General features: G+C 41.1%; 3 protein-coding genes and 1 long non-coding RNA gene across 5 annotated transcripts; 2 read left to right on the top strand and 2 right to left on the bottom strand.

Annotated features, from left to right (window-relative positions):
- The first annotated feature begins 4,004 nt into the window (after positions 1–4,004).
- On the top strand, positions 4,005–12,390 carry LOC135622200 (uncharacterized). The gene is made up of 3 exons (XR_010491004.1): positions 4,005–4,312; positions 11,468–11,591; positions 12,190–12,390. It is a non-coding gene; the product is annotated as an uncharacterized LOC135622200 (long non-coding RNA).
- Positions 12,391–13,181: 791 nt separating this feature from the next.
- On the bottom strand, positions 13,182–14,559 carry LOC135623503 (transcription factor MYB77-like). The gene has a single exon (XM_065126551.1). It carries the CDS (start codon positions 14,393–14,395, stop codon positions 13,376–13,378), a length of 1,020 nt encoding a protein of 339 aa, XP_064982623.1. The 5' UTR covers positions 14,396–14,559; the 3' UTR covers positions 13,182–13,375.
- Positions 14,560–32,497: 17,938 nt separating this feature from the next.
- Positions 32,498–38,683, bottom strand: LOC103998693 (probable LRR receptor-like serine/threonine-protein kinase At4g37250). Of its 2 annotated transcripts, none has more exons than XM_009420245.3 (3): positions 38,527–38,683; positions 33,484–35,746; positions 32,498–33,408 (listed from the first exon to the last, which is right to left on the bottom strand). In XM_009420245.3, the coding sequence occupies exons 2-3, from the start codon at positions 35,210–35,212 to the stop codon at positions 32,732–32,734; spliced, it is 2,406 nt and encodes an 801-aa protein (XP_009418520.2). In that variant the 5' UTR covers positions 35,213–35,746; positions 38,527–38,683; the 3' UTR covers positions 32,498–32,731. The 2 variants fall into 2 exon arrangements, with proteins under 2 accessions (XP_009418520.2, XP_064982620.1); XM_065126548.1 differs by having other exon boundaries at positions 33,484–35,743.
- Positions 38,684–49,759: 11,076 nt separating this feature from the next.
- On the top strand, positions 49,760–51,660 carry LOC103998692 (F-box protein At1g47056). The gene has a single exon (XM_009420244.3). It carries the CDS (start codon positions 49,860–49,862, stop codon positions 51,489–51,491), a length of 1,632 nt encoding a protein of 543 aa, XP_009418519.2. The 5' UTR covers positions 49,760–49,859; the 3' UTR covers positions 51,492–51,660.
- The last annotated feature ends 6,372 nt before the right edge of the window (positions 51,661–58,032 follow it).

Here is a 58,032-nt window from a genome sequence, read left to right as displayed (position 1 = left end):
GCTCCTTGATCTTAGCTCGAAGATTGAAAATCATAGTGGACTGTCGGTGAATGACAATGCCAGCATCTTGGACACTATCAATGAGAGTCATCACATGGTGGTGACACTACAAATAAAAAATAAATAAGTCATTGAAGCAAATTCGAGGGAGAAGGTAGCAGCCTAACTTACCATAACTTAATTTCGATAGCATGTGTCGATCAGGACCTTCGAGGGGGAGCAGTAGAGCTGCTTCGTCATCCCCGGGCACAAGGACCTATGGTAATATTGCTCCACAACTAGGCCTTCATCCCACACCTTTTGCATATCCCTTATATCTTCCCATCGGGGCTACAACGATCTCTGAGGTTAGATCCGACAGGTTAGCCATTTACAAGACCATGAAGGGCAGGGGCTTCTCCCTGCACAAGTCCAGCATTAATCTCAGCATGCTCCACCTTTTTCTCGAGCTCGACCTAGAACTCTGGCTTCTTGGAGGCGCTAGTGTTGCAGTCGGGGAAGGCTCTATTTCTCAAGTTAGCTCTTCGGGCATGTCGCCCCTTTGGGGGCATGGGATCCTCTTTGCTATGGCATCGTGCTTCTTCTTTGGTCGATCAATGCTATCATGATAGCCATACTAAGGAGGTTCAATGCCTCTATCGATGGCTCACAAGAGGTCGTTGGGACCGAACGGGGCTCTACTGCACCTAATAAAGAGCCAGGCTCCTTCCTTTTCAAGATTTGTAGATTTATGTCCGTAGAAGATCCAAATCACAAAGTTAAAGATTAAAAATAAATGTTAAGTAAAGTGATGAGAATTTTGAGTCATACTCAAAGGAGTCGGGCTGGTATTCACATTGATTAGCTACTCCTCATCCATCTTTTGGACTGTCTCAAAGGAAGAAAGTATATTCCTTAGTTAAAGCACTTGATTTACCTTCTCGTCTAATAGGAAAGGAGGGGTGTTATCAATGTAATGTGCCAACCAGGTGAGGTTGAACCCCCAATCTTAACTTGAACTCGCAAAGAAGAAGTGCTCCTTCTAACTCTTATTATTAGAAGGGGCACCGTTGACCTTGAAGACCCCCCGAGTGGCTATGCAGTAGCCACTTCTCCCATTGCATAATAAAAAAATAAGTGACAAAGAAGGTGTAGGTCGAAGTAATATCGACATGCCGATATTCCCCGATGAATACTATCAAGTAGCGCTATGAGTTGAGCGTCATTTAGAAAGATGATATTTCCCACCATTGAAAGCATAACACTATTAATGGGTGAAAAAGAAGACAAAAGCCCGCCTCAAAGGTGTCATGAGATAAGCAGAAAGACTGGGTCGAGGAACTTATAGGTCGAACTCGGCCAAGATAAGATACTTAATTCAAAGGTGATCTAAGAGAGATGCGCTCACCACTGAATTATAATCATAAGAACTCCTCATAGAATCTTAAGTCCCAAAGAACCCTCGGGATCACGAGAGAAGCCCCTTCCGACGAAGAGGACCCAACCTCCTCCACTCTTTGATTGTTCGAAGATGGAGCACAAATCTCGATTGACTGGTGATTAGAGGATCGGGAAGAACTTATGAAAGAGGTGAGACATCCCGACTTGAGACAGAAGAGTAGAACTGACATCAGGATGAACGACTCAAAGATGGATCCACTATATCGAGAACCGAGGCCAGGGGGAAGATACTCCTAATGAGGTCCTCGGGGTGAGGCTAAAAACTCTCGAGGCTTTGAAGACTATAGACTCTGAAGGCTCAGATAGAAGAATGAACCTCACCCTATAAAAAGAGAGGATTTAGAAGGAGGAGACCTATCTCTCTCTTATCAAGATCAAAATAAGTGTCTCGTCGAGGGTAAATCACAAGATGCCTACTATGGCAGGAAGGTCTGAGACCTACCATGATAGAGAGAGGACCTGAAATCTATCATGACGGAGCAAGACCTCAAAACCCACCATGACACTAAGATCAAAAATCCACCACAACGAAGAGAGGACTTGAAATCTATCACGATGGAGGAAAGATTTACAGCCCATCACGATAGGAAGATTTGAAATTCATCATGATAAAGAGAGGACCTGAAATTCACTACAATAGAGAAAAAATTTGAAGCCCACCATGGCGACACAGGGCCAAATGAGCCCGAGACTTATGAGTTGGGAAATAAACCTACCGTGATGAAGGTGCAGGACTAAATAAGCCCAAGGCATGAGTAGGTAAATCCGACCCATGCTAGAATAAACCAGCAACAGTGGAGGCATAGGGCCAAACGAGCCCGAGACGTGTGAGTTAAAAAATCCGACCAATGCTAAGATAAACTCACCATGACAGTGTATGGCCAAATGAGCCCTAGGTGTGTGAGTCGGGAAATCTGACTCATGCCAAGATAAACTCACCACGATAGAGACGCAAAGCCAAATGAACTAGGCATGTGAGTCAAAAAAATTGACTCACAATAGGATAAACCCATCATGGTGGTGTAGGGCCAAATGAGCTCAAGGCATGTAAGTTAGGAAATTTGACCCATGCAAGGATAAACCTACCATGGTGAAGGTGCAAGGCCAAATGCCCCTGAGATACATGAGTTAGGAAACCTGACCCGTGCTAAGGTAAATCCGTTACAACAGTGGCACTAGGTCAAATGCGCCCAAGACGTGTGAGTTAGAAAACTAGATGTGCTTAACAAGAAATTTGCTATGATAGAAACGCAAGGCCAAGTGCGCTTGTGAGTCGGGAAACCTAACCCGTATAAAGAGAAATCCGCTATGGCATAGTCCCAATGCCAAATGTGCCTAAGACGAGTTTGTTGGAAAACTCGACCTACATAAAAATAAATTTGCTACGACAAAGGCACAAGGCTAAATGAGCTTGAGACGCATGAGTCGGGAAACTCGACTCACATAAGAGAAATCCACTATAGTGGTGGCGCAAGATTAAATATACCCGAGATGCATGAGTCGGGAAACTCAACTCGTGCTATGGTAAATTTGCCATAGTAGAGGCACCATGGCAACTACGCTCAAGATGCGTGAGTCGATTAAACCTAACCAGCATAAAGAGATATTCGTTACGGCGGAGGCCAAGCCAAATGCTTCAAAGATGCATGAGTCGGAAAACTCGACTAGTGTAACGAGAAATTCGTTATGATAAAGGTGCAAGGCCAAATGTGTCTAAGATGTATAAGTCGAAAAACCCAACCCATGTAAAGAAAATTCTACTATGGTAGAGGTGCAAGGCCAAATGTGCCCGGGACGCATGAGTCGGGAAACCCAACCCGCGTCAAGAGAAATCCACTATGGTAGAAACGTTGGCCCAACGTGCTTGAGATATGTGAATCGAGAAAACCCGACCTGTAATATAAGATCCCGAACACTCCCATTCTGCATAAATTAAATGACGCGCTTCAAACCTCTTTTGTTAGAGTTTTGAAGCATGCCTTTATGAAGATAAATGATAGGGAATCTACCATCAACTAACACGTGGTTGGGACGCGAGATCCAAGTCACCCTCCATCCATCTACTAGATAAAGATTCAAAGCAGGAAAACATAAGTTTACTTCTCATTTATTATGACAACGAAGACAATCACAAACTTTCTTCTCTTCCGTTATGACAAACAATATCAAACAACATTCTCATCATTTAAGTTATAAAAACATATTTCGAACAAGGGGAAGCTCTACCTTTTTTTCAAACTATTCAAATCCATATTTTAATATATCGAATTGCTAATTAAGTGTGTGTGAGAGATCAAATCGAAAAACCTCTTCATACAAGTGAGATAGTCTAGATAATACTGTGCACATAGGTGCAAACCATATCGAACTGACCTAGACGTTAACGACCTTTTCCTTAATAATATATATATTTCATATATTTTATTTTTTACAAATTGAAAAAAAGTCTATCCCTATATATATATATATATATATATATATATATATATATATATATATATATATTTATTTATTTATTTATTTTTTTTGAATATACAAATTTTCATTTTAAGCGGCGGGGGGAAAGGGGCTGTGAGGTGAAAAGAAGGAAGTGATGGGGAGTGCGATGACGGGAAGCGAGCGGCGAAGAGTAGACCACCATGAGGGAGACGGCGGAGGAGACGCGGCCACTGAACCATGTGCCTTCGCCTAGGTCAACAACACCCTCCCCTATTACTGCCCTCGCATCAACGAAGCAAAGGTCTCCATGAGTCCTATACATTAGGGTTTCCGACCTCTTCCTTGTGTCATCTTCTCTTGCCTCCGTGGCGACCATGTGTGAGATTTGATTGTGCCATCGTTGTGGTCACCGATAGATGCTTTGCGATCAATGGTAACTGATATGGCAAAAAATGGCAATGTGACACGTCATCCCCCTGACCAACGCACTGCCCGAGGCTCGCCATACCCTGCAGCAGCTCGGCCTCACACGCAACCGAAGGCACAGTCCTGCCCTGCAGACAGCTACATCAGGTAACATCAAACCCCCTCTATAAATACCCCCGAGCCCTTAGAAAAAGGGGGATCACACACTCAACAGAGGGAGGTTTCTCCTCCTCCTAAACCCCCTCCACATCTTTCTCTAACTTGATCGTCGGAGGGGTCGGGCCGAGCTCCTGGCCCGACCTGTGTGCAGGTGCGAGACGGTGTCGCCTCTTCCTGGCGCTGTGGCGAAGCTTCTTCCCGACCGGGACGACCCGACCTCCCGACTTCTTCCCGACCGGGACGACCCGACCTCCCGACCCGAACCACCGAGCTCGGCTGCTGAGAGACCCCGAGGAGCGCCCCCAAGGAGATCACCGCCTTCCGGACACGGACCAAGCCGCGACGGCCCCGAGGCCACGGCTAAAAAAGTTACTTACACTAACATAATGGCGCTAGAAGGAGGGCCCGAAATGACGGTACGTTAGCTTTCTCCTTGGTTGCTCCGCTGCAGCCGACCTACGCCAGCAGCAGCAGCGACTTCTGGGGCCGGTCTCGGCTCCTCGGCCTCTCGGCCACTCGGCCCCACGCGCGCGGCCAACCCGAGCGCCTCGGGCCCCTCGGTCCCACGCGCGCGGCCACCCCGCCCGCGTCCCACGCGCGCGACCAGCCCGCGCGTCCCGAGCTCCTCGGCCACGCGCCCGACCAGCTCGCGCGTCCCGAGTTCCTCGGCCACGCGCGCGACCAGCCCGTGCGTCCCGAGCTCCTCGGCCACGCGCGCGACCAGCCCGTGCGTCCCGAGCTCCTCGGCCACACGCGCGACCAGCTCGCGCGTCCCGAGTTCCTCGGCCACGCGCGCGACCAGCCCGTGCGTCCCGAGCTCCTCGGCCACACGCGCGACCAGCTCGCGCGTCCCGAGCTCCTCGGCCACGCGCGCGACCGGCCCGCGCGTCCCGAGCTCCTCGGCCACGCGCGCGACCAGCCCGCGCGTCCCGAGCTCCTCGGCCACGCGCGCGGCTCGGCCCCACGCGCGCGGCCAGCCCGCCCGCGTCTCGGCCACTCGGCCCCACGCGCGCGGCCGAACCGCCCGCGTCCCACGCGCGCGGCCGAACCGCCCGCGTCCCACGCGCGCGGCCGAACCGCCCGCGTCCCACGCGTGCGGCCAGCCCGACCGCGCCGAGCGTCTCGGCCACTCGGCCCCGCACGCGCGGCCAACCCACGCGCCTGGGCCCCTCGGTCCCACGCGCGCGACCAGCCGACCTGCACCACGACTTCTGGGGTCGGCCTCGGCTTCCTGGCCAAACCCCCCTCGGTCCCGCGCGCGCGCGGCCAACCCGCGCGCCTCACGCACCGGCCAAACCGCCCGCGTCCCATGCGCGCGGCCAGCCCGACCGCGCCGAACACCTCGGCCATAGCGTGCCCGAGACCTCCTCGGCCACAACCTACCCGAGACCACCTCGGCCATAGCGTGCCCGAGACCTCCTCGGCCATGGCTTACCCGAGACCTCCTCGGCCACAGCCTACCCGAGAGCTCCTCGGCCACAGCCTGCCCGAGACCTCTTCGGCCATGGCTTACCCGAGAGCTCCTCGGCCACAGCCTACCCGAGACCACCTCGGCCACATGCGCAGCCGGCAAGCAGCATCGCTGCCTCGGCCACTCGGCCACATACGCGGCCGCCTCACTGCCTCGTCCACTCGGCCTCGTGCGCAGCCAACACGCTGCCTCGCTGCCTCGGCCTCATGCGCAGCCAACATGCTGCCTCGCTACCTCGGCCCCTCGGCCTCATGCGCGGCCAGCACGCTGCCTCGGCCCCTCGGCCTCGTGCGCAGCCAGCACGCAGCCTCGCTGCCTCGGCCTCATGCGCAGCCAACATGCTGCCTCGCTACCTCGGCCCCTCGGCCTCATGCGAGGCCAGCACGCTGCCTCGGCCCCTCGGCCTCGTTCGCAGCCAGCAAGCGGCCTCATGCAAACACACTGCCTTGCTGCCTTGCTGCCTCGGCCACATGCGCAGCCAGCAAGCAGCATCGCTGCCTCGGCCACTCGGCCACATACGCGGCCGCCTCACTGCCTCGTCCACTCGGCCTCATGCGCGGCCAACACGCTGCCTCGCTGCCTCGGCCACTCGGCCTCGGGCGCAGCCAGCACGCTGCCTCGGCCACTCGGCCTCGTACGCAGCCAGCACGCAGCCTCGCTGCCTCGGCCTCATGCGCAGCCAACATGCTGCCTCGCTACCTCGGCCCCTCGGCCTCATGCGAGGCCAGCACGCTGCCTCGGCCCCTCGGCCTCGTTCGCAGCCAGCAAGCGGCCTCATGCAAACACACTGCCTTGCTGCCTTGCTGCCTCGGCCACATGCGCAGCCAGCAAGCAGCATCGCTGCCTCGGCCACTCGGCCACATACGCGGCCGCCTCACTGCCTCGTCCACTCGGCCTCATGCGCGGCCAACACGCTGCCTCGCTGCCTCGGCCACTCGGCCTCGGGCGCAGCCAGCACGCTGCCTCGGCCACTCGGCCTCGTGCGCAGCCAGCACGCAGCCTCGCTGCCTCGGCCTCATGCGCAGCCAACATGCTGCCTCGCTACCTCGGCCCCTCGGCCTCATGCGAGGCCAGCACGCTGCCTCGGCCCCTCGGCCTCGTTCGCAGCCAGCGAGCGGCCTCATGCAAACACGCTGCCTTGCTGCCTCGGCCACATGCGCGGCCGGCAAGCAGCATCGCTGCCTCGGCCACTCGGCCACATACGCAGCTGCCGCACTGCCTCGGCCACTCGGCCACATGCGCAGCCAACATACTGCGCGCTGCCTCGGCCCCATGCGCGGTCTATCTGCCTACACCGAGCACCTCGGCCAATCACTGCCGAGATCCACCTCGGCGCGGCCCAACCGCCTGTCGTGTTCCTCGGCCGCGTGGTGCCCGAGGCCACGTCCTCGCGTCCTGCCCGCCTGATCGTGCTACTCGGTCGCATGGCCCTTGCGACCACGCCTGCGCGGTCTGCCCGCCTGCGTCGTGCTCCTTGGCCCCATGTTCCCGAGACAGACCAGTGCCGCCAGTACGCCCGCGTCGTGCCCCTCGGCTCCATAAACCCCGAGCCACGTCTGCACGGCCAGCCTGCCCGCGCCGACCTCCACGGCCATATCCACCTGGTTCACGCCCCTCGGCCGCGGCTTGCCTGCGCCGAACCCCGCAGCTCCATGCTTGCCAAGCCCGCCTAAGCGGCGTCCCTCGGTCGCAGCCTGCCTGCACCGAGCACCTCGGCCAATCTCTGCCGAGACCCACCTCGGCGCGGCCCGACCGCCTGTCGTGTTCCTCGGCCGCGTGGTGCCCGAGGCCACGTCCTCGCGTCCTGCCCGCCTGATCGTGCTACTCGGTCGCATGGCCCTTACGATCACGCCTGCGCGGTCTGCCCGCCTGCGTCGTGCTCCTCGGTCGCGTAATGCCCGAGACCACACCTGCGCCGCCAGCCGCCTGCGTCGTGCTCCTTGGCTCCATGTTCCCGAGACAGACCAGTGCCGCCAGTACGCCCGCGTCGTGCCCCTCGGCTCCATAAACCCCGAGACACGTCTGCACGGCCAGCCTGCCCGCGCCCGAGTAGCCGAGGAGCTCGGGACGCGCGGGCTGGTCGCGCGCGTGGCCGAGGAGCTCGGGACGCGCGGGCTGGTCGCGCGCGTGGCCGAGGAGCTCGGGACGCGCGGGCCGGTCGCGCGCGTGGCCGAGGAGCTCGGGACGCGCGAGCTGGTCGCGCGTGTGGCCGAGGAGCTCGGGACGCACGGGCTGGTCGCGCGTGTGGCCGAGGAGCTCGGGACGCACGGGCTGGTCGCGCGCGTGGCCGAGGAGCTCGGGACGCACGGGCTGGTCGCGCGCGTGGCCGAGGAACTCGGGACGCGCGAGCTGGTCGGGCGCGTGGCCGAGGAGCTCGGGACGCGCGGGCTGGTCGCGCGCGTGGGACGCGGGCGGGGTGGCCGCGCGCGTGGGACCGAGGGGCCCGAGGCGCGCGGGTTGGCCGCGCGCGTGGGGCCGAGTGGCCGAGAGGCCGAGGAGCCGAGACCGGCCCCAGAAGTCGCTGCTGCTGCTGGCGTAGGTCGGCTGCAGCGGAGCAACCAAGGAGAAAGCTAACGTACCGTCATTTCGGGCCCTCCTTCTAGCGCCATTATGTTAGTGTAAGTAACTTTTTTAGCCGTGGCCTCGGGGCCGTCGCGGCTTGGTCCGGGTCCGGAAGGCGGTGATCTCCTTGGGGGCGCTCCTCGGGGTCTCTCAGCAGCCGAGCTCGGTGGTTCGGGTCGGGAGGTCGGGTCGTCCCGGTCGGGAAGAAGTCGGGAGGTCGGGTCGTCCCGGTCGGGAAGAAGCTTCGCCACAGCGCCAGGAAGAGGCGACACCGTCTCGCACCTGCACACAGGTCGGGCCAGGAGCTCGGCCCGACCCCTCCGACGATCAAGTTAGAGAAAGATGTGGAGGGGGTTTAGGAGGAGGAGAAACCTCCCTCTGTTGAGTGTGTGATCCCCCTTTTTCTAAGGGCTCGGGGGTATTTATAGAGGGGGTTTGATGTTACCTGATGTAGCTGTCTGCAGGGCAGGACTGTGCCTTCGGTTGCGTGTGAGGCCGAGCTGCTGCAGGGTATGGCGAGCCTCGGGCAGTGCGTTGGTCAGGGGGATGACGTGTCACATTGCCATTTTTTGCCATATCAGTAACGATCTTGAATCGATGTGTCTCAACTTTTTCTTTCTTGGTGTGGCGTCGTGGCAAGAAATGGACTAATTCTGGTTCAACAATTGGTCATAGGAAACAGATATCTGCAATTGGATCTTTGAATCTTGGTTATAGAAAGCATGAATACGGAATTTGGTTTCTCATCATGTGGTTGATAGTGATTTATGGACGTAGTATACAGTTAGGATGACAGATCACTTTTTGTCCAAGGCTGTAGTGTATTGAGCTTAGGTTGCAGGAATTACTATGAAGATGTTTTGTGTATGCATGACATGGACGCTGGTTTACTGAACTGAGTGAACTGAATTATAACACGAGTTATCTTCTGTGTTAGAAGTCAAATATATGTATGCAAACATATGTGTGATTCAAGTATGCTATCGAATAAAAGTGGAAGTGGTGTGCATATAAAAGATGTAGCCCTGTTTTCAGGTGAAAAAGAAAAAAACAAGGATGTAGCCCTGGAAATTTTTTTATGTGGACAAGCATTATCGACTTGAATTTTTTTGGGGGGCAAATCATCAATTTGAGGATCAGGAACTTCACAAATAAAGGGAAGCTAAAATCAGGGAATATAGTATGAGAACATTTACCAGATCCTATGTAGGATGAGAATTGTGGGGACATCTTAAGGAGAATAATGTGTTCACTTGTGTCCATCAGATAAAATGTGTGGAAGCATATATAACATTTATTCCTGCACTTGAATAGATACTAAGTTTTTGAGTGGAAGGCGTCATGTGTGCAGTTAGAAACTGGATACTGCATAATCTAGAATATAGCCCTTGTAAGGGGCTAATACTAATGTAGAAAGGAGATAAGTAAATGAACTAGACTGTCTTAATCTGCAGAAGCCCACTATAAGTAAGTCTTGAATTATGTAAGACATGTCTGTCTTGGTTAGATGCATTTTACTGTTGGTGAATGAATTACCCTTCTGGATAATCTTGATATTTATACTTCGGAGTTATATTTTATCTACTAGATTCCTTGTTTCCATTGAACTAATCGTGACATGATAGATGGCCTCCTATTTTAACTTACATCTTTGCTGCCATGGTTGTTATCTTTTCTTAATTGATTTTAGGATCTCTAATTTCTTTTTTCCTTTATATTTTTATGAGATTAAGGGCTACTTATGGTGCTTCTACTTCTCGTCTCTTCATTTATGGTTTAATATTGTTCATTAGTGCATAAAAATTAGCGTCTTTTTCTTTGGCGCTATTGCCAAGAATAAAAATTTTGATGCTTTCTCCTCTTTGGGGACAACATAAAAGATATTAAATTACTGAAGTTATGCACTAATGACAAGTATATCAAGCTTATTATTTTTAGACTATTTTCCATGCTTTTGAAAGATCATCCATAAAAAATATTTTCTGGTTTCAATTGTTGTCCAAGTTCTATATTGTTTGCAGATAGTGGTTTTGTATTGTTATGAGAACTTACATGAGATTAATTCTGAACTTGAGTTCTGGAGAACATTATAGAATTTAGAAGTTTTTGGTTGAGTGAATATATGAAAAGAGAAGCAGCATTGATATATTTAGCTTATGAATTAGGGTGACGTCATAAATGATAACACATGTGATAATAATGTGAAGAAAGCTAGGTTTCTCAAATGTGCTCAGTCTTTGAGAAGCACTTATAGTGCATATTTAAAGCCACTGATGTTTAGCTAACTAATGATGCCTGTAGATGTAAATGATACATGATAAGCAGGGCCAAATTATTTGTTCACAGTATTAATTAATATTTTATCATGCACACTGACCAAAAAAAAAAGAAAGAAATTGTTTTATCCACACCACGTGAGTAGGTTTGATGCACTTAGTCACTACTCGCTTTATTGCTAGAGCTGCGTGTGTGAAGTTTCATTTATTTTACATATTTATTCATTTTTGTCTGAATTACTTAATGATGTCGGGGAAGAGGAAGCAACTCGCAAAATTCTCAAGTATGACTTCCCTATCTTTTAAGACTTTGTTTCTTATTTGTTTATACTTATGATTTTGTAGTATGCTTGTTTATGTTCCATGTAAAAGGGACTTTTAATAGTTTTACTAATGCTTTTATACTTTATTTTTCCAATAATGTTATTTTATGCTTCGTATGGTTTCCATTTTGCAGAAATAAGTTATTTCTATAGTGTTAGGCAAGTTTGGAGCATAGTTTTCTTTGATATATTGTTCTGCATATTTCTGTGAGCATTAACACATGCAAATACATGCCATAACCTGGTGTTTTATATCACCATCTCGGAGACATGATTCTATGGTTTGGCATCGCTAGTTGCAGCCCGCGGTTTAAGAAATTAGTGAGGCCTAGGATTCACACATCTCTGTAATTATATATCTTACTTTTCAGGGGTGTTCAGAGCTTGCCTCTCTGATTGACAATGGGTTTTGGATAGTTTTCTGAGCAGTAGAGAAATATCGTCTCCGAATGAGTTTTCCATAGATGAGTCTTCATGGGTTCTCTTGCAGAGAAGGTACGATGCTGAAATATAGAAATCAATACTTCCTATTCCAATTCTATGGTGTTTTATGTTTCATCTTGAACTCAAATGATTTACCATAAATCCTTCTATGACCAGAGAGCTCTGGTCTTTGGACTAAGAGACATAATGCTTGAAATTAAAGTTGGCTGCTGATTGGAAATTCATGCATATATGGGACTTTTATTCCTCATCACTCTTCTTTAAGCAAACAAGTTAATTTTTTGTCGAGCAATCTGTTTGCCTGGCTTAGCATAATTGTTTTCTGCTTAAAAGGTTCCGATATTTCAAGTGTATTTGCCAGCCAACCCTTATTTGATGTAATGCAAACATAAGAAGGCTTTTACGTTATGTATATATTTGTACATGGTGACTCATTTCATGTCTGGATTTGGTTTCCTTTCGAAGGTGATGCCTATTGTCTTTTTTTGCTTTTAAGCTGTTCCTTGATACTCTTTTTCCCTGATCAAGAGCAGGATATTTCTGTAGAAATATAAAAATTGGTAGAAATTTCATACTTTTCATGGTGTCTTAAGGTACTGCTGAAAAATCACAGAACGTTTCTTCTTTTTACATATGATGGTTGCAACAGGATTCGATGAAATCACAGAACGTTTCAAACAGAAGTTGCAGCATTAATGGATCGCACTCAAAAGCGAGCTCTTATTTTCATCCGGCTCTTGTCTGATCCGGTTTGGCCAGCCCTTTATATAGTGAAGCAAGATGTGTTTTCATCGTGGGGGAAGAGTAACTCATGTAAGCTCTCGAGATTTATAACTAAATTGAAGCTCAATTTGTTGTTAATTGTGCAAGTAAAATTGGTCATCAGACGTGACAAACTTAAAAAGTAATTATGCAGCAACTCTATCGATAATGTCGTTTGACTTTTTTAGACGTCGGTGGCCTTAATATTGTGGGCGGCACTGATGTGATGTTCTAATGACTTGTTATCAAATGCTAGTCTATTGCAGTGACGAGATGTCTTGTGTCTTACGCAGTTTGTTTTGCTGTCAGTTACCCAACGATTTGACATGCCCCCAAATTTCTCGTCAAAGTTCTTCCTTTGATTTCGTCAGCCGTTGAACCTAAAAGAAATGTCTTTTTCTAAGCAGGTCGTCAATTGTTATACATTTGTTGGCAGGTAGTAGTGCTGCAGTGTCTAACTGTTCCATCTGCTTCTGATGTGACGGTCGAACTGTGAAGACTAATCAAGACTCCACAGTGAGCAAACTCCAAACATGAGGTATACAAAGACATTTGTTGTTGTTCTTAATCAGTGTAATTTGTTATTGTTGCTCTTAAGCCGTCTCTGAAACGCGACCCATCGAAAAATATCTCACTGTTGAAGATGGAAGAAACCGTTGGTCTAGTGTTTGCACCTGGTACATCCGTGGAGCCGCCGTTGTTTCAGTCTTCCGAGAGTCGTAGAAGGTAATCCTGTCTTGACAAATGCAGAGTACGATAAGAAACAGCTTACCCCCAAGTCTTAAATCACCATGGGACTCGGTTAATTGTCGCCAGCCACAGCACATCTTTTGACGGCAGTTCTTCTTGCTCTGCCGACCGACCACATTAAACGAAACAGAAACAAAAGGCTCTTTTTTCTTATCTATTTCTTTGAACATGTCTTACAGATCACATCAGCTTATTGGTTCGAACAGAACACGACGGATTTAGAACAAGAAAAAAGCAGGGAAGAAGGGAAAATAAACAAAAAATAAATTCGATGTCGCCGCCTTTCTTCTACGCTGTTCAGTTCTAAAGCGAGGACTGATAATCTAATCGATGTTCACGAGTCCAATCCGCTTGGGGGCGGCGTCGCAGATGGCCGCCTCAGGAGGCTGATGGGCGCGCGTGATGCCGCTCTGCTCCAAACAGGACATGTAGCTCCTCACCTCACTGCGGACCATCTCTTGCATCACCGCCAACAACTCGGCGCTGAATTGGAACGGGCGATGCGGCGGCCGATCATCGCCGGTCTTTGCATCAGGGCACTGGTGGATCTGGTTGGAGGTGACTGTTCGATCCGTTCCAGGGAGCGATAGGGTCAACGATGTCAAAGGATCGTCCTTGGCGTAGGAAGATGGTGACGCAGTACAGGAGACGCCGGTCGCCTCGATCTGAAGGTCATGTTCTTGGAAGGTGGCAGTGGAAGGAGAAGAGGAAGGGGGTACGGTGATGCCGGCGGTTCTGGGGATTGGACGGTAAATGCAAGACGCCGCCGCTGCCGGGTGGCCATGGTGGGTGGAGTCGCTCAAATCCGACCCTGTTGGGCTCCCAGGGCTCAGGCAAAGTTGCGCGCTAGCGGACGCTAGTACTGGCCCGACGCTGCTCGCCCTCTTCAGAGGCCGCGCCGCGGTCTCCTCGTCGCGGTCCAGCGCCAAGGCGGATCCCCCGGCGCCGTCGGCCGCGGCGGCAAAGGCGGTCGGGCTGCTGCACTTCCGCTTGAGGGTGGAGTTCCAGTGGTTCTTGATGGCGTTGTCGGTGCGGCCCGAGAGGAGGCGGGCAATGGTGGCCCACTTGTTACCAAACCGGCGATGGGCGCGGATGATTGTCTCGTCCTCCTCCGGCGCGAAGGGGCGATGCTCCACCTGGGGCGAGAGCTGGTTGCACCACCGGAGGCGGCACGACTTGCCGGAACGCCCAGGGATGGACCGGCTGATCAAGGTCCAGTTCCTCGGGCCATGCCGCTCCACCAGCCGCCGCAGCGCCTCGTCTTCCTCGATGCTCCACGGCCCCTTGATCCGATCCATCCCCTTACTCCGCCCAACTACCGAAGTCCTCACCATCGACGACATCCTTCGATCGACTACCCCCAACTAGAGAAGAATAAAAGAATAAAGATCACAAGCCCTAGCGATGGATCTGAGAGCAGAAGGTGCTCCGAATCGCCTCTTTTCTTGCGTTTAATTTAGGAGAGAGAGTTACCGAAGATGAAAGAGGAATAGGGAAAGACGAAGAGAAATGAGAACAACCGGGGTTAGTTTATATAGGAGAGAGAGGGGAGGGGAGTTGGGAAGATACCGGGAGTAACCGGTTAGCGCGACCGGTTACAGGACGTTACTCGTACCCGACCGCCTCTCCGGTCTCCACCAGAAAGGCGGTTTGATTGAGTACAGCTGGATGACGAACACGCGTCGCCGTCTCTACCTCTCCTCTTTTCGCGCCTCTTTGCCATATAATAAATATCTTGCTCACAGCTGGTCCGTCCCAGGTTGATTGCTGGGGCCCATCGACTTCTCCAACCACAAGGCGAGTACGTGGGAGTACTACCGACCGGGTACGAAGAGAATTGCATTAATTGTTTTTTCTTTTCTTTCTTTAAATACTGATGCGCGCAAGTGAATCTTTTCCCACTCCAACCGCAGGAATAACTCGCGTTTCCCCTTCTCGAATGGCCCTCTGACGGGGTAGCAGTACGGTGCGTCACAGAGGTATGGGGAGGCTGTTGGTTCCTTTTTGTTCCCTTCTGAAACGTCCAACTCCATTTAATTCGATTCGGCATGGTTTTGAAGGACGAGGTTCGACCGCTCTGCGATGGTCGCATCCGGCGCCGCGGTGCCATCACGTTGATGACATCTCGCTCTCAAAATCGCGCGAGAGTTTGTTGGCGTGTCGACGGTATCCTCTCACCGATTGCTCGGTCAGCGACTGGTTTCTAACATTCGTGGTATGTTGTTTTATATTTATTATATGCATTTAAGTGTGACGAGGAGCAGGACGGGATTGGTAAGCAGTTGGGGAGAGAGCTCGGGTGTAGTGACGGAGGATGAGACGGAGTAACGTCTCGTCCTCTTCCTTTCTCTCTCCGTAACGGACCCTCCTGTCGCTCCCTTCCTCCAACCGCTCATGTCGGTATCGCTCCAACCGCCGGAAAAAAAACCCCACACCGACGACGCTTGGTTTGGTTTTTTTTTGGGAAGGACTGTACTGCTACCGTCATCGCCGTAATCCACCTCCTGTTAATATCCACGTAAGCTTTTTTTACTTTTTTTATTTCTTTTCTGAACGATTTAAATTTTGAGCGAATTTTTTAAAAAAATCTAAATTTTTAGAAAGTCTTATGTAATGTTTTAATTTTTAAAAATTTTATAACATTCATTTTGTTTGAAAAAAAAATTTTATTTTATTTTCGTCGGGCTTATAATCACTTTCGTGTCTGTTCGTTTTAAACAATCGTTCGTTCGTTATTCTTGCTCATCTTTGTATGTGGGCTTGCCCACTATCATTCTTTGCTCGTGATCGATTATGAGGGTGTATAGGTCACACCCCATCCTATGATAACCCCTCCCAAACAATCAACGACGAGGCAAGGGCATGCGAGCTGCACTTCCTCTTTCCTCACTTATGATCGACGATAAGGAAGGTCTACGAGTAATGAAAGTGATGAAAGCGACTAGGGTTAGTGTTGCTAGCTTGTCGACCAACATGCGAAGCTGGCATGGTTGGTGTGCTAAGGTAACCAATTGTAAAATAGACTAACGATGGAGGTGATCAATGGTAAAATCATCCTTCATGAAGAAATGGGATCTATATGAAATTTTTTGAGGTTGGGATGTTCTATGGGAATGTTCAAAAGTTAGCATTTTTTTTCAAGAATTTATCTTTTTTTTTTCTTTCTATCAAATGATGTTTCTTGTTTCAAATACTATAAAAAAGATATCTTATTAATTTCAACAATACTTTTCTTTTATCAATTTTGGAGAGAGACTATTTTTTGCTTTTTTATTAGCTTGAAGGCAAAAATTAGGTGTATAAATATATTCCTTTTAAATAAATAAAATTCGAAAGTGTTAGGATCAAGAGAACTAAGAGGGGGGGGGGGGGGGGGGGGTGAATTAGTGCAGTGGAAAACTTTCGACGATTAAAACTGCGTTCATACGATAAGAGCGATTTCGGTAGAAAAGCCGATTCGTAAATCTCTTTAACTTGTGATCAAGCAAGATGCAATTAAAGCGAATCTATAAGGGCAGTTTGCAGTTACGATGGAAATCAAAATGTAAGCACAAATTGAAATATGATGTTCGTATGATAAAACTGATTTACGTCTAAACACCGATTCGAAAAATACTGAATTTTGAAACACGATCGTAAATTTGCAGAAGGCAGTAAGCTATTAAGGAGGTTTGCAGTAAAGATAATATGCTCAAAGTAAATGCAAACTAGAGAGCACCGCGATTTTAGAGTGGTTCGGTCAATCTTGACCTACATCCACTTCTGGCTTTCTCCACCGACAAGGTCACCGACGTCCACTAGAGGCCTTCCTTCAATAGGCGAAGTTCAACCACCCTTTTACAGTTTCACTCCTTTTGACGGGCTTAGGAGACAACCCTTACAGAATTTTCTCTCCTCTCTTGAAAGATTTGGGAGAAAAGAGGGAGAAGAACTTTTAACTCATACAACACTTTTGAGCTCTAAAAATCACAGAGTAAGATCAGGATTTCGGTGGTTTTGGTTGCTCTTTCATTGCTGAAAGAGTGGGGTATTTATAGGCCCCAAACTAGTTTGAATTCTGAGCTCAAAACTATCAATTCCCAGAATTCCGGGGTCTGGCGATTGCACCGCCTGACTGGGGCGGTTACATCGCCTGGCAGAGCTCGGAGACTGAGCCTCTGGGCGGTGCCACCACTTGTCAGGGGCGGTTGCACCTCCTGCCAGAGCTCGGAGACCGAGCTCAAGCAGTGCCACCGCCCAGCCAGAGCTCGAAGACTGAGTCCTGGGTGGTGCCACCGCCAACCTAGGCGGTGCCATATCTGGCTAAGTAATCTGGGTCCGAATGGGCTAATCCATTCGGCCCAATTTGGGTCTTTCAAGGGTCCAAATTGCCCTACGATTAAGTTAATAGGATCACCTCCCATTTCTAACTTAATCATCGTGCTAACTACGAATTTCTTAAGACATTTACTGCAACTTGCTCCGGTGCGTCAATCGCTTCTTCCGACGAACTTCCATCGATCATCCGATGAACCCTCGGTGATGCTCCTGTGGACTTCCGGCAAAATCCTGGACTTGCGACAATTCACTTGGCGAGTTCCAACGAGCTTCTTTTGGCAAGCTCTTGGACTTCTCGGATTTGTTCCCGCAGAACATCTGACGACCGTCCGGACTTCCGTCGAGCTCTCGAACTCCCAACGTGATCATAGTCTTAACTCCGGCACAACTCCTGCTGCATGTCTTTCTTTCATCGTAGTTAATCATGTACACTTAAAATAAAACTTCGATCGAGACAATTAATTCTAAGTAATTAACTAAGTTGTCCGGTATGTCATTGGTCCCTTGACGCTTCGTCAGATTCTTCGGCGCATCGTCCTCTCCTGCGGCCTATTGCCCAATCGGCCAGTTGACTCCGCAACTCCAATATCCTTGGCGCAATACCCGCTCTTCTTGGCCCGATGCCCAAGTCCACGACCCGAAACCTTCTATCGATACATCGACCGATCCATCGGCCCGACGTCCAATCTTATGACATGTTCCTCCAGCACAACTTGATTTTTCCTATTTTAATTGTCTCATCTTGATCGAAGCATCCTGCGTTACTCAAAAAGCAGATTAAAACATAAACACAATTATCAATCGATTTCATCATCGAGATTCAACAAAAAGAATATAAAAAAAATCATAAGTTTCACACGCTTTCTTACATAATATATATATATATATATATATATATATATATATATATATATATATATATATATATATATATATATATATATATAATTTGAGAAGTATTTATTGGGTTGTCGTAGGTTGAAGGTTGAAGGATGGGAACACGGATGCATCTCCGCCATAAAAAAACCAAACACAACTTCTTCGTTGTCATCCTCTGCCTTGTCATCATTGTGTGTCGAGCCAAAATTGACCTATGGCTCCAAAGCGAGCACGTTCCTTTTACCAAGTCTTACACGAGGAAACCGTGCTCGTACTCGTTCAATCTATCAATCCGTATAAATGCCATCTGTGGGAATCATTTGTATGGACCATATTATTTTATATACAGTCGTATTGTTATCACGAGTTAAAATTCTTCCATCTTCAATCATTGGAGGGAGGTCACGTGGAACACGAGAAGAGATAGTACACGACCCTTCCAACACGTGTTCACGTCTCCACGGTAATGACAATCCACGTGTGAGGTATCTGTGGATCTCATGACGTACGAAGAAGAGCTTTGTCAGGTATTACCCGACCTAATGGGTACTTGTTATCATCATTGATTCGTTACATCGAAGCATTTTCCACCGGCTGTGATTGTTTTTGGGATTGACATGATATCGAGACGACGAATACACATCATCCACGCAAACACCATTTGACACGTTGACATCTCCACGACTCTGTGCTTCCAATATGCATATATGGTAAGGCACGTCGAGGAAGTGACAATGTGCTATCATGTTGTCTGAATTAATTATATATTATATTTTTTTATATTAATTTTTTTAATATATTTATGAAGATAAAATATTTAATTTTATTTTTTTCATATCATTAACTTTCCAAACAGGAATATCATAAGTTTTACACGGGATACGTGCTATCTCACTTTAATTTATTACTGAATATATATATGATATTTTCATCGATAGATTTGAAGATGTGAGAAGTAATAAAATTAAATATTTCACTTACATAAATATAAGGATTCCAAGATAATTTTTAAAAATATAAAAATCAAAATACTAATAAAATAATTAATTATAAAAATAATCTGTAATTAACACTCGAATAACTAAATTATATTTAGAAGCACATGAATCAACTTATACTTGATAGTGGCAAAAATGGCAACGCACCACGTCAGCACGCCAGGTAGACACACTGCCCGAGGAGGCAAGCACTGACGCAGACTCGACATTTGCCGACGTCACCAGCCCTCAGCCAACCACCTCAGCTTTGACCTCGTGCGCTCGGTCGAGGCACAGGAGCACATCGACCAAGGCTCGCTTATACCCTGCGGCAGCCCGGTTCTCCACGCGACCCCAGTGGCAATGTCAGACGCCACGTGCGGTATTGTCCTGCCCCTGCAAACGGGCACGTCAGGTAACACCCAAGCTCATCTATAAATACACCCGAGTCAAAAAAACAAAAAGGGACAGGCGGAACACACTAGAAAGCACTTCTGTTTCTCTCCCTCTGAAATCCTCTCAAAATCATCGCTAACTTGATCGTCGGAGGGGTCGGGCCGAGCTTCCGACCCGACCCGCGTGCAGGAACGAAGACGGTGTCGCCTCTTTCCGGTGCTGCGGCGGAGCTTCCTCCCGACCCGAACCGCCGATCTACCACCCCGAACGCCCGATCCCGACTGCAGGGAGACCCTGAGGGACGTCGCCCGAGATCCCCGACATCCGGACCCCAAAACCGAGTCGCGTCGGTCCCGAGGCCACGGCTTAAAAAAGTTACTTACCGTAACCATACTTATCATCTCTTGTTTGGTTTATGCTAATTGGAAAAACATTGGGCGATAGTGTCTTGTTATTTTTGCCTACAGATTGCTACATATTTTAATTTATTTGAATTATTAGTAATTATTACTTCTGTGAATGCCCGATTACATGGTCAAAAAGAGACGAGGATTAGCACAATTATGTAAGAAATTTTGATGAAGCCAACTTGTGTTTCTAAATCATTGTAATAGAAACACAATAAACTAATGGGAAACGAAATAGCGTACCTCCAGCCATTGTCGCCAAGAATTTCTGCAGAGGTTTCTTCTTGAACTTTGGTTCTTCTCGGCTCAGAACTCTCACTTTAGATGGTGTAGGAAAGCCTTTCGCTTCAAAGAGATGATTGAACCAAGGGACCAAAATCCTCATGTATATATAGATGTTCTCCCATCAAGAACATTTATCATCACCAAATCATAACGTTCAAGAATTAATTCAGATTTGTAACGTTTGGACCATAATGAAGAACTTTAATAATATTAAATATTTAATTTAATAATAACGGTTTCATGTTTAAAGAATAAAAAACTGAAATCATTTAAACCATAATTAATGAAGAAATTCATGATAATCAATTATGAATCTTAATGATAACAGTTATATTATTATTAAATTAGATATTTAATAATAACGGTTACATTCTCCCACTTGGTCCATACGTCTATCTTAATAATTTGAATTAATTTTCTTGAACAACTTTCTTAAGAAATAAATACACGAATCATAGCGATAAGTCCTCTAAAAGCGAGTATTATCATCTATGTATCACGATGTATTTAGTTTCTTAATCTTAATATGGTAATATTACTTAATGAATAAACCTTATGTTTATTCTTGGTCCAGCAACAATATATTTTCTCAAAATAATATGCGCATGAATGAGAAAATTTCACAATATATATAAGAGTTTCAATATCATTACAAAGTGGAACCAAGTCCCATTTTCTCTACATGATCCTTGAATTTCAGAGGTGGCATGCCTTTAGTCAAAGGATCAGCAATCATCAATTCAGTGCTAATATGTTCAATGATCACTTTCTTTTCCTTTACACGTTCTCTTATGGCTAGATACTTAATGTCGATGTGTTTACTTCGACTTCCACTTTTATTGTTTTTAGCCATAAAGACAGCAGCTGAATTATCACAGAAAATTCTTAATGGCCTAGAAATAGAATCCATGATTCTAAGCCCAGAAATGAAACTCTTAAGCCATACACCATGTGAAGTAGCCTCAAAGCAGGAGACAAACTCAGCTTCCATGGTAGAAGTAGCAGTCAAGGTCTGCTTAGCGCTTCTCCAAGAAATAGCTCCACCGGCCATCATAAAAATATATCCTGATGTTGATTTACGAGAATCAACACAACCGGCGAAGTCTGAATCTGAGTAACCAATCACATCCAGATTGTCTGTATGTCTATACATAAGCATGTAATCTTTGGTTCCTTGTAGATACCTCATCACTTTCTTTGCAGCTCTCCAGTGGTCCATACCTGGATTACTCTGATATCGACCTAGCATCCCCACAATAAATGCAATATCAGGTCTAGTACAGACCTGAGCATATATAAGGCTTCCTACGACAGAAGCATATGGGATGTTTTTCATTGATTCCCTTTCAAAATTGTTCTTTGGGCATTGGTTCAAATTGAACCTATCACCTTTCACAATGGGAGCAACACTTGGTGAACAATCCTTCATCCGAAATCTTTCTAAAAGTTTATCAATATAGGTTTCTTGTGATAGACCTAAAATGCCTCGAGGTCTATCTCTATAGATCTTAATGCCAATGACATAAGATGCTTCACCCATATCCTTCATTTCAAAAATTTTAGAAAGAAATTGTTTCACCTCATGCAGTAAATCCTTATCATTGGTTGCAAGCAAAATATCATCTACGTATAAAACAAGGAAACATATTTTACTCCCACTAACCTTCTGGTATATGCATTGATCCATGAGATTTTCAACAAATCCGAATGAAGAAATCACTTCATGAAATTTAAAATACCATTGGCGGGAGGCTTGTTTTAAGCCGTATATAGACTTCCTAAGCTTGCAAACCAAGTGCTCACCAACACTAGAGGAGAAACCTTCAGGTTGTTTCATATAAACCTCTTCCTCTAGATCTCCATTAAGAAATGCTGTTTTCACATCCATTTGTTGCAACTCGAGGTCAAAATGAGCAACTAATGCTAAAATAATACGTAGAGAATCTTTCTTAGATACAGGAGAAAATGTCTCCGTATAATCGATTCCCTCTTTTTGAGTAAATCCCTTTGCAACAAGTCTTGCCTTGTATCTCTCAATGTTGCCTAACGAATCTTTCTTAGTTTTAAAGACCCATTTGCAACCAATGGCCTTTGCTTCATTAGGCAACTCTACAAGATCCCAGACTCCATTGCTCATCATAGAATTCATCTCTTCTTTCATAGCATCATGCCACAAATTTGACTTTTTGCAACTCATGGCTTGTGAAAATGTTTCAGGATCATTTTTGGCTCCAATATTATAGTCAGATTCTTGTAGATATACAACATAATCATCAGGAATTGCTGATCTTTTATTTCTAGTAGATCTTCTTAATGTTGTACCAATGGTTCCTTGAGGAACTTGTGGTTCAACTAGTTGTTCAGGAGCTTGTTGTAATTCCTGAACTGCTTGATCTATTAGAATACTATCAACAACTTGTGGAATTTCAATGATTGGTTGTTCAGCACTAGTTTGTACTTGAGGAGTGCTATGAACTATAACCAATCTTTCATTTGATGTGGAAGGTTGAGATTCTATATGATCATGTGCGGAAACTATGTTCCTGAAATGATCGCTCCCACTAATCACATCATCCTCAAGAAATTTAGCGTTTCTTGATTCCACAATCCTTGTTGTGTGAGATGGACAATAGAACCTGTAACCTTTGGACTTTTCGGCATATCCAATGAAATACCCACTAACAGTCCTCGGGTCCAGTTTCTTCTCTTGTGGATTATATATCCTAACTTCAGATGGACATCCCCAAACGCGCATATGTCGCAAACTCGGTTTCCAACCTTTCCATAATTCTGATGGTGTCTTTTGGACAGCCTTGGTTGGAACTCGGTTTAATATATACACAGCCGTCTTTAGTGCTTCAGTCCACAAATATTTAGGAAGATTGGAGTTGCTAAGCATACTCCGCACCATGTCTAATAATGTTCGGTTTCTTCTTTCTGCAACACCATTCTGGTCTGGAGAACCAGGCATAGTGTATTGGGCAATAATCCCATGTTCTTGAAGAAACTTAGCAAAAGGACCAGGTGCTTGTCCATTTTCAGTATATCTACCATAATATTCTCCACCCCTATCTGATCTCACAATTTTAATTTGCTTACCACATTGGTTCTCAACTTCAGCCTTAAAGACTTTGAAGGCATCCAATGCTTCATTTTTATTATGAAGCAAATATATATACATATATCGTGAGTAATCATCTATAAAGGAGATGAAGTATTTCTGACCATGTATGTCCATGTCTGGACAACATATATCAGTATGAATTATTTCTAATAAGTCTGAACTCTTATTAGCACCCCTTTTGGACTTATTGGTCTGTTTTCCTTTAATACAGTCCACACAAGTCTTAAAATTAGTAAAATCAAGAGTACTAAGTACCCCATCTTTAACTAATCTTTTAATTCTTTCTATGGAGATATGTCCTAATCTCCGATGCCATAATATAGAGGAGTCCTCATTAATATTACACCTCTTAATGCCAGCGTGAACATGCATTGAACCTTGAGTATTATCATTTTGTAATAAAATACGGTAAAGACCGTCGGACAAAATATCATTCCCAACACAATCAGATTTATATAATAAACGAAATGATGTGTCTTTAAAATTAAAGGAATATCCAAATGGTACGAGTCTGGAAACAGAAATTAAGTTTCGTGAGAAACTTGGTACATAAAAGGTTCTTTCCAATTTTAAAACAAAACCACTACTTAAAGTTAAAATGCATGTTCCAATTGCTTCCACATGTGAGCCCATCTTATTTCCTGATAAGATGCTTTGCTCACTTCCCACTGGCTTCCTTAGGTTTTGCATACCCTGCAAAGAGTTTGCAATATGGATTGTTGATCCAGAATCAATCCACCAGGTGTTAATATTAACATTGACCATATTAGATTCATAACATACATATGAGGTTGGTTTACCTTTCTTTTCAAGTCATTGTTGGAATTTCGTACATTCCTTCTTCATGTGTCCCTTTCTTTTACAAAAGAAACACCTTGCTTCTTTCTTGATATCAGCTTGGGGTGGTATTTTACCTTTTCCCTGCTGATAAGCCTTTTGATTGGCTTGATGTTTGTCAGTTTTGTTCTTCCCTCGAGTGGTTACCATCAATGCACTCTCACCCAATTCCATTACTAGCCTCTCTTCTTCTTGAACACACATGGTCATTAATTCATTAATTGACCATTTGTCCTTATGTGTATTGTATGAAATTTTAAAAGGGCTATATTGAGGTGGAAGGGTGTTCAGAATATAGTGCACTAGGAAGGATTCTGACATATTAACCTCAAGTTTCTTAAGTTGAGCCGTAATATCTCGCATTTGCATTATGTGCTCACGAACACCCTTTATGTTGGTGAGTCTAAGGGATGAAAATTTCATTATAAGGGTACTTGCTAGTGCCTTATCCGAAGTGATGAATTGTTCATCGATAGCCTTTAGCAAGTCTCGGACATTTTCATGCTGGTCAATAGAACCACGTATGCCAGCAGTTATCTTAGTTTTGATAAGCATCACGCTGAGCCGATTGGATCGCTCCCATCGCTCATATAACGCGATCTCAGTTAGAGTGCTGGTATCAGTGACTATAGGTGGTTCGTCTTTTCTAATAGCATAATCAATATCCATCCACCCTAAATGGAGGAGAACCCTCTCCTTCCATATCTTATAGTTATCACCACTAAGTTCGGGAATATCACATCGAATATCAGAGAAATTAACAGTTTGAGAAACTGCATAAAATCAAACATGCTTATGTCAAAATTTGAAGCTTAATAGACTAAATTACATGTTTTACCAATGTGAAACATGCCAAAAATATGAATCTCATGACATAAAAATTGCCTCTGGGCTAAATTCTTAATTCAAATAGATTCATATGGTCTTCATGATAAAACTATCAAATTATATTCCAATTCATAATCCCTGTGGGTAAATTATGAAAATAATCTGATATTTTATCCTGATTAATTATATTAAATATAATAAAAGATCCTGTGGGATAACAATTATTATACGAAATATAATCAATCACAATATGATGTCTAATTACTTATGTGATCCTTATTTTAACTTTATATATAATTTTAATTAATTAAGGATGCTGTGGCTAATTCTTAATTAATTAAGATTATATGGATCACTAGACATTTTAAACATAAAAAATTTGCTCATAAACAAAATTTAATAGAACTAAATACGCATACATAATATGAGCATTTTACCAACTAAAATGTTGAAAATGATATTTCCTCATGATTTTCAACAAAATATATCAACAAGTTTCCAAGAAGAAACCAAAATCAATTCATTTTCATGGCATAAAAATGAAAACTTTTTCATATCAAGGCAGAGGTCATTCGGCTCTGATACCAAATGTAAGAAATTTTGATGAAGCCAACTTGTGTTTCTAAATCATTGTAATAGAAACACAATAAACTAATGGGAAACAAAATAGCGTACCTCCAGCCATTGTCGCCAAGAATTTCTGCAGAGGTTTCTTCTTGAACTTTGGTTCTTCTCGGCTCAGAACTCTCACTTTAGATGGTGTAGGAAAGCCTTTCGCTTCAAAGAGATGATTGAACCAAGGGACCAAAATCCTCATGTATATATAGATGTTCTCCCATCAAGAACATTTATCATCACCAAATCATAACGTTCAAGAATTAATTCAGATTTGTAACGTTTGGACCATAATGAAGAACTTTAATAATATTAAATATTTAATTTAATAATAACGGTTTCATGTTTAAAGAATAAAAAACTGAAATCATTTAAACCATAATTAATGAAGAAATTCATGATAATCAATTATGAATCTTAATGATAACAGTTATATTATTATTAAATTAGATATTTAATAATAACGGTTACAAATTATTGAACTCCCACAGCGTACTTTAATATCATCTCCTTTTCTTACTTTTTCTTTCTTCTCGATCTTAACGCGTGCGAGAGAGAGAGAGAGGAGATACAATAATTACAGGCATCTTTGTTGCACTGCTCAACATAGACTGGTGCAGCTTTATGACCGCTCTCCGCTTTCCACTTTGCTTAATAGATTAGTGTTCCTCGAACGAGAGTGAAGCCAATTCCCAACATGTGCCCAATCCAATCCCATCACGCTTTTGATCGCAACAAATAAATAGTCAACAAAGATTGACCAATAAAAAGCTCTAAAGCTGAGAATATATATATATATATATATATATATATATATATATATATATATATATATATATATACATAACTATTAAGTATGCATTATATGGCCAAGTCTCTGCCTAGTTAGTCTCGTTCGAATCCAAAAGCTTTGGCCTTTTGCTTAGGTTGAATCATTCTTCAAACCCTAAAATAATGTACTTGGTGCATTGAATGATGATGGCAAGCGTCTCCGTCCACTTGTTGCGTCAAGATTGGTTGGCGGCGTGGATCCCACTATAAGTGATTGATCATAATTATTAGAATCCAAATAAATAAATACAATATTTTTTAAAAAATAAAATAAAATAAAATGTTGAAGGTTATAAAATAGAGTTGGGAAAAGATCCTTAAAATGGGATATAAAAGATAAGATTTTGATCATTAAAATTTGGTCGATTATTATCCAATCGATTCGATTAAGCTCGATTGTAATATGATAAATGAATAATTAGATGCATGTCTTATCGGATCGGATTCGACCATATTCAGACATCATAAGTCAACTTGAAAGCAAACAACAACTCATGCCAATTCTATCGAGTCTAGTATTATATGTTCTGTGCTTTTGCTAACTTTTAAGTGGCAACTACGTGCCGTGCCCTCTTATTGCTTCCTCTTTTTTGCTTTGGCATGATAAGGTGGAGTGAAAGGAACAAAAAAGAGCCGATGTAGATGCCATCAAAATATTCCTTTCTTAGTGAGCTCAATCTATCATTTCATGGAGAAGTTGGGGAGTGGAGTGGTGGATCCAATTGCTTGTCGTCACCCAATTTTGACCTCAATCTATCATTTCATGGAGAAGTTGGGGAGTGGAGTGGTGGATCCAATTGCATGTCGTCACCCAATTTTGACCTCAATCTATCATTTCATGGAGAAGTTGGGGAGTGGAGTGGTGGATCCAATTGCATGTCGTCACCCAATTTTGACCTCATTCCTATGAAATCAACATCTGTTCCCCTCATCCCAACATGACTATGAATTCAATTGGAAACTAAGCAAAGCTGAGCCAATCATGGATGCACATTCTAAGAAGGCAAAAATAAAGGCTAAGCAATTAATAAAAAGCTTTTTATTATAAAAAAATTATGAAATATGTATATATATATTCCATCTTGATCGTACATAAATCCGACAGACCAATTTCGATATTTATTTTTTCCACTCATCTCAAATATGATTAAAGATAAATTAATCGGACTTCAATAATTCAAGTCGAAAGATGAAAAAAAATCCAACATACTATTATCTAAAAATAACATTAGATTATCTACTCGGCTTAAGTATGTCGGAAATATGAATTGAGCTACTGCTATCCCTAATAGTAACAACCGGAAGTGAATTACCATAAGAGCATGTGTTCTATAGACTTTTGTACAAGTTTTCAATTTAGAAAAAAAAAATTAAAAAATGGGCTAAATAATGCATATGTTCACTGAATTCAAATGGTCAGGAAAAGCCACCTTCCCAATTGTCTTCGTTCTTAGTGATGATGGTCACCAAAGAAAGAGAGATCTCCATGTCTCAAGAGTCCTCCTGCTAAATGAGTACAACATCATCGCAATATATTGGGAAGGCACAATGGAGAACACGCTTCATGTTGTAGCTTAATGGCATACGAATATAATACGACATGGAGAACGTATTGCCATGTGCAAGGAATAAAAAGCATTTTGATGTCGCAACACACTCTTCTCTCTACTATCTCGATATATATATATGTATGTATGTATGTATTGTATATCATATCTATGAATATATAATATATAATATTTTTGGGAAAGAAGATAATATTTTTGATGGCATCCATTTTAAAACGATCAGATAGATAAATTTTGAATATAATTATATTGTGAGAGAAAGAGGCTTCCAAATAAAAGGTACAACTTCAACTCCCAATTTCCTCATGTCAAATATGAGATTATTTGTGATGACCAATTTCAGTGTCACCAATTACAATATCAATTTCATCCGCATCCACATTCACGTTCACAAATACAATAAAATAAATTATAAATCCCAAATTAAATTTATATTATTAGTAGTTAGAATCAATCTACTTACTATTAGAAAGGAATTTCTTTTAATATTTAAGTTAAAACATATAAAGATCAAACATATACTTTTCCCTTTCTTACCAAATCTTATATTTTTTTCTTTACATAACCTTACAGCACTTTACTATAAAGATATTCTTTTTATGAAGTTTATATAATATTTAGAAAGTCATGTGATTTATATCTTATTTTTTTATTATTAATCACCTTTTGAGTAGTACTCAAAATATTATTAATTTTTTTCTATTTTAATCTTAATATTTTTTAAATAAACCGTCATCATCGTCGACAATATTATCGTCAATAATAATCTATCGATCAAATACAAGGAACCTTACATCGCCGGCAAGCAGGTGATATGACATATTATTTTTTTGATAAGTAATTATTTTTTTGATAAGTTGATAGAAATATAGATAAGTACTTATTATGACATATTAGATAGAAATATAGATTGATAATACAAATAAATAATTTATGCATCATAAATAAAAATCGAACAATACTTTTTCATGAGCAAAATATGCTAACAAATAGATATAAAATATTTGATTTCACAAACATAGCTCTGATACCAATTGTAAACATACAAATTATCCTTATATTACTATTATATATATATATAATATTCAAATCTAAAATTAAATAATAATACATTTAAATTTATAATGTGTATCTTTTGATATCAATCATAAAAATTTTATCTAATCTATGGGCCCACCATGGTAGAATCCAAAAGTTATAATGATGTCGATATGTAAGGAGAACTACCGATCTTCTTCACTTTTCCTATCGTTCATAAAACCGTTATAAGTGATAAATTAGGGACAAAGTGAAGATGAGAGAATATTTAAAATCTTTCAATAATATTACGTATCCCTGTATTATCTTATCTTTCTATCTCTTTATTACTTTTTAGGAAGTACTATTCTTTTATATATAATATCATAGGGTCTCAAATAAATAATTAAAAGAATCTCTCATAATCTCCTAAGAAATCTTATTATAATTAAACTTTATTTCTATTAATCGATAATCAGAATCTAAATCTAACAATATCGATAATATATATTATCTAATTAGATAAGATCATATAATTTAATAAAAAGATAATAAATAAAACTTAATAGAAATTATAATACTGCCTTTAACCATGACATAGAAGGAGATTTAAAATAATAGTAGCAAGAGAGAGGATTAAAACAAATATATTAAATAAATTAGAGATAAGATACCAATATTCAAACAAGTGGGTCCACTGCTAAAAGTCAAAACACATAATAAAACTCTTAAAACTCGAAGGAATGAAAAAGCTTGTATGCCTATCTATTTCAGGTCATACCTCCTTATATACACTTTAGTCAACGTAGTAGCGATAAAGGAAAGAATGATATGGAACAAATAATTAAATCCCTAAAATAATTATATTAAATACCTAAATTTATGGAATTGATTCTGATTAACAATCTTTTCTAAGACCAATCGACTGTCTTGAATTTATAAATCATCCTTAATAGAGTGATTTATTAGTGAAAGACTTTTCTTTAATAATATCGGAAACTACTATCAAATAACAGTTCTCCATTTTTTTCGATCAAATCGGTCGGATTACTAACTATTCTATAAGGTGGATATTAATGTCAATTAGTTATGGATTATATGCATATTGCTAAAAAATAAAGATAGATAATTAGTCAAACATATTATTCATATTAATTAAATTAAGAAAACTTCACCGAAAAGGAAGTCAAACGCTTCGAGTAGGTAAACATCTCTCTTGTCCTTCCATCACTGAGAATTCATCTAACAACAATTAACCTCTTAAGACATTTGATTACCCACAACTAAAGTGTGCTTAACTTGACAAGGTAAGGCATATTAATTAATAAGATTGTCGAATATCTTTCTCGTTCTTAATGAGTTAAATCGAACTTTCTTTGAACGAAGAATGATACCTACGTATGTGAGATAAAGATAAGCAAAAATCGTGCATTACTATGATTTAAATAAGTCGATAGTATATAATAGTTTTAATCGACAACTTAACAACCTTATATTAGGTTTGATTGATATGCAAGCAATTACATGTATGTTACTTCTAACTAATATCATTTAGATTTACTATCTAATTTAAAATCCATTATATCAAAGTAAAAGACTCATTAAATGATTCTTTTAAAAAGGCTAAGGAGTAATCTCATATTGTTGTAACATTTTATATTGTGAATGCCTTTTCGTTTCCAAAAGAAATACAAGGAAAGAAAACATGCATCAATAATGAAAAATAATAATAGCTAAAATATGCATTAACTTTTTATATACGTTGTTTCTTTAACTATTCAGATCCATAAAATATTTTTTGACCAATAGTATTTTATAGATTTGAGTATTTTATTTTAAAAATAAAATATAAAAAAAGTTTATATTATCGAGATGAGAATGTGAGATGCGTGAAGTTATTAGGAAAGATAAGAAAATAAATATTTTTATTCCTAAATAATCGAGTTTTATTTTAATAGAATATAATATACGAAAAAATCGTTTAAGATGATATCAACATATGTTTGGAGACTTTGAAACGTGATAGTGAGATAAAATAATTAATGTTAATAGTACGAGGGGAGATAAAAAAAAAAGATATTTTTAATAAAAATAATAAATAAAATATAAGTAACATTTTACTTATTGATATTCTAAATCATATGTTTAGATTAGTATTGATATTCTTTTATTTAATTATGATATTGGTAAATCGTACTATTACTTATTATTTATTATTTTTATTTAATAGTACGATTTAGATTAGTATTGATATTCTTTAATTTTACTTATGTTATTCTTCGATTGGGATTGAGAGAAAATTTTACTTCCAATCAAATATACCACATTGATCCAAATCTCAATAAAAAATATTCTTCAAATATATATTTTTTATATACAAAGAATATTTTCCTATTTGTTTAGGATTGGGGAGGATCGATTATAAAAGATGGGTATGGGTATGATTAACAAGGTCTAATCATTTTTTCTTTCTATACAACATAATTCATTATGATACAAACCACATGTTAGTGGTGGTTATGGTCAAATCTAATTCATTAGATTGGGGAGTTATACGATCTAAGTTCGACACCATATGTTAGTGGTGGTTATGGTCAAATCTCACGCCCACATTAATACAAACCATGCAATAAGCGAATGTAATGGATTCAAACCTCCACTATAAAAGGGGGCTCAAGTATATCTCATGACACTAAATAATTTCAGTTCGACTTGTTCGACTAACTTCAAAATCAAAATGATCTTTGACGATATAATTTTGTAAACATTTAGATGTACGACTTGGAAGAATTTTTCATTGAGATCAACTCAAAAAGCAACAATTAACCTCTAACTCGAATGACCAAAATCTACTCTAATATAACTCTAACTTGAATGTTAGAAGAACCATGTCACACATCTCACCTAACATCGATCTTAGTACAACCACTCCAATACTCCTAATACAAGTCAAATCTAAATTTAGTTGGTCTAGTCAACCACTCCAATACTATCGTCCATTGATTTGACTACCATATGCGAATTTTGAGTTCCATGAAAAAGCCTAAGTCAACCCAGAAAGAAAAAACAATAATACAAAAACAATTGTACTCTTGCAATTCCAGAAACCTATGAGTTAGATTTGGCCAGACCAAATAAATTTAGGTCCTAACCCTCTTTTAATTAGATACTCTTCAGAGAAAACATCTGCAATGCACCTGGAGCAACTTAATCCACCATTCTGATTTAGTTAAGAGTTTTGGTCTTCAAGACAATTATTGTTCCTTCAACAAAGATTAGTCTTCAGCAAGAACAGCATGCAAGGCTTTCCATCCATGTCTCAATGAACCCAAGTTTGATTTGGTTGTATGTGTGCCAAAGGTGAATCAAATTAACCACCATAGTTAATTTGTTGTCTTCAAAGAAAACAGAGAAAAAACACAGATTTTTCCTCAAACTAGTAAATACTGATCACTGCATTACCCTACAACAGCAGCAGAGAGATTCTTCGTCAAGCTTTGGACACATCAACACAAACAAATCAGTGGGCGTTACAATGGAAAAAGGTTAATGGCAACACAGACTCACTAGGTTAGAGTTACTGTACGTCTACAGCAGCTCACGAGGAGGAGGAGGAAGAAGAAGTAGTGGAGACTATCTTCTCCAGCACCTGAACAGCTTCCTTCATGGAGGGCCTCCTTTGGGGATTGATGGCACAGCAGGCGAACCCCAGCTTGAAGCAGCTCAGTAGCGCCTCCTCCTTGCCCTCCACCTCGCCCCTCAGCCCCGGGTCGGCCACCCTCACCACCCTGCTCCTCTCCTCCCCCGCAAACCCCCCGTTCCACTGACCGAGCTCCGCCTCCGACAGCACCCTCCCGGCGAGCAACTCCAGCAGCACCACCCCGAAGGAGTACACGTCCCACTTGGCGTTGGGCTTCAGGTTCTGCAGGGACTCCGGCGCCTGGTAGGGAGCTGCGGAGGAAGACCCGCAGGGGCTGGCTCCCGCCACCGGCGGCGACAGGTCGGGCAAGCTGCTCTGCGACTGCACCGACCGCTGGCTGCCGAACTGCCGGGCCGACGTGCCCAGCCGGTGGCCTCCGTCGCCCGACGTAAGCCGATCGAGACCGAAGTCGCCGATCTTTGGCTCCATGTCTGCGTCCAACAGTATGTTGCTTGGCTTCACGTTGCCATGCACACCCTTCCTCTCGTGGAGGTACGCGAGTCCCCGTGCTACTCCTCGCGCGATCCGAAGCCGCGATTCCCAGCTCAGGTGAAACGGCGACGAGCCCGGCTTCTCTGAGAACGACGATCGCACCCTGTTGAGCACCAAGTTGTTGGCGAATCAAAGAGAGGAGTAATGGCGATACTTACTGGTGAATGAGACGTTGGCCAAGCTGCCATTAGAGGCGTGGTCATGGATGAGGAGCTTCTCGTCAGCGCCCCAGTAGTATCCCCGCAGGCGGAGGACGTTCGGGTGGCGGAACTTGGCGATGCTCCGCACCAGCGCGTCGAAGTACTTCAGCTTGTCGACGGCACTGCTCTCGCCTATTCGGCGGACGGCCAAGGCGGTGCCGTCGGCAAGCACTGCCTTGTAGACGATGCCCGACCCAGTGGCGCCGAGTATGTAAGCCGAGGCTGTGAGCAGAGTATCCATCTCCAGATCCGTCTCGCCGTCGACAGCGACCAGAGTAGCCTCCTGTTGCTTCTGCTGCGGTGGGGTTCTTCCGCCAGCCTCCCCCTTGGCTCCCTTCTCATGCGGTCCCTCCCATTCTGCTTCTGTTTCGGAGGCCGAGGAGTCAGAGGTCTCTTCGCTGTCTTCTTCTTCCTCGCCCTTCTTCGTTAGACAGCATGAGAGCCCACCAAAGCCTTTGGATTCGGAGGATGCCGGTGGCTGCTCCTCCCTCATGCCAACGGCTCCGACTCCCTTCATCTGCTGCTGCTGTTGCTGTAGTCTCTTCCTCTTCTTCACATGGTACACGTAATACAACACTGCGAAGAGAACCCCGATGCCGACGACATCTCCGACCGCTATAGCGATGATCACCGCCGGTCGAAGTCCCCCCTGAGCTTGCCCGCTGCCGGACGGGGAAGTTCCCTCCGCCGCGTTTTTGGGAATCGCCGCGAAGGCCGGAGGAGACTTGGGCGCCGAAGGGGTTTCGGGAGGATTGGAGAGGGTGGAAGGAATCGTACAGAGATTCTTGAGCGGCTTCCCGCAAAGATCAGGATTCCCTGCGAACGCCGCCGGCTCCTGCGAGGCGAAAGCTCCGGTCTGTGGGATTCCTCCGGTGAGGTTGTTGAATGCGAGATCCACGATGGCGTTGTCCGGAATTTTCGATGCCAATTCCGGCGGAATCACGCCGTCGATCCGGTTGTAAGATAAGTTCAGGTACCGGAGGCTTTGCCCCCCGAAATCCGGCGGCAGGTAGCCATTGATGAGGTTGGAGCTCAGATCCAAGAACTCAATCCCGCCGAGCCCGCCTCCAGGGAGTTCGCCGGAGAGGTAATTATTGGCAAGGGCGACGACGGTGAGGTTCGGGAGAAGGCTAAGACCGGCTGGCACCGTGCCCACCAATGCGTTGTCGGAGAGATTTAGCAGCTGGAGGCTGCTCGTGCGGCCGTCGAGCTCAGGGAGCTCGCCGGAGATCTCGTTGTTGGCCAACGACAGCACATGCAGCTCCGACGCGTCGAAGATGGAGGACGGGAGGGTGCCGTTGAGGGCGTTCCCGGTGAGGTCGAGGTGGCGGAGGTGCTCGACGAGGCCGAGCTCCGGCGGAATGCGGCCCAATAGCTGAGAATTAGGAAGCACCAAACCGATCACCCTCGAAGCGGTCGAGGCCTGGCGATCCCCATTAAAGCTGGTAGCACTCCAGTTGAGGGTGGTGGTGGCGTCCGGGAAGCCCATGCACATGACGCCGTTCCACGAGCACGGCGTGGCGTCGTCGTAGTTCCAGTCTCTAAGCGCAGCGATGGGGTCAGAGACGATGGAGTACTTGAAGTGGAGCAGCAGCACGCCATCATGGTTGAGACCCAACACCAGCTCAAGGAGCAGAAGAAGCGAAGACAGCAGTAAAGCAGCAGTTCCATTACTCTCTGGACTCATAGTGGTGCCTTGAAGCAGCTCATATCTCAGTGGGAAGGAGGAGGAGGAGAAGAAAAGGAGGAGGGAGTTGTTCAACAAATCCTGGCATATAGAAAGAGTACAGCCAGGAAGAAACAACTGTAGGAAGCTATAAAATAAGAACACAGCTCACACAAAGGACTTCTCATGGTCTGAATTCTGAACCCTTCATAAAAAGTGCTGCTGCTTTATAGTGTTGAGCCAAACTGCTCTTACCTGTGGCTCAAGTTACCTAAATCATATGGCCAATGGCTGAGCACGCAGGGAGACAGAGAAAGAGGAGGGAGAAGAGACATGTGTCAGTGGACACATGAGAAGAGAAAAAGGAAGGGGGAGGGAATGTAAGTGTTTGACATGTGCTGTGAACTCCCATGGAAGAGTTGCTCAGCGTTCACATTCTCTGTAGACACCATGCGAAGCTGGTGATTGCAGAGATGATGGCGGTCCACACAGCAACATATTCTTCTTCTTCTTCATCATCATCATTTGAAGCTTACAAGTCCACCAAATCACCTACTGCATCAAAGGAATACAGGTTTTCGTTTTTAGGAGAGTGGAAGGGTTTTATCAGGGAGACATGAATCAATGCATGGAATAAACCTCTATTCCTGGTTGGAAGATGGCACATTTGTGCCTGCAACTGGGCATAGGCAAAAGACTTCCGCACATTGATCACTGTTAAGAACAGCATTTGCCAGCTGACTCTCCTGTCCTATGAAGAACAGGTAATGCAATTGATTGCTTGCAGGAATTGGTGTGGCTACGGCCAGGAGTAAAGTTAAGTACTACTCTCCCCTGGACTCATGATGGGCATCCGCCAATCTTTCCTCAGAAAGCTACTGCTTTTTCCTTCTCACTTCTCTTGTGGGGAAAGATTGGCCACATGACTAGCTGATGTATCAGAAGACTGCACTAGTGGGATTTCTCTGTGCATGTCAAAGATCATGGTGATGAAATTTATTTAGATTGGATTATCAGTGAAGTCACATAGTGAAAGGGGCCAACTCACTTGTAACAGTAGCTGGACTTCATCATCTTTGCTGTACTGTACTGTACTGTACATGAATGGCCTTAAAAAATGGGAAGGCATACAGGATGAAGAAAGAAGAAAAAGGCAATTTGATGGGACAAAGAGCCAAACAATTATAGGAGTTTCTAATCATCATCAGTGATTAGGTTAAGCCTACCAGACATAATTTTAATGCTTTATTCCTCCAAAACTTCAACAAACCATATTTCCTGCAAGCACTCTTTATCATCTTGGCATGCAACACCACCATCTCATGATGCTTAAATAATTGAACAGGATCTCATACATTTGGTAGGTCTGACTCTATCAACTCCAATATCATCTGTTCCCCATCAGCTCTCATAAACAACAATTTCCATATTTTCTGCCGTAAGCACATATCTGCCCACATTTGTTTATACTTTCCTTGGACTTATGATTGTCCCTGTCACAAGATGATATATATTGACTTGGATCTCCTCAGGAGGTGATGTGAACACCCCACATGGGCAAAGAGGATTTGTGAGATTTTTGTGTGTGAAACCATTTTGTGTTCATAAACTCAGTTCAAGAAAAGTTATATTTTCTGATAAAACACAAACATGATGTAAGTCTATTATACTTTGTTAGTCTCCCCACCAGAGTTTGTTTCTTGCATCGAATCTTTGGTATGGATGCATGTAGGAATCACATTAATGATGAAGGAGGAACAGAGGACAATCCAAGAGAAGAAACCTCATGCCACCAATTCATGTACCAATTGCTGGGAATCTAATAGCTAAGAATTTATATTCTTGTCTTCCTTCTGGTGGTTGTTTGCCCACCTTCCATTTATTCTTGACAGGAGTAGTGAAGAGAGTTGGCCAACCAACCATCATTTATGCTCTCTGCAAGAGAGATGAGTTTCTGGTCAACTAACAGGACTTAGGTTATTCATCCATTTGACTTCTACTTCAGTTCATATTAAACATGCACAAAATGTAAGTTTTGGATCGTACAGGAGACGAGACTTTGACAGAGGAGTTGACTGAGTGTTGACTATATAGGTCAATGCAATGCTCATCAGCATTAGTAAGTCAACAAGATGTTTGTGTGTTCTAACTTCTAATTATATGTGATCAAGTGCTTTTGTTCATAAGCTTTAATCGAAAGCTAGCTTAGATACATGGTAATGACTTGTCGACCTGATGTCTAGAAATTAGAACTTTGTGCACATCAGACTTGACCTGATATGCCAATTGTTATATGTAGGTTGAACAACAACTGCTATTTGCCTCGGGTTGGTTAATCAATGGTCAGGTTGATTCGAGTCACGAAATCGCTTCTCTAATTGTATAGGAGAGACTACTAATAACGAACCCCTAATCATAATAAACTTCTAGATAAATTCGACGTTTAATATAACATTTAAAGTGAATCTTGACACATGGATTAATCAGTCAGATCTCTCAAGATGGCCAAAGATATCTGTGATATCAGTACCAAATCCTAATGGGAACATCCTTCGAATCAAATATAGCAATGATCCTCTATAACATTTTAGATATTTCATTGAGTTCTTGTTCATTATTTTCTTTGATCAAATCAATATACTTGGTCACATAAAAAAATTGTTGAAAACTCCTGGAATTCTACCACAAACTTTGGATGAAAGGATGATCAACTCATCTCTTCAACCACAAGGTTAACTGCTCACAAGACTGACAAATTCTCAAATACAAAACTTTCTTCCAACTTCATGTATCTGTTGAATCTCAATGACATTGACTGACCAGAATCCCAAGTCGATAATGTTTGTAATCCAAAAGAACCATCTGATGTTTGTTCCAAGGGAAGGTTTTGGTTCCTTTGTTGTTTCTCTGTAGATAAGAATCAAGACTTTTACAAGCCATCTCCCTCGGAAGAGCCATTGCTGACTAGTGCAAGCAACAAACAATTTAGCCTCTACAAGGCCGTGTTTCCAAACTATGAATCATCAATTCACTGTAGATCCCAAAATCCAATTGAAATAACAATTGGAATCGGCGATCCATCGAGCCGAGAGTGAAAGCAAGCCAAGGTCATCTAATTGAACTATGGTTTGAATCCTAAGCCTATTGAAACTGAATCCGACAGTAAATGTACCCTAACAAACCAAGAACTCCCGCGAGCAAAATCAAAGAATTCTTTTTTGAGACCAACTCGCCGTCCACGAAATCTGTATAGCCTCAATTTCTTTACTTGGATTCCACCTACTCTCGAATAGCATCCAATGATAATAAGGAGAATGTGGCCGACAAACAAGTACCTGTTTAATGAGGATCCCGATCGGCTGGATGTCCTTAGGATCTCCTCCTACTTATGGGATACGCGCAGAAAAGGGACTCCCCACAGAAGGCGAAGAGCGGTGCGGGAAGAAGCCATCATCGCCACCGTCGCTGAGAAGGGCAAAGGCTGTAGCAGCAACAGCGGCAAAACCGCGAAGAGGGGTGATGGGCTCAACGACTGTTATAATGGATCGGGCCTGCGTATAGGAATCCGATCCAATTGGACCCGCAAATCTCATCAGAAAACCCGACTATATTTATATGTACCCGAATCCATTATCTTTTTCTTTTCGAAATCCAATTTTTTATCGTGAAATAAAATAATCCGATTAAAGGGTAAGTAAAATAATCTTATTCTTCTTTATTTTCGATAATTTGCTTAACAAAGATGTCAATTAGTCGAAGACTAAATCTTTATATATCTATCTTTTTATTAGCTTGAGAGTTAATAGATCAATGCTAACAAAAGAAATAATATATAAATATTAGGAGCTAAATTATTTTGATCAAAGATAAACTATAAGATGAGATTTGGTGATAAATCAGCGTAAATGATAAATATTTCTACTCGACATCTTTAAAATTTATCGAATGAAAATTTAAATCTTCGATTTTGGATAACTAATATTATGTCTTAAATTTATCAAATAACATTTCAAACCCTCAAACAATAAGTGAATATGGTATAATATTATCGTACTAATATTTTATATGTAAAAATTATCAGAGGATGTTTTGAACTCTTAATTACATGTTAAGTTTATCGTTAAGAGGGTTCTAATCGTGGGTCGTGTCAAAACAAGCGTGATCCAAATGATTAATTTTTTTGAGTCACATATTAATTTGGAATCCGAAATTATACAAGAAAATATAATTACCAATTGAGAGGTGACAAATATTTTTGCGAATATGTTTTTCGACTATGAATGAAATCAATTTGTTTTATGATCATTAAATGGAATAATATTAATAGTGTTTTGAAGCAAATAAAAAAATGAAATAATATTAATAGTGACCATTAAATGAAACACATTAAAATAAGGGGTCTCACTTTACATTAAGATTAACATATATCTAAACAACTCAAGTTAACTATCCAACTAATCTTAAGATATCAATATCATTAGTTTCGATTAGAAATCTAGTGACAACAATTAACCAAATGTGCCACTAAGATGAATCCATAAGCATGATGTGTTAGAATATGTGGCCTTTTATTGAATAAGATATATAATAGAATTGGGTTCATTGCGATATTTTAGCCAAGACTAAGTCCACTACGGAACGATTCCTCGGAGATATCCTTGATGGGAGGAAATCTTCTGAGATCTCATCTCATCGTCATCGTACACCCTCTGCTCTCGCCTATAAACGGACAGGATCTCGTGGTTGAGTGGGTGGTTAGTGTGTTAGAGCGTTGCACCTCTCCGTTGAGGAATTCAGTTATTCTCCTCGTCTCTTATTCTCCTCGTCTCTCTCCCCAAAAGCCCGCTCCCCAAATCCATCAATCTGTGTGATCCTATCAATCTGTGTGATCCTGTGAAAGGATAGGAAGAGAGGAGAAAGAGTCTACTCTTCGCACTCCCTGTAGATTCCGCAGCGCGATCGGATTAAAGACGGAAGACGGAGCCTGCAGCAATCTAAACAAGATCTCTGAACGGATGGCATCAAAAGGTACACATCGTATAATTAGATCTATGTATTGAATTTCAATCCTGGCATATAGGTTAATTCCGCATAATTGATTTAGCATAATAACAGATTTTTATGCTTACAATTGGTATCAGAGCCCGGTTTTTGAAATCATGCATTAGATCTGTAAATTAATTTACGATGCATAATTACCTTTATCTTCCAAGAACTGCTAAGCAGTAATGGTCACCGTCGACCTCGCTGCAAATCTGCGGTTACGCAAAGTAGCGTACGCATTACAGAACTCGTCCCATATGCGGACATTATAGAACCCCGTCCGTGCGACGGCATCACAGAACCCCGTTCGTGCGACGGCATCACAGAACCCCGTTCGTGCGACGGCATCACAGAACCCCGTTCGTGCGACGGCATCACAGAACTCCCTCCGTGCGACGGCATCACAGAACAGAACTCTGTCCGTGCGACGGCATCACAGAACCCCGGTCGCACACGGCCAGAATCCGTCCATGCGACGGTCGGCCGCACGCAGGCAGACAGCCCAGGTGGCGGCCATGCGTGAGTTGGCCGTGCACAGGCGGCGGCCGCGTGTTGGCAGCAGCCACCCGCGGGTAGGAACCGCCGCAGCGGCACCGGCCGCGCATGAGCAGTAGCAGCCCCGCGGCGTCAGCGCCGTGACGGCAGTGGCCGCGCACAGGCTAGATCTACCGCTGGCAGCCGCGCACAGGCGGTCGCTGGCAGCCGCGCACAGGCGGTAGCCCGCAGCCGCGTACTGGCGGCAGCCGCGCACAGGCGGCAACCCGCAGCCGCGTACAGGCGGCCAGGCCGCAGGCAGCAGCGGCAGCGCCGCTCGCGCAGGCGGCGGCGGCGGCGATGGCAGATTAGGGTTTTGGCATATTTACGTTTTTACCATCGAGGCTAGGGTTTTGAAAATTACAGTTTTACCCTTTGCAAATATCGTAATTACAGTTTATGTTCTGTCAACATATTTACGGTTTTACCCTCGGGTCTAATTTCTGCCAAATTACAGTTCTGCCATTCGCATATTTTCGATTTATATCTTATCAAATATTTCCGTTTTTTTTTTATCATTATGAAATTGAGAAATTTAGGTTAAATTCTCAATTATAAAATTGATAAATATCATTTATTATAATTATGATTAATTTTAATCATGATTATATTTTTTTATTATTTGATTGGATTTAATTTTGTTAAAAAAAAAACTATAAATTATGGTTTATTTTATGGTTTTCTCATATGAATTATTCATTATATATGTGGTAAATAAAATTAAAATCCAATTATTATTTTTGGAATTTTCATTTATTTATTCACATGTATATGCTTGAAATTATCATATGAGTTTTATTAATGTTCAATAATTATTATGGTTATTTATTATTGAACTGTTTTGCATTATTGTTCAATAATTATTATGATTATTTATTATTGAACTATTTTGCATTAAATTTCAATAATTATTATTGTTATTTATTATTGAATTGCTTTGCATTAATGTTCAGTAATTGTTATGGTTATTTATTATTGAGCTGCTTTTACATAAATGTTCAATAATTATTATTGTTATTTTATTATTGAACTGCTTAGCAAAATTAAAGAAATATTGATGAATATTATTTGTAATTTATTTCCTTAAGTTTTATCTGACTAGTAGCTGCCAAAGTGGCCTAGGATGATAGACTTTTGTGATATGAATTACAATAAAAGTTTTATCATTTATAGGACATTTTTATTTTATATCATGGCATTAGTCTTGTAGCCACCAAAGTGACCTGGACTAATGACTTATAAAATAATATTAAAGAATTAGTCCTAAATGATATTAAAGAAATAATATTCATAATGGCACATATAATTATGAGATTTAGATAATCCCAAAGGAGAATCTAATTCAAATAATTATATGATGGGGTAGGATGATACTATTTTAGATATCCTTGCAGTTTAGGGTTGTATACCCAAAGGTAACAATACCTATTCCTCAAGGATGGTATCAGTCCTCCAAAAATATTCTTGAATGAACACTAGATATGTCAATATTTCACCCAAAGGTGTAATATAGATGATATCAATAGTTCATCAATTTTTGACAAACTCAAAGCATTAATGTTGTTATATATCTTTTTGCAATGGTTCATCAATAGTTCATATGCTTCAAGTGTCCCTGTACTTTCTGGATCAAATTATTCAGAATGGTTAGAGCATGTGCAATTTACACTGGGTGTGTTAGATCTTGATCTAGCATTACTTGTTGAAAAGCCTGCAGACTTGACTGATGAAAGTACTGCAGAACAAGTTAATGAAATGAAGGCTTGGGAAAGATCTGATAGGCTTAGTTTAATGTTCATAAGAATGACAATTGCAAATAACATAAAGACTTCATTACCGATTGTAACTAGCGCAAAGGAATATTTAAAGGTTATTGAAGACAGATTTAAATCTGCTGATAAGTCATTGGCTGGCACATTGATGAAAGAACTGACTACAGCTCAGTATGATGGTACTCGAGGAATTCAGGATCATATCCTCAATATGGCTGACAAAGCTGCAAAACTTAAAACATTAGGCATGAATGTTGATGAATCTTTCCTCGTATAATTTATTCTTAATTCTCTTCCTTCTTAGTTTGGCCCATTCAAGATTCACTACAATACAAATAAGGATAAGTGGGACTTGAATGAGTTGACTAGCATGTGTGTTCAGGAAGAATTGAGATTAAGGCAGGAAAATTCATATAATGTCATGACGACTACTTAAGGAGGTGGTAACAAGAAAAGAAAGTTGAAGCATCATCCATCAAAGAGATTTGCTAAGTCTGGAAATGTTAAACAGATTAATGAAAAGAAAGCCTTTACTGTAAAGTGCTTCTTTTGTGGCAAGAAAGGACATGTGAAGAAGGATTGCATTAAACGCAAGACTTGGTTCGAAAAGAAAGGTATTAACTCGACCTTTGTATGTTTCGAATCAAACATTACAGAAGTTCCTTCTAACACTTGGTGGATAGATTCCGGTGCTTCAACTCATGTTACAAATAACATGCAGGGATTCCTTTCAATTCGGAAACCAAAAGAACATGAAAGATTCATCATTATGGGAAATCGTCTTAAAGCGAAAGTGATATCAATGGGAACTTATCGTCTACGCTTAGAGACGGGTCACTTGATGGATCTTGTTGACACATGTTATGTCCCTACAATTTCTAGAAATTTGATTTCTCTTTCTAGAATTGATGAGTTGGGATATTGTATTTCTTTTGGTAGTGGCAAACTCAGCATATTTTACGATTCAATTAAAGTTGGTTCTGGAATTCTGTGTGATGGTTTGTACAGAATTAATTTGGATCTTGAGTTTGCAAAGACACTAATGACCCTGCAATCAAATGTTGGATTGAAACGTAGTTTCAATAATGAAAGATCTTCCATATTGTGGCATAGACGATTGGGACATATCTCCAAGGAAAGAATTGAAAGATTAGTGAAGGATAATATTTTGGAACATTTAGACTTCACTGATTTTGATATTTGTATAGATTGCATTAAGGGAAAGCAAACTAAACAAATAAAGAAAAATGCCACAAGAAGCAAAGATCTCCTTGAGATTATTCATACTGATATCTGCGGACCACTCCACATTCCTTGTTTTAGTGGAGAAAAATATTTCATCACATTTATAGATGATCTGTCCAGATATGGCAAAGTTTATCTAATACATGAAAAGTCTCAAGCCGTTGATACTCTTGAAGTATACATAAATGAGGTTGAGAGACAATTAGATAGAAAAGTTAAAATTGTCAGATCTGACAGAGGTGGTGAATTTTATGGCAGATATGATGGATCTAGTCAGAATATTGGTCCTTTTGCTAGATTCCTAGAACAACGGGGTATTTGTGCTCAATATGCATTACCAGGTGTGCCACAGCAGAACGGTGTTGCTGAAAGGCGAAATCGTACTCTGATGGATATGGTTAGGAGCATGATGAGTTATTCCTCTGTACCTGAGTCGATGTGGGGTGAAGCTCTTAGGACAGCTATGTACATCTTGAACAGGGTTCCTAGCAAGTCAGTTTCATCGACTCCATTTGAGTTATGGACTGGTAGGAAGCCCAGTCTGAGACATTTACATATTTGGGGATGTCCTGCAGAGATAAGAGTATTCAATCCACATGAAAAGAAATTGGAGCCAAGAACTATTTCAGGATATTTTATTGGTTATCCAGAAAAATCCAAGGGATACAGATTTTATTGCCCTAATCATAGTATGAGAATAGTAGAATCTGGTAATGCAAAATTCCTAGAAAATGGCGAAATCAATGGGAGTGAAAAATCTCGAAGGATTAATTTTGATATTGAGGAGATTCATGTTAATTCTCCCATATCATCTCCTGTCCGAGAGATTGTTGTTCCTCAAATCAATGAGAGTATTGATGAGGGTGAACAACAAAATAACATCCAAGAACTCTCACATGATGTTGATGTCGCCGCTGATGATCTTGTAGAACAATCACAATTGGCAGATTTGAGAAGATCTCAAAGGAAAAGGAAACATGCCATTTCTGATGATTATGTTGTATATCTACAAGAATCAGATTATGATATAGGAATAAAAAGAGACCCCTTATCGTTTTCACAAGCCATAGAAAGTAACGATTCTGAAAAATGGTATGATGCAATGAAAGAAGAGTTAAAATCAATGGTACAGAATGATGTCTGGGATCTCGTTGAATTGCCCAATGATTGTAAAAGAGTCGGTTGTAAATGGGTCTTTAAGACAAAACGTGACTCAACGGGCAATATCGAACGATATAAAGCCAGACTTGTGGCCAAAGGTTTTTCTCAAAAGGAAGGCATCGACTATAATGAGACTTTTTCTCCTGTTTCTAAAAAGGACTCATTGAGAATCGTTATGGCATTAGTAGCTCATTATGATCTTGAGTTGCATCAGATGGATGTGAAAACAACATTTCTGAATGGGGATCTGGATGAGGAAATCTATATGGAACAACCTGAAGGATTCATAGAAAAGGGAAAAGAAAGTTGGGCTTGTAAACTTAAGAAATCCATTTATGGCCTTAAACAAGCTTCCAGACAATGGTATATAAAGTTTCATAATACCATTACTTCCTTCGGATTTAAGGAAAACACTGTTGATCAGTGTATATACCTGAAGGTAAGTGGGAGCAAGTTTATTATATTGGTCTTATATGTGGATGATATTTTACTTGCCAGCAGTGATCTTGGTTTATTGCACGAAACCAAAATATTTCTCAACAAGAACTTTAAGATGGTTGATATGAATGAGGCATCCTACGTCATTGGCATTGAGATATTCAGGGATAGATCTCAAGGATTATTAGGATTGTCTCAGAAAGGATATATTGATCGTATCTTGGAGAGATTTAATATGCAGCTTTGCTCAACCAATGATATGCCTATTACTAAAGGTGAAAAATTCAGTCAAAACCAGTGCCCAAGAAATGACTTAGAAAAGAATCAAATGAAGAATATTCCTTATGGATGCGCAGTTGGAAGTCTACTATATGCTCAAACCTGTACAAGACCAGATATTAGTTTTGCAGTTGCAATGCTGGGAAGATATCAAAGCAACCCAGGAATGGAACATTGGAAAGCTGCAAAGAAAGTAATGAGATATCTACAAGGGACAAAAGATTATATGCTCACATACAGGAGATCTGATCAGCTTGAAGTAACTGGATATTCAGATGCTGATTTTGTAAATTGCCTCGACAGCAGGAAGTCCACTTCAGGATTTGTATTTATGTTAGCTGGTGGGGCAATTTCTTGAAAAAGTGCAAAGCAATCGCTTATTGCATCATCAACAATGGAAGCTGAATTTGTGGCATGCTTTGAGGCCACAAATCAAGCTTTATGGCTGCGAAATTTTATCTCAGGACTTGGTGTGGTCGACTCAATTGCCAAGCCGTTGAAGATATTTTGTGATAACACCGCAGCAGTTTTCTTCTCTAAGAATGGCAAGTACTCTAGTGGTTCCAAGCACATTGAGTTAAAGTACTTGGTGGTTAGAGAAAGAGTCCAGAAACAGCAAGTGTCTATTGAGAACTTGAGCACCACTATGATGATTGCTGATCCATTGACAAAAGCCTTACAGTGCAAAATATTCAAAGAACATGTTCTTAGAATGGGGCTTGTGAGCAAGTCATAAAGGATACGGTGATGCATATTTATGTGGATGCTATTATTGACATTTTTAATAAAAGTTATCTGTTTCTGCTATCCTGTTTACATTTATGTTTATGCATATTATGGTTGAATGTAACAACAGGATTGTCTTGACAAGACAAATTACAGGAGTCATTATGGACTATGTTAGGAAAGACTAACAATGTTGTGGTACATAGAAGGGAGTATGACATTGATGAAATACAACCGCTATGACTCGCATTGATAGTTGGACTTAATATAGTATTATTGTATTTATTGGACTTATTGGCTTATTTTTAAAAACATGGCCATGTATAAAATGTTTTTTCAAAATTTTTGGAATCCAATTAGGTAAAATTGTTTTCAAACAAATTTTGTTTTGTTTGTTTTGATTTTGTATCTCTTTTATATCTTATCAATTAATGGGCCAAGTGGGAGAATGTTAGAATATGTGGCCTTTTATTGAATAAGATATATAATAGAATTGGGTTCCGTTGCGATATTTTAGCCAAGACTAAGTCTACTACGGAACGATTCCTCGGAGATATCCTTGATGGGAGGAAATCTTCTGAGATCTCATCTCATCGTAGACCTTCTGCTCTCGCCTATAAACGGACAGGATCTCGTGGTTGAGTGGGTGGTTAGTGTGTTAGAGCGTTGCACTCTCCGTTGAGGAATTCAGTTATTCTCCTCGTCTCTCTCCCCAAAAGCCCGCTCCCCAAATCCATCAATCTGTGTGATCCTGTGAAAGGATAGGAAGAGAGGAGAAAGGGTCTACTCTTCGCACTCCCTGTAGATTCCGCAGCGCGATCGGATTAAAGACGGAAGACGGAGCCTGCAGCAATCTTGGATCACGGTGTGCTAAGCAGATCAAACAAGATCTCTGAACGGATGGCATCAAAAGGTACACATCGTATAATTAGATCTATGTATTGAATTTCAATCCTGGCATATAGGTTAATTCCGCATAATTGATTTAGCATAATAACATATTTTTATGCTTACATGATGAAGCACTCCAAGTGGCACGTTGACTTTGACTCGCTCAAATTAGAAGGATCGTGTAATACGATTGAAAGAGTGTTGCATGTTTATGTGGTCAAAGGCCATAAACCCCTACCAAGGAAAATGAGGTGATCAACTTGTCGTGATCTGAATTCTTAATCTCTTCGTACAATATATTCCAATAAACACATCAAAAAGTGTGGAATAGAAAATTCCACTCGATGCCAATTCTTTGACCGACTGATTCTAAAGTCACTCCTACTTTTCTCTCTTCTTTCTTTCTCTTCTTCGATCCATAGTTTAATAAACGATCATTGATTTTGACCCAAATTGAATTCAATAATTGTGATATTTGAAAATTAAATCATCGATAATTCTCTCAAAATATTTTTTTTATAATTCTTATGTCATATCTAAAACTATTGGTCAAAATAATATTCCTTCCATATTCAAATTAGTATGTGAATTTATGTGAGAGTAAAAATATTCCTATGCGTATGAGTCTTTTATTATAGGGGGTTAATGAAGAGAACATTTTCTTGTATTGATAAGACAAGTTTGACTAATTTAGTTAATTAACTATTGATTAACTAATTTGGGGTGACTGATTGATTGAAAATATAATATATATATATATTATATAAGATTAAGTAAAATAAAACCGATTAATATTTTATATATCACATCATTCGTTCAAAAATTCGTGACCTAAGTTGCGTGAAGACAACTTGAGTTGATTTTCAAAGTTGACTTGTTGGCTTATGGAGAAGTCAAAAACAGTGTGCATATTGAATATTGAATATGACCAAATCAATTATTACAGTCAAAATAGAGAGGTAAAGAAAAGGATTTTGACGGTTGAAGCATTAATTAATTAGCTATAGAACATCACAATCACAAGGTTATAGTCATAATAGGAAAAAAGATTTTATAACACATGATAATATAATTATCTCTATAAATATCACGATTTAGAGTTAACTATGGTTTTATTCCACATCTATCTCTGATTTGTGTCAAAACAAAAATATCAAACCATATAAAATTATGTTAAAATATATCTGATAAAATCTCTCTACTGCTTGAATTAGTTTAGAGTTTGAGGAATCCATTATATGCTAATATTTCTAGAGTCAAATGCACAAAGACTATGCAAATTCTTGTGTATTAAGAAATACATCCGAGTTTTTTATAGTATGAATTTATGATCATCATACTCCAAGATGCACATTGATATCGAGATGATCATGTCCTCCTTTTAGCCCTAGTAGAATTATTATGCTAAACACAAGAAATATACGAGAACCATGATGTGATTGGTAATGTTTGGAAAACATAGGATAGTTATGACATGATTGATAATATTCAAAAAAATGTGTGATAACCATAATATAATTGATAACATTTGAGGGAGGGACGATATCATGTCAGTGACACCATAGTAAAATATTAAAAACATAATATTGAAATGTCAGTCATATAGTATTATAGTATTGATTATATAATATTCAAGTGTTAATCATGTAGCACTAAAGTGTCAATTATGAAACACCAAATATGTTGACTATGAGGCTACAATATTGAATAAGTGACTAATAAGGTGTTATTAATGTTATTATGTTTCTATAAAAAATTGATTATTATATTCTTATATATAATAAGATCCATGAATGTTTATTAGATTTGCTTGGATAATTATCGTTCACATTAGTTATTTTGAATTAAAAATATATTAAAATATATATAATCTTTAGAATACCCTTAATGTTCTTATCATCACAAGTTTTGATAGATATTAACTCCATATTTATACAAGTTTTTATCTAGTATATATATATGACACATAAAGAAAACTCAAAATATTTTAAATATAGTTCGATGGCAAGAAATTATCCGTATTATACAACAATGAATTGTTATTATTGTTGTTATCAACGACTAATGATGAATTTATCCAAAAATTATGTATATATATATATAATTTATCCAAAAATTATTAATTTGGGTGTCGATTAGCACGTCGAATGCAACTCGATCCTACGGTCCTATTCGTCCGAGCCCATCTTTGCCGCTCTCGTCACTCATCACCGCCGTCCGTTTGAGTCAGCTCGACGCCGTCCCCGTGTCTGACGTCACGTCTTTGACGCCGAGGCCTTTGTTCGCTGAAGACGAGTGGCGCCAGTTAAGACACGATTCGATCAACGCGTCATAGTAATCAACGAATGTAGATAGTGTCGTTTACGTTACGACACGAAGCAGTAATATATATATATATATATATATATATATATACATATATATATATATATATATATATAAACAAAAAATCGGATTTAATAGGACTTATGGCCTCGATTGGAATCCCGATTTTCAAGTCCGCTCATTCCGGTTCCGTTGTTGTGAGAGAGAGTTCAGATCAGAGCGCCGATCGCTTTTCCCCAATCCGGCCGCCTTGGATGGGCCAATCCGCCTCCACCCCATCCGCCAGACCCCTCTTGTCCTCCTCCTCCAGTCGCCGCGCTAAGCCACCTCACTTCTTTGCCTCCTCCTCCGGCGCCTCGGCAAATAGGCAGCCGGTGGCGATGACTGAGGGAGACGCCACTTCGCCGATCGGCGGGGCCTCTCCGGCTAGGGACCACACTTCGGACCTCCCAGACGAGTGCCTCGCCCTCGTCTTCCAGTTCCTAGGAGCCGGCGACCGGAAGCGGTGCTCTCTGGTGTGCCGGAGGTGGCTCGCAGTCGAGGGGCAGAGCCGCCACCGCCTTGCACTCGACGCCCGGGCCGCCCTCCTGGAGGCTGCGCCGGCCATCTTCGTTCGCTTCGACGCCGTTTCCAAGCTGGCGCTCAAGTGCGACCGCCGAGCCGACAGCATCGGCGACGAGGCGATCGCGCTTATAGCTGTCCGGTGCCCCAACCTCACCCGCCTGAAGCTTCGGGCATGCCGTGCCGTCACCGATGCCGGCATGGCTTCCGTCGCCAAACATTGCCCTGGCCTCCGCAAGCTCTCCGTTGGCTCGTGTACGTTTGGCTCCAGTGGCATTGAGGCCATCGTACAGGGCTGCGCTCTGTTGGAGGAGCTATCCATCAAGCGGCTCCGTGGCCTCCCCGACACCTTCGCCACAGAAGGCGCTGTTGTCGGCGCCGCCTCCCTCCGATCTATGTGTCTGAAAGAGCTCTATAATGGTCAGTGCTTGGCGCCACTCATCGCCGGATCCCCGAACATCAAAACCCTAAGGCTCATCCGATGTACCGGAGACTGGGACAGGCTACTCAAGGATATTGCTGATAAGGTCACTGGAATAATCGAGGTCCACCTTGAGAAGCTCCAGGTTAGTGATCGTGGCCTTGCCGTCCTCTCCTCCTGTAACAATCTCGAGATCCTTCACCTCGTAAAGACCCCGGAATGCACAGATGCTGGGCTTGCCACCGTTGCTGAACGTTGTCACCGCCTACGCAAGGTTCACATTGACGGGTGGAAGACCAATCGGATTGGTGATGAGGGCCTCATAGTTGTCGGAAGGCAGTGCTCGAACCTTCAGGAGTTGGTTCTTATTGGGGTAAATCCAACAGCCCGAAGCTTAGGGCTTATAGCAAGTAATTGCCGCAACTTGGAGCGCCTTGCCCTTTGTAGCAGTGATACATTTGGTGATGCTGAGATCACTTGTATTGCCTCCAAATGTATGTCCCTGAAGAAGCTCTGTATCAAAGGATGCCCAGTATCTGACCAGGGAATGGAAGCCCTTGCAGAGGGTTGCCCCAAGTTGGTGAAGGTGAAGGTGAAAAAGTGCCGTGGAGTGACGCCAGGATGTGCAGACTGGTTGATGGCACGCAGGGTAGGGATGCTGGCAGTCAACTTGGATGTCATTGGACCAACTGAGCAGCAAGAGGCAAGTCTGAGTGAGAGTAGAATTCTTGAGAATAATGAGCAGTTGATTGATCAAATTGGTGCTGTTGATCTTCTTCCATCCAGCAGTAATTCTAGATTGCCGTCATGGAAGACCCGGATAGGTTTCTCCACTGGTGGGAACTTGGTCGTATCTGCTTTCCGAAGATGGTCACATGGAAGCAGCAACTCTAATAGCACATGAAATTGAAAGGATTTCTGTTTTTTTTTTTTTTGTTGCTTGCATCATCCATCTTTGAATATGTATGTCAATTAACTGTTCATGACTAGTGTTGTTGTTTGCAACTATTGCTTCTCATAAGCTGTTTATCCTGACTTCTGAAAGTAAATAGTTGTTAATGTTTCTGTCCTTATTGTTATTTTTCTCAATGCTTGTAAACATCAATACTTTGCTCTTTTTATGCTTTTTCACTCATAGGATCATATGCTTATCATTGGTGTAGACTTGTTTGTTTGATTGCCTGTCTCTATTTGCTTTTCATAACTAATTAGGGCTGCTTGCTACGTGTTCCAGCAAGGATGGAGATCTATCATAATAGAACTATGGGCTTTGACCTATCTTATAGGCATATAAAGTATTTTTTACAGCAATCACTGGCATATAAAGTTGCTGGGTTTATTGCTACATGTAATTTAATCTTGTTCTGTTTCATGCAGCAATGCAAGTTATCCTCGACATGAATGATATATAGACCCATTGATGCATGGGGGATTGAAATGTACTTGCATACATTCTAAATTTCACTTGTAGAGTACTAACATGTTCTGGAAGAAGCTGAAAGTATATGACACAAAATCATTAGTTTATCATTAATCTAATTGATATTATTAAATATATTGATCTTTGTAATTTGTGAATGATTTCTCTGATATCTTCTTCATTCTCTAGAAATATAACTTGATTTTAAGTTTGGAGTCAGCATCATTTCTTTAGGTGGTGTTGTGCTAGATCTTGGCTTTTGACCTATGATATATGGATGTAGATCCTCCATGAGCTCATAATTGTATCATTGTGTAATTAATGCATCTACTGTCCAGTTTGAAATCCTTTGTAAATTATAATTAGTTGCTTCATGATATTAAACTAATATGTGATATCTGAGGACTCTTTTAGTTGAATCCATGGTTTAACTATTGGAGAGCCAAGTAATTTAACATGTGGGTTCAACTTGTAATGTCACCTTCAAACTGTGTGTTCCAGTATAAGACATATGTGTTGAAAGTTTCATGGCTGGTTGCTGAGGAATGTAGCCACCCACCTATACGCATTCCACACATGCGATTGAGTTGTTTAGACTCTTGGAACCTTTTGTGCTTTCACCCCAGCTAGTTGTTGAGTTGCATAAGGACTAGGCTTTAGTCATAAATAGCTTGATCTTCATTTAATGACGATCGCTACAAGTTTTTATTACTTAAGGATAAACGGATGATGATGGTGATTTGGATTGTTTCAAACTGCAGCAGATTTGCCCTAGCAGTGATTAGTGTAACTAAAAAAGAGAGTGAAAGATCACATATAAATTAATTTAAATATATGTGCATTATCTTTAACTTTTAATGGATAATCAAATTACTATTCTTCTCTGCAAAATTTTTGGAGATAGAATCAAGTCCTCAATCAGTTCTCATTCTGGAGTTTACATGATTGAAAATAATATTTTTTGTTAATTATTTAAAATATGACTTGAACTTCTGATTATTTCACTTCTTTAGCACTGCAGCAATTTTTTTTTGTTCAACATTTCCATTACTTTGATATATTTATTCAAGATGATGTGAAAAGTTCATGATCATTATCTTGTACAAGATATGCTATTTTGAAAAATACTAATGTATTAGTTTATGTTATAAATGTTTATTTTGAAAATGTTAATGTACTTTAGTCTTATACAAAGTTATGTTAAAGTTCATTATCTTTTAACTTTATTAATACCAAGAGAAAAATCAGTAGTACAGTTAATGATAGATGATCAAGAGGTTTTCTGGAGAAAGAGTTTATGATTTCTAGAATTATTATTCAGTAGTAAGGAGAGATTGTTTAAGATGTCATTCATATAATAAAAATAGATGGTTGAAATGGGAAGAAGTATAGTTATTTTTGTGTGATCATTTTTGGCCCATTAGATTAAAAGAAAATTTTTTATAAGACAACGTAAGGGCAGCCATGATTTATGGGTTAGAATGTTTGATAGTTTGAAAATTATACACACAAAAGTTGGTAGTTGAAATATAAATGTTAAAATGGATGTCTGAGATCATTAGAAAACATAGAATAAGAGATCTGTTGTGAATAAATAGGTGTGGTTTCAATAGAATATAAAATGAGGAAAAACAATTGAAAATGATCTGGAGATGTCCAAAGTAAACTTATACATGTCCCGGGTAGTTGTGATGAGTTAGCATCAGTGGTGTGACAAGTAGTACAAAAACTTTATTAAAAAACTAAACTTAGAAAACTGGCTGCTTTTAGTTTGACCAGTGATGTTGTCCTCAATAAAGCTAAATGTTGAGAAAAAGAAAAATATATACACACATCAAATCAAAATTTTGATGTGGTGCATGAGCTTATGGAAAGTGGCTATATTGGGAAAAGAATAGGGGCTCAGCTAGATTGGCATTCTTAATTGCTAAGGGGATGGGTTAAACTGGAAGCCCCCAGTTATTTATTTTTCTCTGGAAATTTTCTTTATCATTCTCTTTGTATTAAAATCTACTTGAATATAAAATCTCATTGTGTTAGTTAATTTACATATATCAAGTTTTTTCTTCAGTTTGTTATTTGATTTTTCAAGTCTTATGAATTATTGCTCTAAGACTTATTGGGTCATCAAGCACTGTCTTGGTCTGGACATAACAAGGTCAACTTGGAAAACAACCCCAAACAAGTAAATGGGCAAAGTTGATTTGGAGACTGTTGGCTGCTGCAAAGCTTGAGTCTTCAAGAGACTTGCTATCAGTTGGTAAGAACATTCCAACGTTGAAATTTTCCATGGAATTGACTTAGATGTCCTGCTTTGAAATGTCTGAAGGTATTCATGCTGCTGTGACATGCTGCCTTAGCACTAGATGGCCTTCAGGATTTTTAACACTTATCTCAGGTGACATCCCTGCAGATATTGACCATGTATCAGGAAGATATTGAGCTTGTAATAAAGAGGAACTCCGTGCTGCTGTCACATGCTGCCTTAGCACCAGATGGCCTTCAGGATTTTTAACACTTATCTCAGGTGACATCCCTGTGGTTATTGACCATGTTTTAGGAAGATATTGAGTTTGTAATAAAGAGAAACTCCGTAGAATGTACAATCGAGCTGACTTTTCTTTTTTCTTCAAATGTTTGAAATAATTGCTGGTATTGCTTTCCTATACCCTTTTTGTCTTGGTAAACTTCCTGTTGAATAGCTATCTTTATAAGGTTTGTCACTTAACTCTGTTGCTAGATTGATTGTATATCTTGATATCTGTTTCATGTTGCAAATCTTAATATCCTTTGTCGAGTTTAGCCCCATGTTGTGGGTGAATACAAAGTGTTTTTAATGACTCCTGTACCGGAACGTATTGGTAGAATGATCTGAAACATCAAGTAGAATGCTGATTTCTTTCCCTCCTTTGTATAAGCTATTAAGAAAATCTACTTTTTTTTTTAACTGTGTATATTTTTATGGATTGTTTATACATCAATGCTTGCGACTTAAAAAGTTATTGGTTAGCTATTGGTTATGCACAAGAACTTGATTCTATAAAGATTAAGGTAGTCATGTAGCAGATGATAGAGTAGCTGAGTATACAGAAGGCTGGCTATCCTTGGTTGAGAGTTCCATTGCATGATGAATCACATTGTATGAATGGAGTTTGCTTGTCCAAGGTAAGCATCTCTTTTATTGAATTATATTACAGCATCAAGATATTAAAAATAAGTTTCTTGAAGGTTCTCCTTGATACACCAGATGTTGATTTTGCCAGTTGATCATGGTGGCAAATGTTTGTATTTATATACAAAGGATGTTCTTTTAGAGGAGATTATCAATATCTGAAAATTATTCTGGTAGCACAAGTAGAGCCTCTAATACCTTTAAAGCTGTAATTGGAACAAAGTTGCATAGACAGATTATGGCCATGAATCAGATGCTTGTTCATGCAAATATTCCAGACCTTATCCATATCTGCATTATTGTCAGCCCATGGTGGGTGCTTGGCGAGTGAAGCCCAATTCCAACAAGAGCACACTTGCACAGGAATCATCTATATCATGTGGCTCCCATTGATGTTGGAACTACAACTGCATGCCTGTGAAGTGAGGTTTGAGCAGCAAAGGTGGAAAGTTAGGCCATGCATGTGAAGAACTGGCCACTGTGGAAAATGCTGGTGGACCCATGGAAGGTGTGCATGTGGATGAGATGTCTGCAACTTGAATCATTGGTGTAGCTAAAGCATACACTTTCTATGGCAGGCTATGTTGTGACCACAACATGCAAGCATGAGAAAGAGTGGATGGTGTTGTATATAGCATGGCTGGTTTGGTCACCTTGCATGAGTAATGTGGCTGAGTGATTGTTATTTGGGTTAATTATAAGATATTTGTGAGGTTCAATTTATAATCTCACAAATAAATAGATTACTTTTGTGATCTGAAGAGTGTGATTTTTTTCTTATCAACTTGATCTGAAAAGTAACTCATTATGAAGAATAAGACATCTGAATTTATTTTATTTATTTAGTTTCTTTGATAGTAAATAATATATTTAAGATTTAACCTTTATTTTACACATTTGGTGTTAAGTGTGATATAGAGTTATTAATATGTCATGTCATTTGCGCTAATGAAATGCCAAAGTGGTGCATTCATATCATTTGTGGTATAATTATTTTTTCTGTAGGAGATAGGAAATATCAAAGGATTAAAAATTTTATTTTCAATAAATCAAAGAACAAAAATGCATGGAAATCATTCCATGCTCAGTTGCATGAGTGGCAGGTGCTCTATCAACATCAAACTATGAAAGCTTGGGTGTAGTAGTCAACTCCACATTTGCTTAAGCAACAATCTTCATACAATTCAATTAAAATCAATGCTATTTTAATCTTGGAAACTTTATTCCCCTTTCAATTAGACATCACAAGTGCCAAGAACAAAAAAAAAAATTACTCCAGACTGAAATGTACTATCTCTTCCAAGACAACACAAAACCCAAGGCACAAAGATATTCTCACTTTAGTTAGTCAACAATGATTGATGGTAACAACCATGAATTACTAGCAAGGAATATTTTATCTTGGGACTTGCATCACTGAATTGAATGGCCAACCAACAAAGTTGGGGTGGGTCAAAATCCCTACATTTGGGACTTGGAAAAAGCTATGCATGTAGGGCAAAACTCATGTTGTTTGGCATAGTGAGTCACAACCACTATGTGGAAGGAATTTATAGCAATCATCAAAGATTGAGTGGAATTTTGGATGATTGGAATTGTTAGTAATAGAAACAAATTAAGGTGGAAAATGTGCATCTCAGTAGTTAGTATGTGCCTCATGGCTATGGTACTATGAAGCTTTAAGTTAAAGCCAAAGCTAATCTTTACCGCTAATCCCTCGTCGGCAATTTTCCGTAGATGATTAAGACCTAAGGATTAAGATAATCACCTTTTAGACCTATAATTGTCAATCCAATATAGAAGTCTCACATCTTTGACAAAGTGCACAAAATTTGTGATTGCTTGAAAGGTAGGCAAGTCCTAATACTTTGGACTCAGGAAAGGTGGTTAGATGGATGGATCATCTAAATTTGATAGAGCCACCACTCAAGGTATGGTGGGAAAAAGGAGGTCAAGATCCATATCTTGATGTGTGTGTTTTCATGATCTTGAAAGATTGCATCTCAAGAAATAATTTGTTTCCATAGCTTTGGATGTCATGATCCATAGAGATTGGCCTATAAGGAGCTATGTAATTCTCCATGGTTGATGGGAAGTTTGCATCAAGGAAAAAGATTGAAAGAGGCTGCCTAATATATATGCTCTCTATCTCTAGTAGTGAAAACCTAGTTGTGAAACTTTAGTGCTCAAGTGAATGTATTTTGGAATGACAACCAAAATGAACAAGAGGCAAAGAGAACAAATAGAGGTCATAAATCAATGTTCATCATCATCAGCTACTCAATTTGTTTGTCCATCTATTCTCATCTAGCAATGTGATCAGGGAATTCCATATCCTTCTATTGTTGAAGAGGACTGTGGCATATTCTTATGCCAAATTTTGGTTAATCTAATTAGGATCACAAGTGTTTTTTACTCAACCAAGTTTGTCCTCTCCTTAATGCTACTCATGAAACAGTCATTAGCCCCACAATTCTATTGTTGATTTAAATGTACAAGTCTTAAAATGATTAAGATTAAGAAGAAGGATAATTGATGAAAGATTTGTGAGTACAGTAAAAAAGATCCAACATCCAATTAAAACATACATAAGTTAAAATTAAAAAAATATAGATATACGTAATATTGTCCTAAAAATATTTTTTTTATATTATGATAATGTTCGACTAGACAATCGTCTAAGATATATCTTTACTATTTTTGGACATACAATCGTCAAGAATTAAACAAACATTTTAATACCAAAAGAGAGAGAAAAAATTGGATTGGAGAAAGAAGAGTTATTTTATAATGTATGTTTCTAATGCTAAGATTTGATCAATCAATCCATGAACAAAAGAAAAAGAAAAAAAA

Source organism: Musa acuminata, chromosome BXJ2-9 (assembly GCF_036884655.1).
Source record: "Musa acuminata AAA Group cultivar baxijiao chromosome BXJ2-9, Cavendish_Baxijiao_AAA, whole genome shotgun sequence".
NCBI lineage: Eukaryota > Viridiplantae > Streptophyta > Magnoliopsida > Zingiberales > Musaceae > Musa > Musa acuminata.
The sequence above is the reverse complement of the archived record's forward strand: the minus strand, read 5'-3'. Positions and strand labels throughout refer to the sequence as shown.

Coding starts and splice junctions, on each gene's coding strand:
- LOC135623503 (XM_065126551.1), bottom strand. CDS start 14,395: ATGTCGTCGATGGTGAGGACTTCGGTAGTTGGGCGGAGTAAGGGGATG.
- LOC103998693 (XM_009420245.3), bottom strand. CDS start 35,212: ATGAGTCCAGAGAGTAATGGAACTGCTGCTTTACTGCTGTCTTCGCTT. Junction 33,409..33,483: donor GGCCAACGTCTCATTCACCA/GTAAGTATCGCC, acceptor CGTCGTTCTCAG/AGAAGCCGGGCTCGTCGCCG.
- LOC103998692 (XM_009420244.3), top strand. CDS start 49,860: ATGGGCCAATCCGCCTCCACCCCATCCGCCAGACCCCTCTTGTCCTCC.